General features: G+C 37.1%; 6 protein-coding genes across 10 annotated transcripts in view; 1 reads left to right on the forward strand and 5 right to left on the reverse strand.

The window, feature by feature from the left end:
- LOC147759171 (short transient receptor potential channel 7-like) overlaps positions 1 to 1,572 on the reverse strand; it is a 15,336-nt gene extending 13,764 nt beyond the window's left edge. The window contains exon 1 of the mRNA XM_086998451.1: positions 1,452 to 1,572. The gene's annotated coding sequence lies outside the window, so the exon portion shown is untranslated. The remainder of the gene's footprint in view (positions 1 to 1,451) is intronic.
- Positions 1,573 to 7,969: 6,397 nt separating this feature from the next.
- Positions 7,970 to 29,433, reverse strand: LOC147759172 (short transient receptor potential channel 6-like). 5 transcript variants are annotated; one of them, XM_086998446.1, is made up of 13 exons: positions 28,973 to 29,428; positions 23,827 to 24,938; positions 22,932 to 23,413; positions 22,076 to 22,237; positions 21,630 to 21,821; positions 20,929 to 21,115; positions 12,164 to 12,367; positions 11,826 to 11,963; positions 11,419 to 11,563; positions 10,961 to 11,156; positions 10,638 to 10,796; positions 9,877 to 10,024; positions 7,970 to 9,479 (listed from the first exon to the last, which is right to left on the reverse strand). In XM_086998446.1, exons 2-13 carry the CDS (start codon positions 24,926 to 24,928, stop codon positions 9,460 to 9,462), a joined length of 3,135 nt encoding a protein of 1,044 aa, XP_086854572.1. In that variant the 5' UTR covers positions 24,929 to 24,938; positions 28,973 to 29,428; the 3' UTR covers positions 7,970 to 9,459. The 5 variants fall into 5 exon arrangements, with proteins under 5 accessions (XP_086854572.1, XP_086854573.1, XP_086854574.1 ...); XM_086998447.1 differs by lacking the exon at positions 28,973 to 29,428 and adding an exon at positions 28,433 to 28,619; XM_086998448.1 differs by lacking the exon at positions 28,973 to 29,428 and adding an exon at positions 26,991 to 27,012.
- A 3,134-nt stretch (positions 29,434 to 32,567) lies between these two features.
- Positions 32,568 to 41,641, forward strand: LOC147759173 (uncharacterized). The gene is made up of 3 exons (XM_086998327.1): positions 32,568 to 32,889; positions 38,024 to 38,198; positions 39,144 to 41,641. The coding sequence occupies exons 1-3, from the start codon at positions 32,710 to 32,712 to the stop codon at positions 39,986 to 39,988; spliced, it is 1,200 nt and encodes a 399-aa protein (XP_086854453.1). The 5' UTR covers positions 32,568 to 32,709; the 3' UTR covers positions 39,989 to 41,641.
- Positions 41,642 to 57,869: 16,228 nt separating this feature from the next.
- On the reverse strand, positions 57,870 to 61,822 carry LOC106166358 (uncharacterized). The gene is made up of 5 exons (XM_086998711.1): positions 61,639 to 61,822; positions 60,620 to 60,753; positions 59,867 to 59,958; positions 58,938 to 59,159; positions 57,870 to 58,437 (listed from the first exon to the last, which is right to left on the reverse strand). The coding sequence occupies exons 1-5, from the start codon at positions 61,816 to 61,818 to the stop codon at positions 58,403 to 58,405; spliced, it is 663 nt and encodes a 220-aa protein (XP_086854837.1). The 5' UTR covers positions 61,819 to 61,822; the 3' UTR covers positions 57,870 to 58,402.
- Positions 61,823 to 62,757: 935 nt separating this feature from the next.
- LOC106154896 (uncharacterized) lies at positions 62,758 to 68,227 on the reverse strand. The gene is made up of 5 exons (XM_013529436.2): positions 68,083 to 68,227; positions 66,294 to 66,427; positions 65,307 to 65,398; positions 63,440 to 63,661; positions 62,758 to 63,178 (listed from the first exon to the last, which is right to left on the reverse strand). The coding sequence occupies exons 1-5, from the start codon at positions 68,212 to 68,214 to the stop codon at positions 63,144 to 63,146; spliced, it is 615 nt and encodes a 204-aa protein (XP_013384890.2). The 5' UTR covers positions 68,215 to 68,227; the 3' UTR covers positions 62,758 to 63,143.
- Positions 68,228 to 69,376: 1,149 nt separating this feature from the next.
- The window catches only part of LOC147759174 (uncharacterized), a 4,396-nt gene continuing 1,683 nt past the window's right edge, over positions 69,377 to 72,089 (reverse strand). The window contains exons 3-5 of the mRNA XM_086998671.1: positions 70,946 to 71,037; positions 70,464 to 70,685; positions 69,377 to 69,664 (exon numbers count right to left, since the gene is read on the reverse strand). Of these exons, the coding sequence (XP_086854797.1) occupies positions 69,621 to 69,664; positions 70,464 to 70,685; positions 70,946 to 71,037 (358 nt within the window). The 3' untranslated portion in view covers positions 69,377 to 69,620. The remainder of the gene's footprint in view (positions 69,665 to 70,463; positions 70,686 to 70,945; positions 71,038 to 72,089) is intronic.

Consider the following 72,089-nt stretch of genomic DNA (forward strand, 5'->3'; position numbering starts at 1 on the left):
CTGTCGCCCTAATTTTGTTATAAAAATGCAGCATTTTGCCGCATTCGGCAAGTGTTCGGCAAGTGTTCGGTAAATGTTCTGCGAGTCGGGAAAGTAGTAGCATAGGAAGGAGTAACTGAGGGAGAGACGTTGTGGTCACATCTTCAACTTGATGTAGTCCTTGTGCGCAGAATAAAATTCCTTTTAGAGGAAAAAGAGAGTTGTTCATAACTTTACAGTGACGCGCTTTTATCACACGTAAAAGCCCCCGTCACACCTCACAGGGATATAAGACTTCCCAAGAGATGTGTTGATTGACCGTAATAGACTATGCTCTGAACTTTAAAGTGGCCATTATTATTAATCATGCAGGCTATGAACTTTAAAGTGAACAGTATTGTTAATCAGGTCAAATAAGTTTAGAGTGATTATCATGATTAATTCAGTTTTGAACTTCAGTGTAATATTACTATTTATCAAAGTGACAATGAACTATTGAATGAACCTTATGAATGAACTTAACAGTGACCATGAATTGACTGAATTTCAACTGCTGATTACTTTAAGAATATTTTGAGTGTTAAATGGTTTTACGTGTAAATGTCTAATGAGCCAGATTCCAGGAGGAATCAGTAAACTTAGAGGCGTGGTGTGTAACGATTATGCATAGTCTTATTTCAGGGTCAAATAACTGTAGTAAGTTATAGCCTTATGTTTACTCAGCAAGTCTGGTGTTGAACTTTGAACATTAAATTCGAATGGCTTGTGTCAGTTTACTAAACAGGGGCTTGTTGTGTCTAGAGGAGGGATTGGCGGTCAACCGTTCACTTTTCCCTGCTTGCCAGTCAAGTTTGCAGTGTAGACAGTTAAAACTCCAGGCAGTAGACAGCGAAATAGCTGGTGCCAGATACATGTACATGTCACTTGTCAAGTGTTCGTAGACAATAAAAGAAGAAAACCACCTGAAGTGTTGTGCGGTTTTCACAGATCAGAGTAAGCCGCACAGGTGGCAGGAATTTAATCTACTTAAAGAAAATCTCGATAAGGTTTTTAAAAAAGAAAAAAAAATAACATAAAATAATAATAATAATAATAATAATAATAATAATAATAATAATAACTTTGATTAGGGTAAAGACAGAATCTTACAATTTATTTTATGTAAAGTCAACCACATCGAGCATCTAAGTCTATCTGATTGGCCTTAACATGTAATTACGCCAGGGGTTTTATTGTTCCAGGTCATTAATCCTCATTTAGTGCAGTCAAATGGTCGTGGGGGAAGGGGAAGGAGGGGCTTCTATCATTATACTGTCTTCATACACAGCACTAAACATGTACCACGTAGGCGGATATCTTGCGTGAGCAAGTGGGGAAAAAAGCCCCTTCATTAAGCAAGGCCTCGCTGTGTTTGAAACTTGTCAGAGACTTAAACAATGTAATCTGAAGATAATGCGGTTACAATGACTTACCCTTGTGAACCTTGTCGTGTTTTAAGCGTGCACAAATCCCATGTCCCTTCGCAGCGCGTACGTTAAGACGTGTATTCCTGAAGCTGATGCCTGCATTCTCTGTGCGTCTTGTACCAACACGACACAATGTACGTGACCTATTTCGACATCAATAAGCGGTTAGCAAGTCCCTGTAACTGTGATACCTACTGGTGTTTCTCTCTCCCGTTCTCTCTCTCTCTCTCTCTTTATTTTTTTGTGAGTGTGTGTGTGCGTGTGCCTGTCTCTCGCCGTCTGCAGACTTAGTTAAGAGACTCGAGTACACTGAATATAGAACCAATTTGTATTTCAGTCTCACCAGTTTAAACAATCATATAGGCTGGTCCTGAAAAAGGCTTATAAAGTTACTTTCATTTCCTCGGCCAGCTATACTCGGTTTGACACTGGGTTATGATATAAAATACTAGTATATATGACGGTTCATTTCAGGGTGCGGTCGTCCTTCAAAACCAATGGGTCGTGAAATATAAAAGATAGAGCTACACACACTGGACAAAAGAAGTGTCACCCCCTACCACAGAGTAATAAAAGTAGGCAGATCTTGGGTACTTATAATGCCTGGTTTACTTATAATGTGACTAATGAGTATAAAATCGCTATACCATGGAATTGTATTGTTGGTCTTGTACATGTACAGCAAATGTTATTCCTGTCTTCCTCCAATATGGCAAGATACAGGCAATTATCTAACGGTTATAGGTGCAAGTTATTAACCTGAAGAGGCGGAATATAAGCAATGTCAGAATATCGATACAATTGAATTGTTCAGTCAGAACCGTGCAGAGGGTCTGCTCTCGGTATAGAAACACTGGATCAAGAGACAAATTGCCTCTGATGGGTCGTCCAAGAAAAAAATACTGGCCGTGAAGACCGACGACTGATTTTGATGCCCAGGGGCCGGTTTCACAAAGCAGTAGTTAGTTAGCGATCGGTAGTTAGCCTCTCGCTAGTTATAGTGCCGTTTCACGAAGCAGTCGCTAGTTCTCTCGCTCTTTATTGTGTCGTTGTTACCTTGGATATTTAGCGACTGGTTAGACCAGTCGCTAACTCTAGAGTTTCATCGTACGCATGCGTAATGAGTGAAATAAAAAGGTTGCTTAGTTACCGTTGTCTGTCGTCTGTCTTTGTATGCAATATGGCGGCTACCTTTCTTGCTAACCGTACCGCCAGACGGCAACGTAGACTACGACGTTTTCATGAAAGGCAGAATCTATTAGAATATACGCGCGATGATGCAATTTACGAGAGGTTGTGCCTAGCTGTGACAAAAAGAGCGGCAAAAAGGTGGTGGAGATCCTTTACGACGACCTCAAAGCAGACGTTCTTATGCATTTCCAGCCGCCGGAAATTGGAGAGTTAGTGCTTTCGCGACACTTTTACGCAAGAGTTCCACTTCCGGTAGACTGTTTCGAGACTACGGTGAGTAACGAGAGAACTAACGACCGAACTTTACGACTGAACTTAGCGATGAGTTAACTACTGCTTCGTGAAACACCCCTCGAAAATCGCTAAGTTTGCTCGTTAGCGAGGTAGTTCAGTAGTTAGTTGTTCTAACCAACTACTGCTTTGTGAAACCGGCCCCAGGTTGTCAAAGTTCGACACTGCTTGTCAGTTGACAACACAGTGGAACAATTTCACACATAAGTATGTGTCTGTGAAAATTGCTAGGCCTCGGTTACATGCTCTGAGAGTGTACAGCAGGGTAGCAAGACTGAAACCTCTTATATCGTTACAAAACAGGCAACGTAGAGTAAACTAGGGTCAACAGGATCTGGAACTGGACAGTTCATGATAATTGGTCCTATATATTTTTTTCTGATGAGTGTCGCTTTGGTCTGACCTCTGATGACAGACGGGTACAATGCTGAAAAACTGCTGGTAAAGCATTTGAACCACATGCACCGAATTTTCGAACCCGGAGCAGCATATTCATCATGGTGTGGGACTGCATCAGCATCCATGGCTTGGGCGAATTGATAGTGGTTAATGGAAACATGAATCACTAGAAATATATCGATGTTTTGGAGTCAGGCTTGCTACCATCTATTACTAACATGTTTAGTGCCAGAAATTATCCATTTGTTCACCAGGATGACAATGCTCCCTGTCACAGGCCCAGAGCAGTTGCTGATTGGTTTGACCAACAGGACATTCGCAGGGTGATGTGGCCTGCCCAGAGTCCGGATGCAAACATAACAGAAAATGTGTGGAATGATATGTCAAAACTTTTCTCAAATGCCCGTCTAACCAGCAGAGAAACTCTGTTATATTCAGTGTTTCATGCTTGGGCCAGCATAAGCCCTGAACGCATCAGACAATTATATGAAACCTTGCTTCGTAGACTGGCACCTATTATTAGGTCACGTGGCTATGCCACTAAGTACTAATTTTGGACTTGAAACTGCATATTTTGGTAGAATGTATATTTTGTTCTCATTTTGTGATTTTTTGTGAAATTTGATGTTAATAAAATGATACCAGGAGCATATCATTCCACAGTCATTTATCTCCTTCATAGTTTTGGCTCAGTAGGGGTGACACTTCTTTTGTCCAGTGTGTGTAGGCGCGTAAGTCGGCGAAATGTGCAGAAAATGGGCATTTTAGACTTGATGTCAACATTTAATTGGTTTAATGTAATTTTATAAGTGACTTGAATCCCAAAAATCCCCAAATCAACTAACAATATTACTTTTAATAAAATAAATTATTTTGAAGGTTAAGTAACAATATTTTCATATCATAATTGAAACATAATCTACTTTTCTATACTATTGCGGTAAATTTACTATATTGGTGGTCTTTGGGCGATCAATACTTTTTTCTGTTTATTAAAAGGATTTTTCTTATTGCCATATGAAGTTACACTTATATTAGCCCAATAAATATCCTCGAGCTGCCCTTCAATAATCGCAAATAACAATTCTGGACCATCAAGCCACACTTTGCTGCCAAATCGTTTTTTTTTTTTTTTGCCTTTGGCTCATAGACTTTAAGCGAACAATTCATTTTATACAACCCCGTACATAAAGGTTCAGTTATACATACGTGCGCCAATCAAAGTGAGTTATAGTAACTTATACAGTGAACTGTTTTACCTGCGTGACAGGAAGAGGATCAAATATGTACACCGGACTGTACTTAAAACCGATAGAGACATCTACTGGTAGCAATATAAAGCAGTCTCAACTAACACAATACTCACAGATGTTCAAAAAACAAAATTACTCACATTATGTTAATTAACTTCAATTTTATGCGGTCGTGACGAGTGCGGCGGCGGGGGATGGGGTTTCAGTTACGTGACTCTCATACTTAACAACCAGACCATTCAGTTGCCAATCTTTCGATAATCCGGGGATCTGTCGCTTGATGGCCTGGAGACCCTTTCAGTCCTTCTAAAATCTCGCGTAATCTTGCTCGCAGTTTCACATCATAGTGCAACATAGGTGTAGCTGAATATAAGCTAACTAACAAAATATTCGAATGAAGTTGGGCAACGAGAAGGCATTTTATGGAGTAAAGCCTCCCCAACGCGAACCGGTAAGTCTGACTTTGGGCCATTTTCATAAATCTATAGTGATATACTAACCTTGCTCAGTGTCTTTTCTTTTCACATATTGTAATTCGACAATTTACTCACTGGATGTAAATTTGCATTTTTAAATTTAAAAACCGCACTAGTGGGAAGTATCCCCCAAGCCCTTAGTTTCGTTACAACTATGGCAAAACAGAGAGTCCGAATGAGGAGATAAATTTCCCCTATTATTTCAGCTAGAAGAATGGTCAGAGAAAGTCAGGAAATATGACATAAAAAATAAAGCGGTTAATCCAGGCACTAAAAAAGGAAGTTGTGTGAGGAGGATAGGGTTGACTAACTACCAAAAGAAGTATATAGTTTTCATATTCATCTACTTGAAAAAGTATGTCTACCTACGGCTGGAGGACACTAATAATATGACAGATAAAGGGTTTTGTCAGTCATGTAGTAACAAGAAGATCCCTCCTAGAAAGTGCAGCAATTCATTGGACCTTCATCACATAAAATATATATATATTTTTTTTTATTTCGAATGCTAGTATACCTACAGTTTAGTAGACCTATCACCATCTTGTATGATCACCATAATTTAAAATTTTCTAAGAAATATTGGGGTGAAATTAAAAATGCATTACTTTACATGGCGAGATGCAAAAAGTTTAATCTATCCACCCACGCGCATAAAATTCAATGCGGATATTTTATTATCGCAACCAGTCCAATGGCGCACGTTTTACTGGGAGTAATGTGACGTAGAATTAATAGGGGATGTCCGGGATAGCCTATTTTGAACATCTGCGCAGCAGATGACGTCAAACGAGACCTGGATTGGAGCGAGATTTCACGAGAGGTGGGGTTAAAATCTGCCATTGAAACTTCTCTCGCGGTCAGGCACAAGTCTATGTTTTAGGATTGCATTGAGTAAAATTTGGCGTTGTCATGTAATTTGAGATAGAGCAACGCAATGGCGAATTGCTAATGTTGTGTCGTAGGGTGCATTGCAGATAAAGGTAAGCGAGAAAACCAGGAAAATGACTATGGATGATGGACACGACTGGCGAGAGAAGTGAAGTGAAGAAAGAGAAGCTGGGCTTGATTAGATTAAAAGGACTAAATACCGAAATATTTAAAGTACAGATCAGGTCGCAGTATTTTGTAGAAAGAAAGGGACCAACTGCAGACAACTCGCACCCTGCACGTCACTGGCTCCATGGCATCACCGTACAGACCGTATCATCAACGGTCGAGGGGCATTTTAATAAGTAAGTTTTGTGTGTAGTTTACAGGACACCATGGTTTATTAATGTAATACAGCCCTAGTACTTGTGATTAATAGTCTTTTACGGTAACTATATCAGACAAATTTGCTTGTACCATTCCTATCTCCATATAACGTGTACCTGATTATGAAATACTGGTGAACCTTCCACACCTATTAAGTATACACAATGTTCAGTTGTAATATTCCATGCCGGGTGGTCAGTTATGATAATTGCAATTTGCAAGTAAGGTGGAAATTAGAGTTGATATTTTACAACAACGTTTATCACATAATGATATATATTTCAGAAAACTAAGTGAGTTATTTTTTATTTATTTTAGAGAATGACAGACACAGCACATGTTATTGAACCAGGCAAGAACTGCGAGAGTTGTGTGGTCAGAATAATCAGATGTTGAAGATTGCTCAGTGTATATTAATCTCTTATGTCCTTAGTTATTATGTTGTTTACTTAATTATATCAGGAGTCAACAGATGGCATTTTTTTCTGGGTGTCACTTACAGTATCAGGCATTTTCTTTATTACTTTAAAGTGAAATATTTGGTTTTATGAATATATATATATATGTATATAGGCCTATGTATTGTACTGCACTAGTGATTTAATGAAGAAAATTATTTTACTTGCTAGTATCATTCTTATGTTACTGTAGTGACTTTTTTAATAACTATATGACACCTGTTTTTCATATCATTTACTCAGATCACAAATACAAGTTCGCCTGTGATGTGTTTATTTGTTGCATTTGTGTATAACTGTCAATAAAATGCAATGATTTTGTGAAAATTTCAACTTATATGTTGTCCATTTTAATACTTTCTTTTGTCATCTTTCCTGTCACTTAAAGATGCATACAAAGTCAATTTTTTGTCACAAAAACCAACCAAAAGCCAGCATATAGTTTCAAGTAGTATAACTAAGAGAATTACCAAAAGGCATTATTTACTTTTACCCGAAAATGATGTTTGAACGGATTTTTCTGCTGGCATTCTAAGCTGTATGTCAATGGGGCAGGAAAGTAGGTCACAAAAGTAGGTTAAATTTACAACCAAAAATTTAAAGAAAGGAGCAGTCTAAAGGTCTTTTATGGCTGATCGAGTGATCTATTCAGTTTATCCCTTGGCATGTCAAATTTATTTGAGTCATATAAGAATCTAGTAGAAGTGGTTTACATGTGTTACTGGGAATCCACACTCCACCGATGCTCGGTTCGTATGTACCTTTAAGTCGGATCTGATCACAATGAAACTTACATTTTGTGAATGCTATCCATTAGTTTCTATAGCATCATTTTCATAAGTAAATAAATGAAGAAAATTAACTTTATGATCAAACACGAGCCTTTTAAATTAGTTACTATAAATTTAGTGAAATTAAATCAAAGATGCAGGCAAGTCTAATGTTCTGATATGGCATCCATCCAATGTGTAAGTTCAGCTATTTTTCAAGTAAAGAAATCGCTGCTCTACTTCCTTGTGGACTCCATATTCTAACCCCACCTCAAGGCAGATCTCGTAAAATCACGGGGAAACTTGGTCTTCTCGTTGAGAACCCGGACAGCCTCTATTAGGGGACGACACCAAGTGAAGGCCTACTAGGAAGTGTAATTGGTGCATGGACGCAGTAGCTGACCCAGTATTATTCCCAAAATATTACACTTTTTTTTTTACTTGATGCCTTTATTGTCTTTCAATTTTATTCGGAATATTTACAAATACTTCATACTTAGGAATTATATTTTGCATAGTTTTCAAATGCATAATGATTTAAGATCAATGATAAACAACTTGCCCTTTAAAAATAAAACCCATGCCGGTAGAATAGTTACGAACCATTTTACATCAAAGCATAAATCACGTATATGTCATGTACAAAGTCAATACCCAGCGGTACAACAGGCAGAATTCATTCAGTTCAAGCTCCTGTGACAAGGAATTGTGGTCACTTGCAGATCAAACTGTAGTCCATTCACATAGTGAAGTATGACTGCGTTGGAGAGCTAATGAAAAGTTGCATGTCGCGTATCTAAGAACTAAACAGTGTAGGCATACAGGTTCAAAATATTATGTTCATTATGTAAAGTTTTCTTTGAAAACTCATAAAAAATAGCTGAGCTATCAGTACAACTGCACTAAGACGTACTGGACATTTCGACACAGAAAAAAAAAAACATTTATCATTAAAATGGCGTTATATATATGATGTGAACAATCAAAACGGGGACATCTCTATATAAGTATTATTTCCAAGGTAAACATACCTATATTCACTTCATATACATAACGCCATTATAATGATTAATGTTTTCCAGTGTTTGACTTTCCGTCGAGATGTCTTTATGCGAAAACCATACATTTTCTAATGTTTTTACCTTGATTACGTTTGAACACTGAAAGTATTCAGGATACTGTTACCATTTGCCAAAAAGCTATTTACTACCCTACATTCTTCTGTATTAGCAAAAAATATTCAGTTATCAGTTACTGTATCATCTATATTATCTTATGGTGACGTCACAAGTGCAAATTCGGGGTAAATTGAAAGGAATCGGTTTCTCAAATATCCTCTTTACCTGCATGTGCACCCACAAACACCGTTTCAACGCCCTTTTTTTCTTGAAAGCCTTAGTTCAGATTTTATTGTTGACAAAGCAAAAACAGTAATAGTGCCTTTGTTTAATGAAAATATGTAATTATGAACTCATAACTTCATAACAAAAACATTAAAACAAAATGAAGCCTATTCTCTTGTGGACAACTTTGCCAATTCCCTTGATAAAGTCTCGTTCAGGGATGAAGTTTTACGCACCATACCGATTGCTATCTCACCTCAAATTAGAAAGGTACGTGTTATATTGACGATAATATAAAGAGCAATTAAAATAAAGAATGCAGTGTCTTGTACGTAAACCAATCTGTATCATAATGTCCAAATAATATAAACGCACTTCTTAAAACCAATTATCTAAATGTAAGTACAATTTGCTAATTATCAAGACTGCAAAACCTAATGGCAGGTCTTCATCATCCCGCCGTTCCATTAGCTAATGTCTTCATCATCCCGCCGTTCCATTAGCTAATGTCTTCATCATCCCGCTGTTCCATTAGCTAATGTCTTCATCATCCCGTCGTTCCGATAGCTGTTTTCATCATCCTGCTGTTCCATTGACTGAAAGAAAGATGGGTTGAAAAGATAGTGGTTTGTTAATGGTCGTCCGTCTGTAACATTGCCCGGTTGACAGTGATGACAGTCAACGGATCAAAAACACAACACCCTTGGTTTACAGTAAAAAAATTGAACTATGAAGGGTCCTACATTGATTGCAGATGAAGACAAAAAGGTAGAGTCAGCTTTTAGACCTGAATTTTAGCAAATTTTTGATCCAAAATGATTCAATCGTGGTTCTTTTTTAAATTAAATTTGCAACATTGCGTACTGTGTATATCATGAAAAATGTTACAACATGCCCGACAGATGTTAACTATATTGTAGTCACACGCACGTCCCAATTGCCAATGTCATGCAGATAAAGACCTTTTTCATATTCAATTTTTTTTACAAGTACCTGTAGGCTTCGCCGTCTGGGTGGATATCACGACATCTTTTTTCTGTTCCTCTTCAGCTTTCTTTCTATACCTTCCTTTCAGGTTTTTCATGATGTCTCGATATTTCTTGTCAAATGTGCGCTGTTTTCTGTCCTTCTCTTCAATTTTCTGAAGCACGAAAAAAGGCAGGAGTGTTAAATCTCAAAAATAGGCTCGTCTATCAAATTCACCATCAAGTTAATGTCCCATGTTATTTGAAGTAAGTTATATTATTATCATTTAGAAGTTTTTTTTTTTTTTGGTTTATAATAATGTTGGGAATAAAACATAACATATAAAAAATAATATAATAATTGCTGCACTTCTAAAGAAACGATATAAAGAAAATATGTTCTAGATATCGAAAATGTTGGAGGTAAACAGCGTTTTCAACAGTAACAGTTGTTTGATTATGATTTCAGTTCATCTTTCCAACATCCCCTATAGTTTGCTATAGTGACTCAATCAAGATATCTAGGATTTATGCTATACTATTGAAGCTAAATTATTATTTTTCAAGCTTACGACATTACAAGCTTACGAAAAATTCTACCAGAGTGCTCTGGGATTTAATGTTAAAGGCATACTTCAATATCGCCTTGATACAACAGTACAATCCAGTTCAAAAATGAATTTGAAGGAAAAAAAAAACAAACCTTTCCCATTTCTTACTATTTCATTTTATATTATTAATCGATTTATTTATTTTTCGTCATTTAAATCCATTTGAGCCATGACGCACCTTTCTACTGGGTCCCTTGCATTTCTTGCAGGTGAGAAGATAAAACAACCATTTGGGGCTGGGGATTAAGTTAAAGGGGATGGGGAGAGTAGATCCTTCCCCTATATACTCTAACCATAGCCTTGTCCTAGCAGCCTTCCATTCGATGTCTGCATCGTTCTGTAAATAGTTTGAATTGTGCATGTAGAGATAACATACCGTATAATACTGCTCATTTTGCTTTACTATTCTTCTTCTTCTTCTTCTTCTTCTTCTTCTTAGGTTTATTGTAATGAATCTATAAGACAAAATATGAACGATTCTACTCAATATCCCATACTTACATTTATTACTTCAAAAGAGATTGTCATCATAGCAATGAGCATATTGATCAACATAATAACGATGACAATATGGAATATAGCCACCATGATGAACCCAACAATCTCCACAAATTCGTGCTTCATGTGGATTTCTACGGAACTCGAGTCTCCCAGGCCAAAGATGGACCACATTAGAGTGCGAAATGTGTTGAAGAATCTGAAAAAACGTGAATGTACGGGGCTTTATGCTAAAACAGATATGCAAATACAAATAGACCTATGGCAAACTTTTTTCTGTATACAAAATGCAAAAAAAATGAACATAGAAGTGCTCGACTTAAATGGTCCATTTAGTGACCTTGAAAAATATTATTCATATTCCATGTTAAAATAAGATAATACAAGTAAAATAAAAAAGTCCACTATTTATGATAAATATACTAGAACCTGTTTTCATCGCGGCGGCTACAAATAGTTACCCGTGGAATGCAGAATTAGTCTTAGACCCATCTGGGAGTGTTTGGCCCGCATAGAAGTGGTAATGGTTGTGCAGTCCAACCGTGAAGGCTATGAACACAATTAGCAGCAATGCAGCAAAGCGAAAGACATCTGTGATCATCTTGCCTAAAAGTTAACAAGTCACGTGTTGTTCAAAAAGCGTGAGTCCATACGTCATAATGAGAAAAAATACGACAAACAAGAGACAAATCTGACTTGAAGATTTTGACACATCATAAATACTGCCGCTATGACGAAGGAAAGAGAGGCATTCTCTTTTGTCAAAACCATGACAAAAAATAACCTTACTGTAATGTATCCATGTTTATGCATGTAGGTATATTCATAACAAAAGCATAATGACTTTAATCATGATATGGGCACTTACCCAAAACAACTAGAAGTGGGCCGACAGACTCAAAAGTAGGTAAAATGTACACCAGTCTAGAGAAACTAATGATGTTCGCCAACGCAAACAGGGCATCTGAAATTATTTCTGGATCATCTGGCTCCCATTCGAACCGACCTGAAATACAAAAAAGTAAGTGTTAAAATGGTACGCCTGGAGAATATCTTTACCGTTTAAAAATGTATAATAAACGATCAACTAAGACTGGGTTTCCATAAACCTTTTGCACTAGCAGGATGGATGAACGTAACTAAAATATAAGGCATGAATAACACAACCTGAATCATGCGTAGTGCAGAAAACTATGCTCAACCAACCTTTCTTGTAATAATATGCGTACGCTTCTGTTGTATTTTGGTTAACTCCCAATGCGGCTTGTCTTGTCTTGACAATCGAAACTATACGACTGACAAACGAGGCAAAATAAAATATAATCAAGAGCATATCCAGAATGTTGAAGGCGCTGTGGAAGTAACGCGTCCCTTGTTGACGCAACTGCTTCATCTCAGCCCAAAAATAACCTATGAAGTAAAATGAAATGTTTTTTTTTAATTTATTTTTCTATGATATTAGCATTAAAACACCCCAATCGGTCACTAGTAAGTTAAAGGGTTTGCTTCATGCCGTCAGAATGGCCTGAACGGAACATATTCTTCAGAAAACATGCCCAACTAACGATATCTTTATCCAAATACACAAATTAAAAGCTCATTTTGTAAATTTTTGGCTTTAAAAAACGTCCCATTTGCTCGGCCTGGGAGTTAATGAGCTACGTGGTCACGTGGTCCAATGACGACAATCGAGCCACTGGAGAACAGAGCGTGCTTAGCTGTCAAACTGAGCTGCATTGTCTACCTGTAAGATGACTTCTCTGGCTTCTGATAAAAGTTTATACTCATTCAAATCTCTTACCCGAGGGGTCTAAATCCTCGTGAAGCTGTGTAAAACCATTTCCCGTCTAGTCATTTCTTTAACAAGCATTTCATTATGGTTATCCCAATGTTATGTACCTTTACATATACATATGAGATGAATGTCCTAAACTTATATAATTTAGAACGCTTAATTCAAGCGTGGGCTCGAAATAGGACATTACGTTTTAAACTTACTCAGTGGATAACGCGATTCAAAATTCCACGGTTCGTGTCAGCTTTCCGTATGGTCGCGCAAAGAAAACCCAAGTCCACATAATGACCAGTTTAATGGTTTATTGGTTGACGATCTCTAACTACATGTTCTATACGTGAAGCCTCCAAGCTCTTGGCCGTCTCCCATAGCTCCGTCGAGCGGTCACCTTCGAGTCTTCTTCAGTCTACCCCCCGATATTAATTCTATACGTCTTTTATACCTATTTCTTATCTTTAGGTGGATTCTGTGCTGCAGTATTTGGCGGTACATACTAATTTTAATTATTCAAATTGCACACGTCCACTTAAGTTACATGACTTCAGGTAAGGCCATAAAACGAGTCGAGTGCACAAGCAATCGACTCTAATCAAATTAATTTACATGTCCGGGAATTATATTTGTGAACACTACACCAAGTTGTATAAAACACTGCATTTGAATGAGTTAAGGGAAATGTTGATTATTGCATATGAGGTCCATGTTATTTGTGAAATTCAATTTATTTTATTAAACCGCTGACACTCCGTCTTGCATACTTTTATTAAACTGAGGTAAACAATGCCCGTTACCTTTACAAGTCCTATCTTAATCATCCATCTAACTGGAACTTCCTTTACCTCTTAATTAGAGGGTTAAATGGCATTCAATTTGTCTTGCTTGTATCGAACGCACTCTCTATCTAAGCTTTACTCCAGTTATCTCAGGTAAAAATCTACCTGTGCATTAGTTACAAAGCGCAGCTCCCGTAGACCTGGGGGTACTAGATAAAATCTGAACACCATGTTTATCGAGGAGCTAGAGAAAGAAAGGAAGAATTTTTCCTGCACAACTTCATAGGAATTTTAACACGGATTTGACCCAGCTTAGACCTCCAAACTAACAGGGTGACATGGGCAATTTTCACAAACAAATCATAAAACTATATTTCAGTTAACCGCCTTTAAAATAAATATACCGTTCTGGGTAAATTAAAATAGTTATTAAATCGCAAGAATATTTTTGACTTAAATGATGATTTTATTATTAATGGAAATTAAGCTACTATATGAGGTACATTTGCTGTGATTACGCTGTCCTTCATGTTTTGCGTATGTCTACATTTTGCTGTATGTGCTTGTAATCTTTTTAAATATGTGCGTACAATTTTTGCAGGTCTGGTTACCCCCCTGTTATGTGATGAGAGTATTAATTTTGCAATTAATTCCTTAGCTTATTTGAATAGAATTGCAGTGTAAAATTTTCAACAAGATGTTGGCGAAATAGCCCATTACTCTTTGTAGGTATTTCCCCCGTCAAAGTTTGTCTAAAATTATCTTTCAATCTTTACTCTTTCAAAGACAGTATAAAGTTACCTGACATATTTTCGTGTAAACTTAATGACAAGCCAAGTGTCTCCAGTTCATTCCGTACTCAATTTTACCCAAGCAAATTTTTTTCTTGAGTAGATCTTTATAGCACGGTGTTATAAGCCTACAAATTTGCAAAAAAAAAAAAAAAATTGCGTACTGACGCAGAATTTGCATTTCAAGTTATAAAATAATCAATCTTTTAAATTATTTAATATTTCAGATGAAATAATCTTCAGAAACAAATCCTCAAAGCGTAAACGAATTAGGATAATGAACCATTTTATTATAGCAGTTCCCATTTTTTCTTTAATATAACGCTCTTTTTCCTGTTTTTCCTCAACACGTTTTCTTCCACGGAAGCTTCAAGATACCCTGAGAGCAATTTCTTTTATTAATGTTCGCGACCGTGTTTGAACTTAATTGTTTAAGTATTGATATTTAACGTCATTTACAAATACCAAAAAAATAACCCCATGAAATAAATGAGATATATTGAAAAATATGAAAGCCCACCAAGACGAGTTTCATACCTGTTATTACCTGGCTTGGGAATTGCAGCGGTGCATAATTAACAGGTTTGTTGTAAACGAGCTTTTGGTCAACTACAATGCATTTAAAATGCATCAGCAATCAGTACGGTAAAGTCTTGAAAATTTCGTCGCTTAAAAATTAATTAATATTTTTAATTGTGTAAATCCGACTAATTTTTCAAAATTACCTCTCCCCGACTCCTGGGTATGACGAAATTTTCAAAAATCCGGCCTTTGGGCTTTTATCCTTAGCGGCTGTTATCTTTGATCCTCATATATTGCGGGATATTTATTACTACTTCCTAAGTCGTTTTCTGGTGGTAAATAATAATCTATTTATTACTGCATCTCGATTAAGTTATATTTGACTTACTGTACCCGGTAAGAAACATACCTCCTGATAGAGGAAAAGGATCAAGATAAGCCTAATTGCCTCCTTGCACATAACCTGGATTTTAAAAAAATACGCAGTTGGCAACGTTTGTTGCAGGTAGGACTTTTCCCAGGATTGAGTGTTAGGCCTTCTAAAATTATCATCTGTAACTTCCTAAAAAATTACAGGGAGTTAAAATAATTGATCCCGCTGACGATCTTCCGCAATTTAAGTTCCTTGAACTAATATGAAAACTGCATTTTATTATTGCTTACATCGCGAACGATCTCCCGATGATGATATGAAAATTGGCTTTTCGTCCCGCTCGGATCGCGAACGATCTCCCTCTGATATGATCTTACGCGAACAAAGTCCTGCCGATATTACGCAAACGATTCTTCGCCGAAGATATATCGTGAGCGGGTGAGGGGCTGATTAAAGATAAAATGAAAATGTTTTTAAATCAAAGTGTGTGTGTGTGTGTGTTTGGGGGGGGGGGGGGGGGGGGGGTAAATAATGATCTCCCGCTGACGATCTTCCGCGAACGAAGTTCCCTAAATCCCTTGAAAAAACATAAAAATTGCATTTCATTCTTGCTTACATCGCAAACGATCTGGCGATGATCATCTTACACGAACGATTCTCCGCCGAAGATATGCCGTGAGCGGGGAAGGGGGGGTTAAAGATAAAATGAAAAATTTATATTATTTATAAAATTCAAAGGGAGGGGTTAGAATAATGATCTCCCGCTGACGATCTTTTGCAAACTATGTTCCTTGAGCTAATTTGAAAATTGCATTTCATTCTTGCTAACATCGCGAACGATCTCCCGATGATGAAATGAAAATTGCCTTTTCGTCGAGCTCGGATCCCGAACGATCTCCCTCTGACGATCTAACGCGAACTATTTTCCGCTGAATATATGCCGTGAGCGGGAGAAGGGGGGGGGGGGTTTAAAGATAAAATGAAAAATATATGCTATTTATAAAATTTAAAGGGGGAGGGGGGTTAAAATAATGATCTCCTGCTGACGATCTTTCACGAACGAAGTTCCCTTGAACTAATATGAAAAGTGCATTTTATTCTCGCTTACATCGCGAACGATCTCCCGGTGAAGATATGAAGATTGCCTTTTCGTCTCTCTCGAATCGCAAACGATCTTCCGCTGATGATCTTACGCGAACGGAGTCCGCTACAAATATGAAAATTATCTTCTCATCTCGTTTGGATCACGAACGATCTGTTGACGATATTACGCACAAGATTCTCCGCTGAAGATATGAAAATTGCCATCTTGTCCCATTCGCATTGCGAACGATCTCCATGTACGAGCCAGGTAATCGTAAAATGGTCCTAAATTGAACATGGACATGAATAGAAGTGACGGGTACATTTCCCTTCGAGATAATATCTTGATTTTTTCATAGTGTCTTCCTTATTTAGGACAGCCGCCGATAACAATAACGGCGTTACGAATGACAAAGCCGCGGCCTGTGACTTCTATTTGCCGGCTTGATAACGCACCTTGAGCCAGGTAATAGAAATGAGACAAAAGGCCGACGTTCCCGCAATTAAGAACGGGAATTCACATCTTAACCACCTATATTGTGAGTAACCGCTCGCAGGGGCGCACTATTGTTCCTATCTCCCATTGAGAGTGTTATCGGCAATGATATCCTGATCGTATCATTGTCTTGAATCAACTGACGCATTACCTTCATGTTTGAGCTGGACAACGCGGCCATATTTGGCGACGAACTTTTCAAAAATTATAGAGTACCTCATTTTCAAGGTCGACGAAGTTTTCAAAGGGAAAAAAATTACCTCGGCGGAAAATCGTCTGCCGACGAAATTTTCAAGACTTTACCGTAAGTTTGCCAACTGATGACAGTTAATCTGAAAGACTACCAGCTCTTGATATGATCTAAACCACCTGAGGTGACCATGATCTAGAGCATCGCAACTTTTGTCACCGAAGTTAGTAAGTAAGTCACGGAAGACCGTCACAGACAAAGAAAGATTGTCAACGAGAGCTGCAATTTTGGTGAATCCCACGGCAACACACCGAGGCATAACGAAAATTCCTCAACTCCGTTCAACACAACTTTCCTTAACTTCTCCGTCTGTATGCACAATGCAGCTCAGTTGAGTCTCATAGACCTTTATCGTGATTGTCGTCACAGTACCACGTGACCCAGATCTGTTGCTTCATTTTTGCATATTGAGGTGAGGTTTACTAAAACGCTTTTTTTCTACTAATAGATTGTTTTTATAATTTTTAAATGGCGGGGATCGATTAAAACATATCTCTAGTGTATAGATTGAGTGCTGTATCTTCAAAATTCGAGAAATGGATTTTTACATGAACATTGTCCTTTAAGATCGTTAAAGATAAAATATAAATTTCTTATTCAATGGTTACTCATGACAAAACACGTGTAGTTGAAAAGTATTGGTAATTTAGTTAACACTGTGGTTATCGGAATTTGTTCATTAGGAATTTGATAAGCTGATATTGTGACAATCATGTATCCAAGAAATTGTAATTGTTTAACTTTTTTTCGTGAAAATATCTGGTTAGTACTGGTATATTGTATAGGTATATTGTCAGTACTGTGTTGATGGCCGACAGCACACAAGATTTACAACAACTTCTAAGTTCACTACAAACCGAAAGCCACAAAAGAGGTTTGACTATCAATATAAAGAAAACAAAGATCATGGTACTAAGCAAAAAGACCGAAACACCTCGTTGCAACATCTTTCTCGATGGAGAGAAGTTGGAACAAACGAATCAAGTTGTCAATTCAGGTAGTCTGTTGACGTCAGACTGCAGATGTGACAAAGAAATTAGAAGAAGAATAGTTCTTGCTAAAAAGGCCTTCACAAAGAAGAAGTCGATCCTGACAGGCATGAAGCTCGGAATTACTCTACAACTATGATTATTGAAGTGCTATGTATGGTCAACACTGCTTTACGGCTGCAAAAGTTGGACCATGAATTCAAGCTGTAGATGGAAACTAGAAGCAGCAGAGATGTGGTGCTATAGAAGAATGACGAGGATATCATGGGTGAAGATAATTTCTAACGAACGTGTGCTGGAGATGGTAGGAATGAGAAACAAGGCAGCAAAGCTGTCAAATGTACAGACAAAAAGCAGACAATAACAATGCACAAAATAGGCTACTGTCAATTCTGATGCAAAAGTACATTATGCTTAACTGCAAATTCAACATCAAATTTTAATTATGCTCAACAGGTAATACCAATGTAAGTGAAATGTGTAACAAGCGTAAGGCTTCAGGCCCATGGAAGTTTAAGTTCACACTTTGAAAATGCCAGAATGAGAAAAATGAAAATTTCACATAAAACTGCTTAAATTCAATAATAAATGATAACCCATTTGAGCTGGCTTTCTTATTTGAACTGCATGCCAATCCTACAAATCATACTTGTAAGTTGAAAATAATAATAAGTAATACAGTCTCTTTTCATAATGTTTGTAGTAGCAGTGCAAAAAGATTTTTGTCAATTTTGATGTAACATTACATAATAAATTACAGAATAATTATCACCAATTTTTGATTATTGACTATAAATAGCATGGGCATGTAGAAAATTTGATTACCATTTGGCTTTATGGCCATGGGAGCTTCGAGTCCCACAATAAATATGCCAACATGATAAAAGTGAATATTTTACTAAAATGTATAACTTCCAGAAAAAGAAGCCAATTAGACTGCTTTTCCAACTCAGGCTGCATTTTAGTCTTTAGTTTCTTTTTTGAAAGTTTGACAATCATAAGTAACATGGTTTTCCCATAATGGTCATCATGGCAGCAGCACCCAAAATTGTGTTTTCTTCTATTTTAATGCAATATTACATAATGCTTAACAGCAGAATGACCCTCAGTTTTTAATATTAAAGATCTGTATCATGGATTTTCAGAAAATGTGATTAGCATGGGTCTTCAAGCTCGTGGAGGTTCTTAAGTCACACCTTGAAAATGCCAATAGATAAAAATTAAATTTTCACAAAAAAAAAAAAAAAAAAAAAAAAAAAAAAAAAAAAAAAAAAAAAAAAAAAAACCAGTTTAACTGCCAGAAAAATTTACCAAACAGACTGCATTGGCCACTGAAGCTTTATTCATGTCCCATGTTTCTATCCTGTAAGTTTGAGAACAGTAATGACAGGTTTTCCTTAAATGGTCATCATGGGAGCAGTGCCAAAAATAGGGGTTTCTTCAAATTTTGATGCAATATTACATAATGTTTAACAGGATAATAACCATCAATTTTTAATAATAAAATATTAGTATCATGGATATTCAGAAAATGTGCCTAGCAAAGGTCTTCAGACCCAAGGAACTTCAAAGTCATACCTTCAAAATGCCAAAATGTAGACAAGACAGCACTGTCCTGAAATGTTTTTTTTTTTTTCATTTTTAACAATTTTTTAACATATAACAAAATTAACAATTTACTGCCATTTTTATATGATCAACTTAGAAAATTGATGAGATGGGAAAAATATCAATAGAACAGTGTTTAATGTCCAATTTCCTCCATTCTGAGTTTCTGAACATAGTGAATGAATGAATCTGACAAACTGCAATGATATGAGTTTTTTTTTCCATTTTTGAAACTCTATTTTACAATACATGATGACAAGTTTACCATCATTTTTACATAATCAACTAACAATGTTGTAAAGATGCAGGAAATGTCAAACAAACACTTTTACGAATCTTATTAGTTAAATAATGAGACAGTTAACATGCCTAAGAATTGAATCTGAGGAAATGTGAAAAAACAGCATAACTTATAAAATAATGGCCCGATTATGCTGATTTTCGAACTTGACCTGCATTTTAGTAAGACTGATTACTCCTGTGAGTTTCATGACAACAGGTCTATCGGTTTTCCTTGAAATGTGTTAACAGTGTTGCATATATGCTGAAAAGTGAAAAAACAGCATAACTACTAAAATAGTGGCCCGATCATGCCGATTTTCGAACTTGATCTGTGTTTTAGTAAGATTGATTATTCCTGTGAGTTTCATGACAACAGGCCTATCGGTTTTCCTTGAAATGTGTTAACAGTGTTGCATATATGCTAAAAAGTGAAAAAACAGCATAAATTCTTCAATAATGGCCCGATCATGCTGATTTTCGAACTTGACCTGCGTTTTATGAATATTAGTCAGCTCTGTTAATATAAAACCAAAAAGTAAAACTGTCTTCCACTTATGGTGTTAACGCTGAAAGTGCACGGCGACGGCGACATGATCGGCGACGGCGACGGCGACGGCGACGACAGACGCAGGTGATGGCAATATGTACAGACACATCTGTGTCTGTACATAAAAATCTGTTGGTCACCATCAGAAAGCGGCAGCTGAAATTTGTAGTACATGTGGTGAGGAAAGGAGGACTGGAGAAACAAATACTGGAAGGGAAGACATCGGGCAAGAGGCAGCTACAAGGGAGAAAAAGACTCAATTTTATGGGGGGTGGAGTCGAATGTTGGGTGTAGTGCCGTGGAAATGTTGCGCCAGGCGAGTGACCGGAAAGGTTTCAGAGAGATGGTAGCCGACGTCAGTCCCTGAGATGGTACCCAAAGAAGAAAACTGATATATTAACTGGTATATTAACACCATAACTTTATGATGTTAGCATTGCTTACATTGTAATTGTGTCTTACCTATCACGTAGACAAATATTGCATACTCGGACCATCGGAAATCTGTGGCATGAGCAACGTTTGCTTTATCATCAGGTAAAAAGTACATCGTCAGGATCAGAAGAAACGTGAAATAGGACAAGCTGTGAGTGTAAAATTTGATACAAGGAGTCCTCAAGAACGTGTTGTTCCACTTGATGAATTTACTCTACAAAAAGAAAGAAACGATACACTACATTATTGTACCAGTGCTAACAATGAAGTCAGCGATTGAGACATTTCCAAATTTTCATTCACGAAGAAATTACATTCATCTAATAGCTTTCATCAATCAATATTCAACAATTACCGTAATAAAAGTCTTTCTGCAGACCAATTAAACATGAGTGTTGTGATGATGATATAACATGTTTGACTGCTACAATAATAATTAGATTCGCTTAATCAAATTATTGTATATAAGCAAAGTTACTTTAATGTTCTTTGGACCTCGAGTTGAATACGTTAGTGCCTGCGTCTGTCCAGTGCACTTTAAGAGAATGACAACTGATTTTTACATAAGAGAATTACCCTAACGAAGCCTACGGGTTCAACAGGCAGAATTTAAAAATATCCTGCCTGTCTCTCAAATTTTACCGGTACAGACTGTGAAAAAAGGGCTTTAGGAAATGTTTTAACGTGTGATAATAAATCAAACGGACGTTTACACCTGTTCACCATACCTTCTTTTCCAATGTTTCAAAGGCTCCGAACAAAATATACGTCAAGAACAACAAAATCCAAACTGGCAACGCCAGCACGATGAAGATCGTCTTCAGAAATTTGCTTGTGGTCAGCAATCGACGCCTGACATTCGGGTTGGCGCCATAAAACACCATGTTTAAGTGCCTCTGGACGTATGGGTGTGCTACAAACTGAAATAAAATTTTTAAGACGTTACTCTGTGACGATCTCAATCGACACTTTGAGCCTATTCATCTCGCTCTCTCTGTGTGACTCAATGCTACAGCCTACAGGAAATACTTCTCAAACAGCCTAAATAATAGTTAATTGAATCCTGTCCGATTAATCAATGTCCACAAGACACCGACATTAGGAAATGACGTCACAGACGAAAAAGAAAAATATCTGGTACCACAGCGGCCGTCCTATATTCAGTACGTCCTACCTTCTTAACTCCTTCATCCATAACTCTCCGCACTCGCCCTAATTCTGAGCACCCACCAGCTGATTTATCCAGGAGCAAGGACAGCTCATCTCGCCCTCGGACCAGGTCTAGCATCTCCCAGGTAAACGTTTCGCATTTCTGGGTCAGTTCAAGATATTCTGACTGTGTGAAAGGGAAAAGTTGCATATACAATGTATGTAATGGATGACCAGCATACCCAGAACATTCATAACGTCACCATTAAGCCTAGGTCCCAACAGAACGCACGGACTGCTACGTGTGGTCTACTGCCAAAAAATGGGGAAAACCTGGGAGTTCTTGCGTGAGGAACACGTCCATCGTGCGACTTTTGGTGGACGCAAACAGCACGTAGAAACTTTTTGGCATGATCAACAGCCGCTACGTGCGATCTAGCTACGTCCTAGCCGGACGCAAGAAACCTAAAAACCGTGCGTCCAAACGTAGTTGGGACCTAGACTTAACGATTTTCTTTCTATTTTTGGTGGGGTTATCATAATGTTCTGTGCTTGCTTGATAGTGTGTGTGTGTGTGTGTGTGTGTGTTAGTGTGCGCGTGTGTGAGTGCGTGTGTGCATGCTGGCGCCTAATTTCACTTTTTTTTACCAATCGGAAGTCCACCTACTTATCTAAATGAATTTTATGCCTTTGGCAATGTCACAACTACCCCCTCCAAAAATAAAATACAAATATAAAATACTTTAAACAAACAAACAAACAGACAGGTATAAATTTACTGTCAAAACCTATTAGATAAACTCAAACATTCTATCTGATTGTATCTTAACATTTACTTGTTGTAAACATATAAAGGTTTAAACCATTTTTTCACAAAATACCTTGAACTCTTTATCCTGTTTCGCCATTGTGAATAGTTTTTGTCTCAGCTGCAGGGCGCTCTTTACAGGATCTTTTCTCGTGAGAAGATAGGCTGATGACGTCATAGCTCTATACGCGTTCACACGATAAAGCGCGTGATTCAGCGTGTCGCTTCGGTCGAGAAAACAGTCGCAGAAATAATCGTGAGGGACGGCGATTTTCAACTGCGCCTCGTCTTTCAGTAGTTTGCAGACCTTGATGTCGTTCTTCATCGCCGCCTGTAGCATTGGATTATAGTTATCACCCTCGGATAACGGCAACCATTGCTTTAGTGCTCGCTTGATCTCTTCTAGGTTCGTCCCGTCATCTATCGCCCTCCGAAGGGTTTCTCCACTAATTATTTCCGCCACTTGCTTAGCCTCTACAGGGTGGTGGGAAGGTTGCTGTGGTCCTTCATCTTCAGAACTTGAGGACGAACCACAGTCACAGCAAAGGGCAAATTCTGAAATATGGGTTATGTTTTGCAGCTTGTAAGAGCTGTTCGTGCAGCAGAAAAGGACCAATATCAATCCCCGAAAAGATAGGATTGCATTGATATCAATTGATACATTCAACCTGAGAAACCTAACAAGGAGGTTTAAAGGAAACACAAAGAGAGAAAATACCTTCTAACGCCTCTTTTGGATTTACACCAACGAATGGACAATGCTGTGGGATTCACAAGTTTAGTTTTTAGTTTTTGGGAAAGAGAGAGAAAGAGATGGAGAGAGTTTGAGTGGAGTGTGGGGGGGTCGCTTGTGTGTGTGCATGTGCGTGCGCGCGCGCGTGTGTGTGTGTGTGAGAGAGAGAGAGAGAGAGAGACAGACAGACAGAGAATAAGACATGTAGAATACCTAAAACAATAACTGCACTTACTCTTTTTCTTAAGCTTTCTCGTCACTCTGGAGTAGTGATAATATACGGGCTCTATATTGCCGTACGTCGCTCCATCACTTAGAGTGTCGGCAATATGCGTGGGTAACCTACTGCGAGGGACAGCACCAATGGGGGAAACATAGTCCCCCTCGTCCACGTTCGCAACAGGCGAACCGGTCTCTTCCGGCGAGGGCTGGTCTGAGGGTTTCGACGTGGCAGTCTGGTTGTTTGAAGTCTGTGACCGGTCTTTGTTAGGTAGTGGCGGTGGTTGCGGCAGTGGCGGTGGTGGTGGTGGTGGTAGAGGAGTGACATGGGAAGGAGCAGGAGGAGGAGGAGGATGTTTTGAAATCGAGGTCGGTGGGGTTCCGTTGGCAACTTCAGCTGTGACATTTTGAGGGGAGGAAGGATGCGGCGCACCATCTGAGTCTTCCCGTCCGTGGTCTTTACTTCTGCTGGGACTCTCTCTGGTAGATAGTGACAGAAGAGGGGCACTGGAGTCGTCATGACCCGGGGACTGCATAGAGAAATTTGAGGGGTTAGTGTTTTTGGGATAAGAATCCCCCATGTCAAAACTGGGGAAATATGGCAATTTTGCTGGCGAAATTTGTCCTCTGGCCCTTGGCTCTGGAGAGTCAGTGTCTATAAAATCAATATTATCAAAATCGTTTGAAGCAGTGTCTTCGTTTAATAACTGGTTAGTCCCCTGCCCCTCAGCAACGCCCGAAAAGCTGACAGTATCAGCGTCATTGCTCTTACTGTCCTTTTGACCTCGTAATGAACCAAGGGTCGCATTCATTGTGGATTGCACTTCTGCCAGACCAATTTCTCCCAATTCCACCGCCTCGACATCCTTCTGTGCTTTTCTTTTCTTGGGATTTCTTTTTAACCATTTTTTCCACCGACTGGCTCCCTCTCCGTCTGATTCGTCGTTGCTGGATGAAGTCGATGTTTTCTCGCTATGAGTGAAACAGTCGCTGTCTTCCTCTGGCTCTGAGATGTATTGCGAAGTGTCCGCGTCGTCAAGCGAACAAAAATCGTTTCCCAAAAGAACCACGTCTAAATTTCGTGCAAAGCCACTGCCAAGACGCCTTCTATTCGCCATCTGCAATTACCTGAAAGAAGTTTTCTTTCTGAAGTTATATGCCTCTCAGAATTAAACAGTGAAATATGATACTAAGATAGACATAGTTTAGAGACCTTGAGACTGTGAAGGAAATTAAAAACAAATTGTACACATATCTGGTTTCGAAAATTATGTAACGAAACCCTGTATTTTGGTTATCTATAATTCAGGCATTCGCTCAACATGCATTCTTAACAACCCGGTGTCACCTGTTTTACTCTGAGACTGATCAGACCATTTTTCCAAAAAATTGTACATTTTTATTTATTTATTTATTTTGCTTTTTTCAGCATGTTTTATCCACCCTTAAACAAATAAAATTAAAAAAGAAAGATGTTATATATTGTTTTGAAACATGCAGGATTCAAAACTCTGGTACATAGATCAAGTTCAATAACTGGCTTAATTTGTTTATTTTTGTTAAACTAATTATATTTATAAAAGTGTTCTTTGGCACTTGCTGCACCTAAACAATTTTTGTAAATTGACTTTATAAAAATGATGGTAAACCTGCTATCCTGTATAGTGTTATTAAGGCCGGGTCAAAGATGGAAATAAACTCAAGTCAGTGCCTTTTGTCAGATTCAGTTCCTCACTTTGTTCAGAATATCAGAATGGAGCAAATTGGACATTAAAGAATTGTTTAATTTAAATTTTCCATCTTAACAATATTTTACTTGATTATTGAAGATGGAAATAAATTGGTTGTTTCATATTATATAATGAGTGTTGAAAATGAAAATAACACATTTCAGTACTTTTTTTAATACTGGCATTTTTAATGTCTGAATTTGAATTTCCATGGGCCCGAAGGCCTTTGCTAGTCACATTTTCTGTGTACCTGCAGTGCATAATTTAAAAGTGATGGTGATTATACGCTGTTAAGCATTATATCACAATGCATCAAAATTGATTAGAAATATTTTGTTTACTGTCACTACCATTGTTCTAACAGGAAAACTGTTACTTATTATTTTGTAACTTGTAAGAATGACTGAAATAGATCTCAAAATGGGAAACCAGCTTCATTAGATTATTTTCTTTCTTGTTGACCGTGCATTTGACAGCTTTCCTGCCTTTTTATGTTATTTTCTCTGGAATCTCCCTGCCTTAAAGCGTGTTTATCTATAGTCTGCTTATACATAAACCAGTTTCTGAGGCAACTCCTAAAAGCGAATACCCCCCCCCCCCCACCCAATTACACGATATAGCCTATAAAAGCATTAAGCTTAAGTTGACATACAGGTTTATAAGACAAAACTGACATTAATATTTGTGATCCAACTATTCTCCAAACCCCGCAAAAAAATGGCTTCATTTTGGGCTATCGAGGCTTCCTTGAATGATTTCAAAGCAGATTAAGCCTTCCGTTCCCTATTTAGAGTCGAACTTGAACATCGGTGTAAGAGTAATCCAAGTCCAACAGAACTGCGGGCCTCCATTACTTAATTAGCAGTCCTAACATAGTTCGCATGTAATTATGAGTAGCGTTAAACATTTATACTTGCTGCACCGACCGTTCGTACTGTATATATAGTTTTACCTCGCCGGGAAATCGCGGCTTAGTGGCTATATTATACAGTGACCTACTCGGACAGGTGCCCCGGGATGTTTAACGTGCATATTTCATTGCTGACCACATAAATTACTCGCCACATAAATTACACGTATGAAAAGCCATCCTGTTTATAAACAGATTAATAACGTCTCACAGCTTCACGTCTATGGGGTACGTTTATAGACCTTTATAGAGACTAGGGAGGTAAAACACAAGATAAACTGCAGAGCTGCCATTGGTATTTCTAACATGTTTGATCAAAAATTACCCCTGTATCAAATATGCCCTAATGTTCTCAATTATGATATAAAGTCTTAACTGTATTAATGGAGCATGCATATAGTAAATAATATTAAGGGTAGATATGCTACATTATATTTACTATCTACATAGCCATCCTAAATATACTAAAAAAGCACAGCTCCATTCGTCTTAGAATAAACTATAGCAGTACCATACGCATACGTATATTAATCCTCTCACATTCTGTCCAGTCCTGTCCGATCCCAACTTGACCGTTGGTATATTCAGGCCAAATACTGCCAATGCTTTATTATCATGGGCTACTCTCCAGCAGAGTCCAGCTGGGTGATGAAGTCAATTCTGTGCATATTCTCGCTGTACTGTACAGAAAAGAACATGCGCAGAACTGACCAGAGACATATATGTGAATGCTTAATAAAAAAAAAACAGTCAGGGGTACTGATGGAGAACAATGCTGCATTTATCTGGGTCGGTCTAACTCTGTGGCTGATTCTCTCTTAATGCTATCAGTGGAATTTACTTATGTCTGACGCGCCTCTTCGAGCAGCTTGGGGTATAGTTAACACGGAAGTTAATATCGCTTGTGTTACAGACGGACAGGCAGACATAATCAGTAATGAATTTATAAAAAATAAGGCTGCTTTCAGAATAGAAGTTAACGTGCTAGCAGGATCGGCCTACCTCAGAGGGGATTTCCTGTAAGGCGCAATCAACTTAATAATGCAGCTTAATTAAGTGTCTGGCACGCCCCCTCCTCGTCCCCCGTAACTTAGGCCGCATTCAGAACAGTGGAATAACTATTCCGAGGGTAAATATGGCCGACCTACTCGAATACTTCCCCACGGGATATCTATTCAGTGTCTATATTAGAGAATAAGACGGCAAGCTTTTTAGTGGGTCGCCATATTTGACCCGCGGACTAGTTAGTCCACTGTTCTGAATGCAACCTAATTATACTTGGGTAAAGTCGGGAAAACTCCCAAACTTTGTGGTCCGTGCTATTGTTTATGCTGCCTTGCGAGGGGGAGACTAGATAGTCCGTGGATCAACGGGTTGTGAACGCAGCCTAAGACCCTCTTTTAGCAACATGTTCTTTTGTGGTCATGACCCCAAGTTTATGGGTGAATGGCAGAGGAATCTGCGTGTTGATATGTATTACGGTCACAAATACCTTCCATCCAGTAGTGTTGTTACCGCTGACTGGTCATATACTGTATAAAATATGCACCTTAATTAAACGGTGCATGTAGTTGGTCACACTGTGCGCTATATATGTTATAAGTGAGCCGGGCAGCTTAACTCCGGGCAAATGCACTAATACGTACACCGTTAAGGGGAATGCACAGAAGGCCAGCCCTAGCTTCCCTTACAGTAGTTTTGCTCTATCTTAACCCCCCCCCCCCCCCCCCCCCACACACACACACACACACACATCTAGGCAGCCTATTGCAAACTTACGAATGTGAAATAACACAGCAGTCGTCTAGGCTCTACTGGTCCCCATTACGTATGTACATGGAGTAAATCTAGAGGATATATCTATTATATAAACATTTCACTGTCATAACGTTACCTCCCAGCCACCTCTACCCGCCCGAGGAAATTGGTCTGCGGTGAACTGAACTGAAATAAAGGGCATGCATACATCTAACGTACGTTACCTGAGGATGGCTGAAGGCCTACACGGACAGTCGGTCTACTAGATCCTGTATGAACTTTTCGTTAATGCTATGAGCTTAACCGACGAAAACAATGTACATGTATGTCTGTCCGAATTCTACGATATTAGCGCAGAGTATAAGACGAGGCAGATGTAGTATTATTGGTGAACGAGTCCATCTGGTTGATTTTACAGACTTATTATACTCTAACTTTTAAGTCCTTTCACGCCCAGCAGCTAAGTTTATCTAGACTGGCGCCATTTGATTGGCCCTAACATGTAATCACGCTACGGGTTCCTTTACTCAAGTTCATTAGCCTTAATTTAATGCTGTCAACTGGCCGTGGGGGATGGCGGGAGCGGCTTTCATCCTCATACTACCCTCATACTAAACTGTACCATGTACATGTAGGTGGATATCTTGCGTGAGGAAGTGTGGAAAATGCTCCCTAACTCAAGCCGGACCTCGCTGTGGTTGAAAAAAAAAAACTTGTCAGGCATGTGAGTAACGTACTCTGATAATGCGGAGAAAATCACTTACCCTTGTTCGTGTCGTATTACATACAGTATGAGTGAGGCGAGTCAAGTGAATATTGGCGTGCAGTCAGTGTGCAGAGATATCTAGTCCCTTCGCAGAGTGTACGGAAAGACATGTATTATCCCTGAAGCTGATGTCTGCTAGATTTTCTCTCTATTTTGTCTTGCACCAACAGGATATAATCTACGTGACCTAGTTCGGTATCAGCAAGCAGTTAACAAGTCCCTGTAACCGGTGTCTACTGATGTTTTTTTCTCTCTTTTTATGTACCTCTCGCCTCCCACAAATAATCAGCGTGGCCTAGATCAGAGCCTGTAGTGCGACAAGTACACTGAATACAGAGCCAATTTATATTTCGGTCGAAATAGTGTCAGTAAGCACACGGCACTTTACAATGGCGTTATTCGTGTACGCTAAATCTGTCGCTGTCACATCCATGCTAGGTTTGTGATTACTTATAATAATAGTTACAGTTTTATAAACGGGGTAGGGTGTCAATGGCGGCGTAACCGGATTTACAAGTTCCGGGTATTTGCTCAACAAACAAAGACAACGTGTGGAAAATTTAGTCTCCAATTATCTTACATCCTCCTCAGCATCAGTTCCGGCTGAAACTTTTCCCCAATATACAGAGGGTCCCAAGAAACATAGATTATTCCTTGACTTCTACTACTACACTGAGTACTTTATATTTTATAAATTATTCTCTGGTTAAAGAACACTCAGTTTTTTTTTTTTTTTTTTTTGTCATGCTATATTGATATTTTTCCTCAATGGTATTAATTAGATTTGCATCTACCAAGTAGATCAACAAATGTCTAAGTTAGCGAATGATAAACTCATCGTACAAAAGGGATCGATCCAACTTTGCTGGTATTAATTAGATTTGCATCTACCAAGTAGATCAACAAATGTCTAAGTTAGCGAATGATAAACTCATCGTACAAAAGGGATCGATCCAACTTTGCTGCAGCTCCTCTGTAGAGCCGCATTTTGCAACTGACCGCATTTTGCAACCGGTTGCAAAATGCGTTCGGTTGCAAAATGCGGCTCTACACCTCCCCAAGTAATAGGCTTAAATATCTGATGACTCTCCTCGAGTAGTTGAGAGGAAACTAACCGACTAACTAGCTACTCAAGGATGTGCTTCAGACAATTGAACTGATTACACTGAATTAACTTTAGGGACAAACCCCTGCAGATTTGGATCGATCCGGATGGTAAGATGTTTTAATCTGAACGCTGGATATATCAAAACTTAATTCACGAATAACGGTCGACTAGTGAGGACATTTCGGGATACCCTGTATATAATGACATGTTCCCACACACGTACACCGGTATTTTATCATACTCCAAGGTAAGTAACAGTTTTCGACGAATTGATTAAGCCTTCATGGAAAAAAACATATCGAAAGTAGGCAATGGTGTGTCGTTTATATGCAATCCATAGAGGAGTGGCTTGCTTTGTAAACCAGTAATATATTCCCAATGACTCAAAGTCAATTCTAGCCATTAAGACCAAAATCCATCTAACAGAGCAATTGTATTCAAAAATGCTTTTTTTTATAATAGTATGTCTAATATTCATAACTATATTCTTATCTAGTTTATGCTAATTATTGAAAATATGCAGTACGAAATCGATTTAACAAAGAATGTGTATGGAAAGATTTTTTGGTGTCATTAAATATTTCATTTAAAAATTGTTTTTCTTTATGGCAACTCGCTGTCGGCTTTTGCTTCATACAGCGATAAGTGTAATATAGGAATGAAAAAGCTGTGTTGAATATTAGACCCCATTTCCAGAGATTAGATCGATCTACTTTAGATCGACCTAACTCCCTGGGGGTTCACGCTAAATAGATGTCAGCCGGGCGGACACGAAAGTTAATTACAGCTTGTAGTAGGCGGGACGGACATTTAAACCGGATTATCTGACAGTAATCTAGTGAGACTCCCCGCGGGGATAGATCGATCTAAAGCTCTGGGAATACAGCCTTAGATACATGGTATGTGTGCGTGTGTGTGTGTGTGTCAAAGTAATACACGGCTTCCGGTATCAAGAATAAGATTATACTAACAGATTCATTGGACAGAGAAGTAGGAATTTAAATACACAATGTAAATATACACGTATACACTATATATACATCTCATATTCAGGTGTTCTGTTTAAAAATCAAACGTTATATCAGATGTCTTTATAGTATCATGAGTAACTGAGAAATGTATTCTGCTTGAAGATTTTTATAACGTTAATTGACGCTAGTCAGTCACTCCCTAGTTACTCAAGAAGGCGTGCCAGACAATCACACATATTACATTAACAGCAAAGTGAGAATCCCTACATATTTAGATCGATCTAGCTAGTATGAGGGGTTTATGGGAATGCAGTCTAAGGGACCATTCCCACAGATATTTGGATCGTTCTATCTCCCTAGGGAGCTTCACTTAATTGCTAACTAAACCGGCCTAAATGTCTGTCACGCTTAGTAAAGCAGTAATAGGGTACTTATCTTTATCCCCTAGCTGATTCTGTAGGCGTAAGAGACATTTGAGCCGGTTAGTTGATAGCAATTTAGTGAGACTCCCCAGTGAATTAGACCGATCCAGATATATCGATCTAGGCATGGGAACCCAGTCTAAGTGCAAAGACAACGATTGCTGCATTCCGTCTGATGCACACCTAACGCATTGCACTAAAAAAGTGATCACAAAGCTGACTCATTCCGGGTCAGGTGATATTGTCATTTAAAGGCAATTTGTGCAGTATAGATAGATAGACATAATGCCACATGGATATTATCGCTTGGATTATAAACATTAATCAGAAACAGAGTACGAAAAGAGAGTTCAATCTTACTCCAAAGAGGAGAGCTTGACAGTGACTTGACCCAGACTGAAAGGTAAGTACACGTGGACTGGGTATCTGTGCCCCAGATACAGTACTGTGCAAATGTGTATATCTATCCACACAGACTCCTTACCTATACTGAATTATATAAGCCCCTCATTTCAAGTTCAAATGTGTTCTGCGACATATTTGGTGACGAAAATAATCGAAGGATCGTACCTAACACAAATGAAAGTATCAGTGTTTTCTCTTCGAAGTCAGTTATCAGCAATGATGTTGTAATTTTGTTTGTGGGTGTCCTGTTATGAGAACGGCACGGATGTATTCATATGTAGTTAAAAATCAAGTTTAAGGTATCACACTGTTATTTCTAAAATAGTGATAATTGCATAATTTTAAAATGATATTTAAAAAGTTTTTCTTATTTTACTTGTAATCGCGTTTTAATCAACAGGTCTAATGAGTTAAATTAGATAAAAAAAAAACATTTATATGTGTGTTTTTTTTAATGTCAGTAACTTTGGAACACCTAGCTATCACAATCTTGTAAATTGCTCTGTCATTTAAACTATATTTCTGAAATGTTGGGGCAAACATACGGGAAGCAAAAATGACTAATCCATCCATGCGCGCGCACGTAGCACAAACAGCAACTTTATTATCGCAACCGGTACGTATAATGAAGCAAGGGTTAAATGGAATAAAGGGGAATCCCCTTTCCTTCGTTATACATACTGAACATACTGTACATGTACGCCATTTTGGAACACGAAAGCTCGGAACGCGTCCTTCGTTAGTACAACAACTTTGGTTTTACTTCTGCATTTTGCGCACGACGGTCATCCTCTAGTAGCAGGACAGTAGAAGGACAATAATTTCTGTGATGTCCACCCATGAACCAGGGATAGATATGGATTACGTCAACCCAGGAGCTGACAAATTAAAGGAAGTGTTGTCTGGGCACTACCATAACATTGTGGACAATGTTAGGATATTACCTGTCGTGGAAGCAAAACTTGTCCAAGATGGGCTTTTCTCTGATGACAGTCTTGAGGCAATAATAGTAAGTATCGTGACAAGTGTCGTAAATAATCTATTGTAGAAATGACGTTTTGGAACCTCATTCTTTCGACGCTCATACACTAAACTTTGAAAAAGGACCCACGTTGGGCACCCTCACAAATATACACTGTTCTTTTCCCAACGCCGATTTTAATAGGATCACGCATACTGAGGTATGTTGTATGTATATTTTTCTGCCACGTTAGCTGTATTAAACCTCAAACACGGATGAGAGAACGAGGTTTGATTGGAATGCAAATTGCACGATTGCTGGACAGGGGCAGCTAGGGTAAAAACCCATTTTGTGGCTTAATGTCAATTTTCCGATAACAAAAGTACTACGATTCACGATACCCTGACAATAAACGATTCAATAAAAACGCTTTGTGCAAACCAGTAGCGATTCACAACAGCCTTCATATGCGCATAACAAATGCCTCACATAAATACACTCCATAAATAGAAATGTCACATGATCATCAATATGGCAGTATGGAAGGTGACCGGGTGTTCCTTCTAAAAATAAAACATCCCAATAGGTGACGCACTTGAGTTTTCTTTTTCAAATTTGGGTCACTTTATAAGTTGTTTTTATTTCATTTTGTGGCTTATTGTAATTATTCTTTGTTAAGATTGGATTTGTTCCTAATTATCATGCATTATTGGGATGTTTTATTTTTAGAACGAGCACCCGGTCACCTTCCATATTGCCATATTGATGATCATGTGACAGATCTATTCATGGAATGCTTTTATGTAAGACATTTGTTATGCGCACATAAAGGCTGTTGCGAATCGCTATTGGTGCGCACAAAGCATTTTTATTGAATCGTTTATTGCCAGGGTCTTGTAAATAATAACTTTTTTGGAACATTATAGAGGAACAGATTTTCTTGACAGTAACAAAGGTCCAAAATTGTATTTCTGATGAGAAATTTGAGCTTTAGGTATTAAGTATAAAGATTTGACCCGAGGTTAAATTAAAGGTGTTTTTCGGTAAATGCACTAAAAAGTTATTTTATGAAGACAATGGAAATAAAACAAAACATTTAGGGTAATTTCTAATAACTTGGTCTATATTTAAGGGATATTATGATATTTTGACAGTTTTTACGTATTACATCGTGTGATTAAAATGCACTGCCAAGCTTTACGGAAGAGTCAAAATCTCAGTGATTCAGAGTGATTAAAAATAAAGTAATAATATCTCTCTATTCTGCTGGGTGTGAAATATAAAGAAGAATCATTGTGCCTTCAAAATACCAAAATATGAATATATTACGATATTTAAAACGGTAATTGAAGTACATGAATAATGAAGGATGGATGGTACACGTATATAACCTTGAAGGAGTTCAGTTTAAAGATCACAAATAATGTTTATAATATAGGCCTAGGTGACACGCTTACGTTTTCTTTTTCATATTTGGCTCACTTTTTTATTTAATTTTGTGACTTATGTTGTAATTATTCTTTGTCAAGATTAGATTAAACTCCTTCACTTTCATGTACTGTATCACCCGGCACTTTTCAATTTTATACTTAACCGACAGGCATTGTTTCCTTAGTTCCCTGGATGTATTACGTGTATAATCCAACAATATTCTGTTGAAAATATCCTTGTCTGTGAAAAGAAAATATTCTTGGAGTTCCTACGACTGAAGGTACCCTTGGCAACTTCTTTACTGGCTTTAGTTTATGATAATGGTTTATTCTCCAGCGCCAAACATATATAACAAAGGAAAATCATCCATTTTATCTTTTAAGGTGATTATACAATATTCATCTTTTGATTGTTTGAGATTAGCATTGATTCTTTCTTATAAATACCATCCAGCAGATGGTGAGAGATTTCCGCTGACCACGATGACTGAGGTACTTGGTTCATTAACGAGGATTCTGGCTATTCAGTCTAGCCTGTCAGTAACCTGCCAGCTCACATGAAAACTGAATTCACCGTTAAATGTGCCAATCGCAGTTGTAACATGATAAATGGAATCTACAACCCCTAAAACATTAGAAACGATATATGGTGCACTTAAGTACTTTTTTTGTCGTGAACGGTAGGCTGTGTTTTGAAAATTGTCAATTTTCCGACTTAAATATTTGTTTTAATATTTAAAATAAATGATCGTCAGATTTGTGTTCACCGCCAAATATTGGCCTCAGAAAACACCTGTTATACACAATCTTTTAAATTTACTCCCCCCCCCCCCAATCATTGCAAGTAGTCAACCAAACAGATTTCATATTTCTTTCACACAAAATGAGTTCACATTGTTTTAGCTAGAATTTTTATGTGATGGTTGGTCACTCAGTGAGCATTAAATTGTGACGTGAATATACTTGTTATGTAGACGTCACATACAATTGTAATGTTACTATAATTATTATACTGAGGGTTGTGTAAGTTTTATGGCTTATACTGTAAATGTACGTATCCGCCTGTATTTACTAGCATTTACAAAATCAACTACTGATAATTCTTCCTTACTTCACAGGACGGATCCTAATGTATTCCAGTAATTAACTGGTCTAGACGACATCCAAATTGGGTTTTGCCTTGTTAAAACCATTATGAACATGTCTATTGGCATGTCTATGTGTAATTAAATTGTGGGCGTTATAGATCAAAGTACACACACTGCACAATAGAAGTGTCACCCCTACTGAACCAATACTATGGGGGAGATAAATGATTGTGGAATGATATGCTCCTGGTATCATTTTATTAACATCAAATTTCACAAAAAATCATAAAACGAGAACAAAATATACATTCTACCAAAATATCGGTTCAAGTCCAAAATTAGTATTTAGTGGCATAGCCACGTGACCTAATAATAGGTGCCAGTCTACGAGGCAAGGATTCATATAATTGGCTGATGCGTTCAGGGCTTATGCTGGCCCAAGCATGAAACACTGAAAATAACAGGGTTTCTCTGCTGGTTAGACGGGCATTTGTAAAAAGTTTTGACATATCGTTCCACACATTTTCTATTATGTTTGCATCTGGACTCTGGGCAGGCCACATCACCCTGCGAATGTCCTGTTGGTCAAACCAATCATCAACTGCTCTGGGCCTGTGACAAGGGGCATTGTCATCCTGGTGAACAAATGGATAATTCCTGTCACCAAACATGTTAGTAATAGATGGTAGCAAGCCTGACTCCAAAACATCGATATATTTCTAGTGATTCATGTTTGCATCAAACGCTATCAATTCGCCCACGCCATGGATGCTGATGCAACCCCACACCATGATGAATATGCTGCTCCGGGTTCGACAATTCAGTGCATGTGGTTCAAATGCTTTACCAGCAGTTCGCCAGCATCGTACCCGCCTGTCATCAGAGGTCAGACCAAAGCGACACTAATCAGAAAAAATATATATAGGACCAATTGTCATGGACTGTCCAGTTCCAGATCCTGTTGACCCTAGTTCACTCTACGTTGCCTGTTTTGTAACGATATAAGAGGTTTCAGTCTTGCTACCCTGCTGTACACTCTATGAGCATGTAACCGACGCCTAGCAATTTTCACAGACACATTCTTATGTGTGAAATTGTTCCACTATGTTGTCAACTGACAAGCAGTGTCGAACTTTTACAGCCTGGACATCAAAATCAGTCGTCGCTCTTCACGGCCATTAGTTTTTCTTGGACGACCCATCAGAGGCAATTTGTCTCTTGATCCAGTGTTTCTATACCGAGACCAGACCCTCTGCACGGTTCTGACTGAACAATTCAATTGTATCGATATTCTGAAATTGCTTATATTCCGCCTCTTCAGGTTAATAACTTGCACCTATAACCGTTAGATAATTGCCTGTATCTTGCCATATTGGAGGAAGACAAGAATAACATTTACTGTACATGTACAAGACCAACAATACAATTCCATGGTATAGCGGTTTTATACTCATTAGTCACATTATTAGTAGACCAGGCATTATAAGTACCCAAGATCTGCCTACTTTTATTACTCTGAGTTAGGGGGTGACACTTCTATTGTCCAGTGTGTGTACATTATATTGAATTTACAGGTCTGGCAAATGAAATTTAGTTCAAAAACATCTGATGATTAAGCTTTTAAATACAGTTGTATAAATATTTAAAGAAAAAGCATTTCTTTTGATTAAATCATATAGTAAAGGAATGTTTTATTAAAGCTACAGATTTTCGGAAAAAGCCTGCCCATTAATATTTTGTACAGCTTTTTGGAAAATCTCTGCATTTTCTAAGTAATATATGAAATGTACAAAGTAGAGTTTGAATTGTCTGCCACCCAGTAGCTAAACTTTGCAATATTTGAGAGTACATCGATTTTGTAATCCGGCACCTTGAAGGAAAAATTCTGCTGATAAGCTGAAAAACTAAAAATCAGTATTACATACTGCGAATTGACCAACATATATTTTATAGATTTGAACTACTTTTTTTTTGTATTTTATGAAACAAACAATATAATTCCAGAATAATATTAAATAAGCATGAAACTAATCAAACACAGATCCTAAAGAGTGTATAACGTCCCAACTAAAGCCATTTTATCAATGGTCCACACTGCCGTAGGTTAAGATGAACACTAAGTGAGAAAGAAAATTACTGAGTTCAATATTTTTTCACTCGAATAAAATCCACTTTTCTGTTATTAAATGACCAGTGTACTATTGAAAAAATGACGTTTTCCTAAAATTTATATGAATAAAAAGTTGATAACTTTCCTTGCCACACCTTTATTGAAATAAAACATTCCTTTACTAAAAGCTGTAATCAATCAATTTTTTTTCTTTAAATTTTTATGTAATTATGTAAAAAGTATCGTCATCAGATGTTGTTTTTTTTTTTACAATTCACATAAAACTAACAAGGCTGAATTTCATTTGCCAGACCTGAAGCTTAATATTATTTAATGTTACATCCCTTTATCTTTTACACATGGTATACAGACAAACTGGTAGCTCACCTGCAAATTACTTGGCAAATGATCTTATTGGTTCTTTAGGCTTATGGGATTATGCGAATATTCAATTGGTATCTGACCTAGACCAATTAGTGACTGGACTGCGACACACACACATATTGTAGCTGTATTGTATGTATCTTGAAATTAATTCACCTTTTTGTTTGCAGGGACCATGCATTACTGAGGCAGGTAAGACCTTAGCAGTGCTAAAAAACCTTCCCAGAACCACCCAGGACCTGTACACTTTTGTGAATATTATAATGCCGCACTACCCACATGTTGCTGGACCTTTGAAAAAAGGCCTTGATGCTGTGTGTTTAAGATCACATTTGCCAACACCAGGTAATTACACAATATTGTATAAATAATAAACTTTGGGAGTTACATACTTTACTTTTGAGTGTTTTTCCTCTTACATGTACGAGGTAGCTTAATAATGATAAAAGGCAACTCAGAAAAATAGCCATCTCCCTGTAGAACCCTATCTATAATAATGAACTTCAAGAGTGTTTAGTAATCTGTCTGATCGTTTGGAGCTGCTTTCAATGTTAGGCAATTAAAATTACTTCGAAAGACAAAAAACAACCAGTTATTTAAACGATTTTCGAGACATACTTCATCAAAATTGTGACTGTCATAGTTTTCACTAGACGGCTTAAACTCAATTCGGGATTAATATACACTGTACGTGTATTATATTCTAATTCGCTGAAGCTTAAACGTATATTAAGTATTGATGGTCTAATAACTCTCAACGACTAAAACCACTTCATCTTGAAATATCAAAATCATTTATTTATAATTTGCAAGGAAAAATTGCTCCATTAGAGTAAGATCTCTTCATAGCCCAATTCCAATTCCAGTTATGGTGCAGTTCTTATATAAATCTGATAATTTTAACCAATATCTTCATACACTTGTCTTTATACAAAACATATTTATAAGGAATTAGGTGGAGAACCAGTGTCTGTACAGCAGGGCTGAACGACCTCGAATGATCGTTTCCCTTTCTCACGTGATCTGGTAACCGTTTGAATACAGGGCCCCCTGCATAACTCCCAAATGACCTTCCTCCTAAGGCACGCCATCGTTGACCCGTTATAAGACAATAAATACATTTATAACCTATCTATCATGGAATACCCATTCCCTTCGACAGATAGAATCCATATCATAGTATACATGTATGCACTCTGTTTTACGTTAATCTTATTAGACTTGTAGGGCCTATAAATAATCCTCTGTGTGTCATTTTAACTAAAATGTATTATTTTTTTCATTTAACAGTATCTGAAGGCGCAAACAACACTGACGTCAAAACTATGCATGGTTCTGAAGTGAGTGATGACACAGCTGTGAAAGTACCTTGCCCCCAAGAACCTGAGCGCAACAACACTGATCTGAAAACGTCAAATGTTCCAACAACACCAGCTATGCCTATCGAATTGGGCTCTCTCTGGAAGGTAATTGCTGGCCACATCAAGTTACAGTCAGCAGAATTAGAGCAAAAGGTGGAGGAAAGGTTAGCACAATTGGACCTTGAAAAGGCGAGAGAAGAAGAAAAACGTGTCGCTGAGCAGAAAAAAATGGTAGAAGACATGCAGGCATTGAAAAAGGATTACGAAACTGCCAATTTTCGATTAGACAGCAAAGGTAAGCAGCTAGAATATGCTACAAAGCAGCTGGAACACAGCAGGGGCGATCTACAAAATGCTCAAAACCGGCTAGATGAGTCTGAGAAAAAAAATACCTACTTAACCGAGCAGCTAGAAGATGCTACAAAGCAGGTGGAACACAGCAGGGGCGATCTCCAAAATGCTCAAAACCGGCTAGATGAGGCAGAGAAAAAAAATACCTACTTAACCAAGCAGCTAGAAGATGCTACAAAGCAGCTGGAACACAGCAGGGGCGATCTCCAAAATGCTCAAAACCGGCTAGATGAGGCAGAGAAAAAAATTATCTACTTAAAGGAGCAGCTAAAACAAAAGGACCACACCATCCAAGAGCAAGCAGACCTCATAAACGAACTGGAGGCTAAGGAAACACAACAAACGAAAACCGAGAGACGTGAACAGCAGTCCCAGGGTAATATTTGTGTGAAGATATGCTGTTGCTATATTGCATGTGAATAATGATTCATTCAGTTGTGATGCTTAAGAGGCAAAAAATACTGACTCTTATTCTGGACACTCACGCAGATCTGCCGATGTTGTGTAGAGATTCCGACTTTTTGCCCTTTCTCATCAGGGAACTGTCACTACAGGTGACACTGCTGGTGGTATTGCAGTCGTCAAGTGATTTGCAATTTTTCCAAGTGCTAATGACTCTTGTGAGTCGTTAGCTTGTATGGTGGAGGACAGGGTTTTTGACATTCATCATTCATCATCCTGATGAATGATGGATATAAAAAAAAAATGTATGGAACGTATAACTTGTTCACTGGTCTTGTCGTGTTCTTTGAGAACTGATAACTAGCGAAAGTTTGTTTTTGTATAGAACCATAAAACACTTTTGCATTGCTGTCTGTTCCATGCAGCTTCTCAGCTGGCTTGATCACAGTGGGGTGACAATGTGAGAAGTATTATCTGGGGCTATACATAATGAAACCGTTTCGGTATTACTGCGTGAAATTTAAGCTTTAAAAATTGTTTGGACTGGCGCCAGATGACTTGCTTACCCTTAATTTTACTCTTATACGGTACACATTATGTTATCATTTTGCATTCCATTTTACAAAGATTATCACAGATTCAAACACAGATTTATTTTATTATATTTATGTATGATCAACCTGTAACTTTGTTTTTAGCTGTTAACGTAACAATCATTTAACAATGCATGTACTGAAGCTTTTAAGGATAATCATACGCAAAATTTTGATACCGACGTCAATTGAATCATAATGGCAAAAAACGTCGACAGCTTTTGGGTAATGAAGCCATGAGGACACCTCTGTAAGTGGTTGATAAATTAAGAGTTATCCTTTTCTGTAGGTATTAAAATTAGTTTATTTGTAACAAACGGTATTCATGTAGATGATCCTAGTGTATTTGAACTACCGGTGCATCAATTGTATACATTTATATTATATAGTGATATTTTATATTGATCTTTTAAGATTAAAATGGTACACTAACACATCGTTGATTATATTCACCATCCTGTCCCGGTTTTAATATCCGAATTTTACAAAGATTTTCAACCTTTTGATAAGTTGTTTTGTCCATGGCCAGAAATGTGCAGCATTTACGCGATACGCGAGGGCGCAACAGTAAGGCTTCACGTGACTCAACTAACCAATCACAGCACAAGAATGGCATCGCACACAGACTCTGTGATAAGTGCTCAGCCCATTGTCAAGTAGTGTTAGTTCATGGTAACAAGCGTCTGATATGTGCAGAGAAGTTTATTATTATAATATATATTGTTCTTATTGTTACATTATTAAATCTAACTCTGTATCCAAGTAGTAACTATACTGTACCAAGTCAGGTACTGATGATGTACAGAGGTCATATATTCCAGAATAAGCCAATACCACTGATTTATAACTTTCATTTTTGTTTAATATGTTATTCATGAAAGAGTTCATGAAAGATTATTTTAATTTGTTAAATCGTGATCTTATTATTTTTATATTCAAATAATTGAATCTTGTGGGTAAAATTGGTCTTCCACTTCTTATTTGCATTTTTCCTTTACTACAAGATTATTTTGGAACAGTTGCAGCATTAAAAATTTAAATAAATAGCAATCTGAAAGAAAAATTTTGCATAATTATTAAATGATGATAGGAATTTTGGATTAAGAGATTAGTTAAATACTGAGTAGTGATATGCTCAGTCAATTTATGTAGAATCTGATAATATGATTGAAAATACTGATTGAATTCTTGGCCTTGCACTGGACAGTTTTACATTTGTGCCAAGTGCTCTTTTTGGACTCCATTGTACAGTGGTAAAAAATCTTCAATTGCCATGAAATTTTTTTATCAGACTCTGTATGTTACTGCTATCGGCTGGTGCTATCGGCAACGAATCAATTTCCCATTGTTTCTGAGTGAATCTACCGTCTAAAATCACTATAACTGAAAATATTTGCGTTTTGCTGAGGGTAGTCTAGGCAATATACGGCAAACTTCTTAGTACGTGTGTACAACAAAATTTTTTTAAAAACCCTAGCGATATTTGGTCAGGAGTTGCTTGAAGCATAGCACAGCGTTGCTGTCTATCGGCATCAGGCCGTTAGTTTGTCAATTCTCACGAATTACCCACGAATCGCGAACCCATGCATTTCCCTATGGCAGTGGGCTAGGCGTGACGTCATGCAGTGCATTTCTGGGGATGCAATAAAAATCCACATTCCATCGATATTCAGGTAAAGTCTTGCACACAACTTACAATCTAATACTGACTTTACTGTGTTCCATGCATGAGAAATGCCAGAATTTTATTAAGATCAATATACATGTGGTACATTTATGAAATTAATTTAAAGCATTTTAACAAGTGAAGGTCATGTGTTTTCCATAATGTTGAATGTTCCAGTGAAATACTTGCATTTTGGATATTTCTGCAAGGAAATATTCATAAATGCATGTATGTATTATTTCATACTATTTACTGTACGCGAAAAGACAAAAACTGTCCTTGCCTCTATTAACCGAGAAAAGAAAACTTATTTAACACAAGATTAGATTGTATAAATGATTTACTAATTGTAGCGTATACATGTACATCTACATGGGTAGATGAAAATATACAATAGAAGTATGATTACATGTATAAATATGTACTGGTATACCATATGCAATGATATGATATGACTTTTCATATAAAATGAGACTGAGCTCTAGAGACTACAACCGGTAGATGCAGCACTGTCTTCTAGATCTCTCTTACCAAGGGCATTAGTGAGGTACTCAGTTCATGCAACCAGGCTTTCATTCTCTAGGGATTCCATGATGCATCGAGAAATTATTCATCGATTGTTCTTTGACAAAAATTTGTAAAGTGTTTTGTAAATACCTTGTACAGTGAGATTTGAAGGTCGTTGTACAGGAACACTTTGTGCATTTAATCTTCAATTTTATCTTGAAAGCAGTGGTAGCATGTTCTGTCAGACCAAAGTTGTTGTTTCAATGTAGAGTTTATTAGCACTATAGCTAATGCGAAAACGACTGAGAGTTTTTGTATTATTTTTTTTCAAAATCAAATCAAAATCGTATGATATAAAAGAAGATGGTGCACTGTGATGATATACTTTCTGTAAATTAGAAATCCGTGTATTGTTTAAATTGTTTTTGTTAATATTTAAGTTAAAAGTTTGTTGATACCAGCTTGATATGATATGAAACTAGCAATTGCTTTCATTGTTCATGTCGGTTTTAATTCTTTTATTATTATTATTATTATTATTATTATTATTATTATTATTATTATTATTGTAATTGCTAATATTGTCTCACAGTTTGTGCTGGTCGTTATACTGCAATCCTCCCAGTCCGTCATGAACTTAGACGAACGGCACCTTTCTGTTATTATTATTTGTAAGTTTTATTATCTTGGTTTTGATTTAAATGTATGATTTTTTTATCATTTAATGGGAGTTTACAAATGATTTTAGAAAAAAAAAACGCGGAAGCCCTTACACTTTATTATTTCAAAGTGCCACGCTTGGTAATAAATGCAATGTGTAAACATACCTGGTGAACTTTCTTTTATCGCATTCCAGTTCACGTCGTGACAAAGAGGCGGTAAACTGAGGTCTTGTGTAGTACGTCAAAATACAGTATACAGTAGTTTCGTTTATTCACTGTGATATAATACTGTAGAGGCTTTCAAACGGTTATATTTTTATATGAGACTAAATTACGTGAATCTTCGAAAAAACAAATACATTCAATGAATTCTGTAATATTTTACCAGTACATGTTGTAACAGAGTGATTTTATCGCATGACATCTTTGCGTCATTTTTGTTACGTTAAAGGGATAATAACTCTTCGTTTCGGCCAAAAAATGAATTTTCCTGGAGTAAACAACAATTTTCCCATACTTACCAATGGTTAATGAATCCATTTTTACATTCAAAGTTAGTCCTTGGTTTTTTTCTAAAAAGTTTGGTTTTTTGTTAAAATCTCTTAAGAGATTTTAACAGGGTATAGCCATCAATGGAGGTCACGTGGTCTAAAGACAAGCTCAGATATCAGAATAATAGCTATCACTGCCGTTTTTGTGGTAAAACAGAATATATTATATTTCTATGAGTTATTCACATTGTTTTTATTGTGAAATATAGATCTCATACGAAGAGTTATTATCCCTTTAAGGTTTGTATTTGTGACCCGTGGATGACAACTGTAGCTATAAATACAGCGTATTTATTTTTAGACCTGGGAAGTTCCCCATTTTTAGAACTCTCACCTGTACATATAAAAATGTACCTCGGTCACTAGAAATTAACACACTTAAACATAAGATAACAAATGGTGATAACACTCTGTGAATTGTAGACCCATATTATAAAAATGCATGTAACAAAATCGTAGTTTGATTGTGCAACAATGAACCGCTTCCACTTCTATTATTCTCGGCTGTTTGGTTTATTCTACTTACCCCCCGTGCGTGAAATAAAAAGTCATTTACCGTATGGAAATTACACAAATAATTAGAGTTTCTCTTGTCGAATGAACATTACAAAGCGTTTTTGTTGACGTTCATGCTATATTTGATTAAGATAGTTTTGAATTTGTAGCGGCCTAGAGATACTGTAGGTATTGTTTGCGGGGGGGGGGGGGGGGAAGGGAGGGCAATCAGCTAACAAAGGAAGTATCAAGATGGCATCTTCGAATCATAAGACAAAAACCTGGGAGCAAATTGAGTCTGTGATTAACAAGCATACAGAGCAAATAGTCCAAGACTTGTCTTTGAATACCACCATTGCAGCGGCCTTCATATCTGCAGGTGTTTTCGAAGCTGCTGACTTGGAGAAAGTTCTGGTTTGTATCACCAGCTGATGACGACATATAAATAATGAACGGTTTATATACAGTACAGTCTCGTCTGTGTAAAGCACAGTGGCAGTTTTTGATTCAAAATTAATCGGGAATGTATAATTTCATATAGTAGCATTATACGCACAGCATTATTACATGTATGTCAATGTAAAAAGAGTATTGCCATGCCTATTTAATAAGTATTATATATTGTGATTATAGGAGACCAAGGTAGGGCGAGACGGGGCCTTCTGGCTGTGCAGAAACATTCCTAGAGACTTGGACAAGGTGACAAAATTTGCAAATATTCTTGGAAACCATGGACTAGGCCATCTAGAGAAGGCACTGTTAAAAGGGTTGGAAGACATAGCAGTTCCTGTCACAGAAACAACTCCCATGCCAGGCAAGTTGATATGTTAAAAGGCAAACAATGCGTGTGCTAAATCCTACTGTATAGACTGAAAATCTGCTTTCATGCTAATTGTTATGTACAGACACAGATGTGTCTGTACATATTGCCATCACCTTCGTCTGTCGTCGCCGTCGTCGCTGTCGTCGCTGTCGCCGTCGCCGTGCACTTTCAGCGTTAACACGATAAGTGGAAGACAGTTTTATTTTTTGGCTTTATATTTAAAGAGCTGATGAATATTCATAAAATGGAGGTCAAGTTCGAAAACCAGCATGATCGGGCCATTATTGTAGAAGTTATGCTGTTTTTTCACTTTTCAGCATATATGCAACACTGTTAACACATTTCAAGGAAAACTGATAGGCCTGTTGTCATGAAACTCACTGAAGTAATCAGTCTTACTGAAACCCAGGTCAAGTTTGAAAATCGGCATGATCGGGCCACTATTTTAGTAGTTATACTGTTTTTTTTTCACTTTTTAGCATATATGCAACACTGTAAACACAATATAAGAAAAACAGATAAGCCAATTGTCATGAAACTCACAGGAGGGGTAAATCTTCCTAAAACCCAGGTTGAGTTCGAAAATCAGCATAATCGGGCCATTGTTTAAGAAATTATGCTGTTTTTTCACATTTCCTCAGATTCAATTCTTAGGCATGTTAACAGTCTCATTATTTAACTAATAAGCTACGTAAAAGTATTTGTTTGACATTTCCTGCATCTTTACAACATTGTTAGTTGATTATATAAAAATTATGGTAAACTTGTTATCGTGTATGTGTTATAGAGTTTCAAAAATGGAAATACACTCATATCATTGCAGATTGTCAGGTTCAATCATTCACTATGTTCAGAATCTCAGAATGGAGGAAATTGGATATTTAACAATGTTCTATTGATATTTTTCCCATCTCATCAATTTTCTTAGTTGATCATATAAAAATGGCACTAAACTGTTCATGTTGTTTTATGTTAAAAATTGTTAAAAATGGAAAAAAACCCATTTCAGAACAGTGCTGTCTTGTTTACATATTGGCATTTTCAAGGTGTGACTTTGAAGTTTCATGGGCCTGAAGACCTTTGGTAGTCACATTTTCTGAATATCCATGATACTAATATTTTGTTAATAAAATTGATGGTCATTATGCTCTTAAACATATGTAATATTGCATCAAATTTGAAGAAACCCCTATTTTGGGCACTGCTCCCATGATGACCATGCGCATTTAAGGAAAACCATTTAAAGAAAATACAGGTTCTAAACTAGTAGCACTCAACCGACGGGCTCAAACTAAAAGTTGCACTCTGTCGGTATATAAGGAGACATCCTGATTGTAATAACCTGACAAATGATGGCCCAGAAACTTCGTGGACCTCATGAACACGAAATGTAGATCGTTTGTACTTTAATATATACTATGTGCATCGATCAAGGTACATGTTGTATCATTATTCATATAGTTTGATTCACTGTACTATATTACTGTAGAAGTTTTTAGATCGTTATAATTACATTTCCTACCAGAGCAAAATCATGAAAATGAACGTGAATTTTTTAAATAAGTAGATTTTTGAAATAAGTTACAAGTAATAAGTTTTGTAATATCATTATATATGAATTCTATAATGTAGACAATGACACCAAGATTTACCTTTTCCCTTTCCATCCACTCAGGTTTATTAACTACATTCTGTGACAGATCATTCAATATGTTCAATGTTTAATGTTCAGTGTTCAGCTAGTCAAAATTCCACTATCAAGGGGGGGGGATCATTGGTATAATTAATTTCAGAAATCGAAGGGGGGGGGGTGAGGACCCCCCTGACACCCCCCTAATTCCAAAAAATGCGTTCGGTTGTAAAATACGGCTCTACACCCTCAATCGCTTTTCGGGGTTTCTATGATTATGGTATAGACAATGTTTTTTTCTAATTAAGAAGATTATATTTTTAAGTGAATCATTTTAGTTGCTTTGTATACATCTGGTTAATATTAATCAGCCAAGTGTTTGCCTTACAGAGTCACAAAGGCCACAACTTGATGAGAAGAGAGTTGAGAGCATGATTACTCTTGCTTTGGAAAAACAGAATGAAAAATTCAACTCCCAAATTAGCCAAGTGATGACTGAATTTAATAGTTTAAAAGAAGACAAAATGCACCTCCAGAACACCCTCACCCAGGTGACAGCTGACTTGGTACACTTGAAGCAGGAAAATGACATACTGAAGAAGGAGATGGAAGCCGGGACCAGAGTAATCAAGGAACTTAAAGAAGAAAACAGTCAATTAATGAATAATCTTCAAGAAGAAACAGAGAAGAGAAAACAAGTAGAAGAAGACCTGAACAAAGCGAATATGAAGACCAAAGATAAAAATCCCCAGTGTTCTTGCTCAAAGAAAAACACGCTGCAAGGCAAGTTGCCAGCGGGGAATGAGTTACAGTCGGTGACCAGCCTGGCCTCGAATCAAGACATTCTGAAAGCACAGGTCAGAAGTCTGGAAAGGGAAGCAATGAAATGGAAAAATAGATATGAGCAGCAACGTAAGAAAAATAGTTGTTGTTGTTGTTTTTTAAAGAAGACATACGACGAAGACAAAAAGAAACATTAACTCTCTGTATCGACCCAACCAACAACCTGGACATATTTGTTTAGAATACATAACAACGTGCAGTGTCACTTGAATTGATCACTGATTGTTATATGAAATTTAAAATACATATTTGTTTAATTATGATGCAATCTCCATATTTACCGGAGATGTGTTTTGGAGGTTTGGGGCATGAGCTATAAGAGAAATGTAACTTTTTTTAATTATCCACACTCTATGATCTGTGAAGCTTTTGTATCTACTTAGCTGATATATATATATATATATATATATATATATATATATATATATATATATATATATATATATATATATATATATATATATTTTTTTTTTTTTTTTTTTTCATTTTTTAAAACCAACCTTTAGTTATATTCATCACAAAAGAATTCTAGATCTCAGCCGCTCTCGAGTCTAACTATAGTACCTGTGCTGACCATCCCCACAGAGACTAGTAATTTTTAAACACGATTAATTAATAAGATGCAATTATTAAATAAGTGAAATATCTATACAACTTAAGCTGATGTCAATCCCAGATCTACTTAGTTTTCTCGTTTATTCGTCGCATATTATCACGCGTGCACCTAACATGTTTTTTTAAATATAGCTGGACATATCTGTTTAAAGTACATAACAACGTGCAGTGGCACTTTAATTGTCCTCTGATGGTGTTAAGAAATTTATACAAGTATTCTTTAATGCTGATTCAAGCTCCCTATTTACCATATATGTGTTATGTCATATTTTTGTGAAATATATTTTATTTTGTAGTAAATTTGTTGTAAAAATAATGGGTTATTATTTAATCAATCTTAAACAGATCAAAACAGTTTTTGATGATTTAGACATTTTTAAATGTTTTAAATATATTTTTGAATTATTTTTAAAGCATTTTTTCAACTTCATGAAGGCAAAAAATGCAGGGAAATTACACAAATTCATTTTGGAGAAAAACTTTGGAGAAAAACTTATTACTCACACTATGCTACGTTAATCCAATGAAATCTGATGATATACGGTATCTAAACAAAAACTCATACTGGGCATCCTGTCAGACACTTAATTTATAAAACAGGAACGATGCTGATTTTTTTTTAAATAAAACAAACAAACAAATAAATAAATAAATAAATAAATAAATAAATAATCATGAAGCAGAAAAAGGATAGCATAAAAAACTGGTCACTGAGAACATACCCTCCAAAAGGGCCACAGATTTTTTTTATTTATGCACCTTTCTCCTGTCACCAGCTGTCTCCAATAAGAATTATTGTTTTGAATTAATGTAATCACACTGATCTTTGGTAGAGAATAGCCACTTTAAGGGACAGTAGTACGAAGTGACTAGCTGATTTGCCTGATAAACATTCGGCCCCATCCACAATGCATATAGGTTTAGTCTATGACAGGTTTGGACCTGGGTTACTCGCAACAATCCCTCTTGATTCGTAGTGCGTTGCGTTAGATGTGCCTTGGTTGGACCGTCATTGCGTTCATTTGCCAGAATAGGGGCCCTTTTGTCTAGAACAGAATGGCTTTTTTTCTCACTTGCACTTTTCAGCAAGCGATTTCAAATATGGCATAAGGGAAAGAAAGAGATTGGTGAGAAAGATTATGAATCGAAAACAACATGAAATCGTTGTGCTTGTTTCAGTGAATGAAGTTGCAAAAATCTCCACACTTGCTGCAACATAAGTAAGATATTACGCTCTATCCTTGATAAATGTAAAACAAATATAGCGTATATTTTATATGTACGCAAAATAACGTATTTTCAAATACCTTAAAAAAGACCAAATTTACCTCAATATTTGTCCATTAGAAAAAAAAATCATATCAATATCTTCGTTATCACTCACGTATATCATTGTGAGTCAAAATTAGTGTCCAGAGATTTGGCATCTTACATGGAATGAACGTGACTTTCAGCAAGTAATTTTTCTAGGAACGCCCGTTTTCCAGTATGTGTATCAACCATAACCTTGTGTATGCTTTGGGTAAGTTGTCACGTTTAAGAACTGTCTTTGGAATAAAATATGACACTCAGACTATGCTTTCGGTGTGGTTTTATAATAGGGGATTGATAGCCAAGATGGCATCCACTGGTGGGTGAAAAGAGTATATACACTATTAGAATAGAAGGGCAAAGAAAAATGAAACAATTCGCATTTTCAGACCTTGGTGCGAAATCAGAGCTTGACTACGACGGAAAGCGAAGCTAGTATGGGCGGCGGTTTATACAAAAATGCAAAACACGATTAGTCGTCATCGTTATCAGATCAGTCGAAATGAAAACACGATTAGTCGTCGTCGTTATCAGATCAGAAGGCAAAATACGACTAGTAGTCGTCAAAACGCAACTAGTCATCAAAACGCAACTAGTCATCATCACAACGCAACTAGTCATCATCAAAACGCAACTAGTCATCAAAACGCAACTTGTCATCAAAACGCGATTTGACGCCAGATGGCGCCCATTGTACGAAAATCTAGGCCAAGTCACATGATCCACAGTGATCAAAATGGCGGACGTTATTGAAGCAGCATTATCATATTCTTCGCTCGAACTCGAGAATTATCTCGAGTTCGAGATATTATTATATATATAATATCATTATTAGATTGTACGCGTAGAGATAATTCTCGAGTTCGAGCGAGGAATATGATAATGCTGCTTCAATAACGTCCGCCATTTTGATCACTGTGGATCATGTGACTTGGCCTAGATTTTCGTACAATGGGCGCCATCTGGCGTCAAATTGCGTTTTGATGACAAGTTGCGTTTTGATGACAAGTTGCGTTTTGATGATGACTAGTTGCCTTTTGATGATGACAAGTTGCGTTTTGATGATGACTAGTTGCGTTTTGATGACTAGTTGCGTTTTGATGATGACTAGTTGCGTTTTGATGACTAGTTGCGTTTTGACGACTACTAGTCGTATTTTGCCTTCTGATCTGATAACGACGACGACTAATCGTGTTTTCATTTCGACTGATCTGATAACGATGACGACTAATCGTGTTTTGCATTTTTGTATAAACCGCCGCCCATAAGTTAGTCTGATGATCGAGGCAGAGATACCTGCCAACGTCCTGGTTACCGACATCATGCGGGATAAGATAACTACAGCATTGGTCAAAAAGGTTGTCCCACCCCCATTTCCATGTACTTTTATTTACAAATGATCACCTCAGAGCTGTAAATTGTTAGAAATAGTGCTTTTTTATTACAGATACCGTGTCTAACATGATTAATGGTTTAAAAAATACAAAATAGAGGTAAAAATATACATATTTTATACCATTTAGTCAAATTTATAAGAGGTACCCCCTCAAATCCACTGTTTCACTGTGACTTCTACAGATGTAAAGAAATGTCTATAAAATTGAAAAGACGCCATCAAATGTCCCCAAATTCACAGACAATTGGCATTAGGGTGTGCTCGTTAAAGGTCACGTGCCTAACAGCGTGTGCGTCTACCGCGTACTGCAATTATCCCCTGTAGACGGCGCGACAAGCCTTCAACACGGGTAACAATTCTGTTTTGTGGAATATTGTCCCATTCTTTTTAAACAAGTTGGGGGAGTTGGTCCACGTTTTTATGGGGTTGGTTCTCCTTTGCATTGCACACTCCAATTCATGTCACAGTTGATTAGTAAGTTTAATATCAGGGCTCAAAGATGGTGGTTCCATCCTTAGAGCATTGTGTTTCTTCAACAAACACTTGCCAGGCGAGAGGTGTGAGCAAGTGTGCAGTCATGATAAGTCATGGAATTAACCCCAAAGTCAGTTCTTGAAGATGGAATGAGATATCAGCTGAGAATGCTACGTACAGTGATCCCACAGGCACCTGAACCTGGCCATCCATCACTGGAAGGAAGTCTATTTTGATGCAGAATCAAATTGTTTCTTGTATCCCATCGATGGTCAAAGAGGGTCCATAGACATGTTAAAAAATGCCTCTTGGAAAGGTGTGTGTAGGATAATATCGCCTGAGGTGTTAGATCAGTCCGCATTTGGAGAACATTCCAAGCCCATGGTATTAGTACAGTGTTCCTTTTGGAACAAAACGTAACAGGGGCACTTTAATGTAACATTCTCAACAGAAATCTCACTCCATTTGCAAGAGGTGACCTCAGGGATGCTACTGGCTTCATTGTGACAACGCACTTGCTCACAGCTCTCGTCTGGCAAACGATTTGTTGCAGAAACACAGGGGTCTGAGGATGGGCCAACAGTCTTTGGGTCCTGATATTAATCCTACTGAACACCTGTGGCATGAATTGGAATGTGCACTGCAGAGGAGAACCAATTCCCAAATAATCTTGACCAATTCCGCCACGCTCTTTAGGATGAATGGGACAATATCCCACAAAACAGAATTGTTACCCGTGTTGAAGGCTTGTCGTGCCGTCTACAGGAGATAATTGCAGTACGCGGTAGACGCACACGCTGTTAGGCACGTGATCTTTAACGAGCACACCCTAATGCTAATTGTCTGTGAATTTGGGGACATTTGATGGCGTCTTTTCAATTTTATAGACATTTCTTTACATCTGCAGAAGTCACAGTGAAACAGTGGATTTGAGGGGGTACCTCTTATAAATTTGACTAAATGGTATAAAATATGTATATTTTCACGACTATTTTGTATTTTTTAAACCATTAATCATGTTAGACACGGTATCTGTAATAAAAAGCACTATTTCTAACAATTTACAGCTGTGAGGTGATCATTTGTAAATAAAAGTACATGGAAATGGGGGTGGGATAACCTTTTTGACCAATGCTGTATGTCATTATGATAGTGTCTTTTGTCTTCGTAAGCCTCCTGGTCGGTGCGTACCCAGTTTCAAGCCCTCTCGCTCCACTAGTAATTTTACGCACAATCAAACGTGTAATTGGGTCTTCTTCCCCTTCAGAATATGAGAAACAAAAATCCCTTACTTGCAATAAGTCGTATTTATTTCAAAGTTGAAAGAGATTCCTGAATACATAATAAATATTAGCACTGGCCACTTGGTTTATGAAAGAAGTTAAATTGCAGAATGGGCAAGGTATTGAAACAAAAATATAAAAATATACCTTCTTGGTACAGAATAAAATACATTACGAGTGAAATTGCTTACTGTAGCATACTTTGTGTTTTGATCATGTCGATATTTTATTAATCGTTTATATTATTAGTTTACAACAAAAGTGTCCACTCGTGTATCACTCATATTTCCATGCTATATAATGGCATTCATATCTAATGAAGAAAACACTACCATAAAAACCGACTTTGCAAAATCTTTGTGTTATGATCTCATTGTGGCGTAGGAGGATATAAAACAATGCAACTGACTTCGAGGCTCACTGCCGATTATTTCCTGGTTACCTGCTCTCGAAGGTGACAGGCTGAAACGGAATTCGAACTGTCATTTTAAGATGAACGCATGTTTGATTGCTGTATAAACGAAATGCGCATAGGTTTAACATCATGTAACGCACAAAACCTATTGTAATGTCGGAGAGGCAATGGGCCCTCAGTTAAATATTTGTAAACAATATATGTGTCACATGTAATTACTTCCTACCAAAAGACTTATATAACTTTCAGTTCAAATACAATCTTATAGACTTGAGTCCGTAACATTTCAAGAAAAACATCGCACGTCATAACAATAGAAAAAGAAAGAAAGAAAGAAAAAAGTAAGAAAGTAAGTAAATAGCAAAGAACGACAACCGCAAGGTCTGGGTTTAATGCTACTGGTAGCTGTTGCAGCAACGCAAGTCAAGTGGAAATAGTAAAAGATAATGAAAAATTAAAAAAAAAAACAATGAATAGATTGCTTAATGTATTTTAAAGCATTTCATATTCAAAGGACTAAAACCGATGCCCAAGACTCAAATTAGTTGAAGCAATTTTTGAGAGCTTTTGAATATTACCCATGGTCATGGTCACTCCTAGTGGGCTCCACTGCTCATAACGTAACACTACGGCGGGAAAATTAATATGTATGTCTAAAGTCAAAGTCAAAAAATAGTCAAAAATATTTACCTAACTCGTGTGCAGTGAAACGGAACCCTTCAAACGTTTTACACAGTCGCTGGGCAATGGTCTTCATTCCGGAGTATACGTACATCGGATCCAGTCCAACACGGCGGCTCCAAAGCTGAACTAAGTCTCTCTGACATCGCCCTTGCCTGTCCTCACCATAGCAAATGAGTACAAGCAAATAGTTTGTGTAGTCCGTGTCGATGATCTTGAAATGGTTGTTGCCTGCGGGGGAACGAGAAACAGCTAGGTATGAAGTCCCAAATACGGCTTAGAGAAATCTCGAAAATATATCGATCCACTAAAAAGAGTTTCACCATTTTAGAGGTTATTTAGTGTAGTCTTCCTTTTTACTTGTCATTTCAAATTTATGTAAAGCCTTAAGAAAATGGTATTCTAATCTGTTGGTTCTGACAAGCTTTTCCTATGTTGTGATCGTAGGCAACCTCGGAATGCTTATTGCATTTATTTTGGGATGGCTTGCTTGCGGATGGCCCCAATACACTGTACTAATATCGCAAAGTTACCTGTCACAGTTAAGTAGTCTTAGGACTCATTCCTAATTAAACTCATTCTACGTTAGTCATCTAGATACAAAGGCAGATCAATAAGTAGATACAACTCCGATGGAACTCTCGGTAATACAATCCGATTATCAGATAAAGCCGTCTGCCCCTGACGTTAAGTAGAATACAACAAAAGCTGGTGTTTATACGAGTACGTTGGAAATAACAGAAGGTGTGTAAATCTGTTTATCTGATTGCATTCAGCTTGAGTCCATTCTGAGTTCGATCTACATAGAATAATAATTTTATTGAAATTTGCCCTTAGTCAATCACGCTAACTACGTGTAATTAACTCATCTTAAAACACGGCTTTTGTAGAGATGTTTGAAGATGTTTTTTTATGAATAAAAAATAACTCACTCTCTGATGGCCCAATGGAGAATTCCCCTGGATTCCCTGTAGGAACTAGGCTTGAAAACTCACTGATGGCTTTGCACTCTTGTCCGTCTTTCCTATGATAAATGTAAGACGTACATGTATTACAGCAGGGAGATTCTATGCCTTACATTCAATACGATGCTTTTCTTTTTTAATTGCTCCGACCATCACCATTCTTCATCTCACGACAGTGACAGAAAACAAGACAAGCTGTTGTCCTTATTACTGTATACTAACAGTGGAGACACCTCACCCCGCTATGCAAAAAATATGCTGTAAAACAGTATATAGTACATTTGTTTTGCCTAAATGATAAGGCTGTATTAAGTGTTGTCTTGTGATATTTTACTGAATTACTGTACGTACGGCAATGCTTTGACAGGAAAGGACAACGTCCCATTTTTGCCGGCGGTAACGTAGGCGGTGTATTCCGATAAAACACGGGAATCCGGCAACATCGGATTCCGTCGCCACAGGAATTCATACCAGATACCTGTAAGCTAGAAATAAAATACAAACGCTGAAAGGCCCGTCCCTTCGCCTACTCCTATTATTTGTAAACAAATGAAAAAAAATAGAAAAAATGACAATAGCTCTCTTGTCACAAACTTGAAAGAAAATATCTTACTCACGAGAGGAAAAGATACATGATCGATGGCACATGGCAACATCTCACGTGAGTAAATATAGTTTGAGATTTTTATCTAACCTCAAAAATAAATGAATAAATAAATATAATTAAAAAGTGGAGCACAATATACCAGACATATGTTTGACAAATATCAACGGGTGATTTACGGTCATTACTCAATCTTTTCATTGGGCAAAATTGTGAAGGTACTGTATTTTTTTTAATTGAAACATTGTTTTGGAGTGGTAGCAACAAAATAAGAAAAACAGGCTACTCCATAGTTTTACTTTATACGGTAAAAGCAGCACAAATGCTAAATAGCAATTTTATTTTTGTAATTATAAAAATTGAATCATTTTTGCCCATTGAAAAGGTCAAGTAATTACCGTATGGCTGCATATTTGAAATCCATTGGTGCATGTGTAAGATATTAATAGCATGTGTACACTTTTGACCTTTGTACATACAATGAATGCCTTATAAACATTATAGATGATGCTTATCTTAGATTTAGATCTTGAAACTGATGGCGGGATAAACACTAAAAAAATCTTACTCCTTTTCGGTTAAAGTCTCTTGTGCTGGCCGGGTAACGATTTAACAATTTAAGCCGCTACAAAGTGGACGTATGCACCGACAGCTTGTATCTACTTAAACATAAAACAATAACTGGCAAATGATACAGACTTAAAAATTATTCCTTGTAGTTGCGACACAAAGAAATTTCAGCTATAAAGCTGACCCATGAACAGACGCACACTGTGCAGTTTCACCCTAAACAGTCACAGATGATGCCGTTGTATAACTATATACGCCCCTGAATATAAACAGAGAGGCACTTACCCTAGTTACATCCAACTTCTGGAATAAGGGCGTTCTAGGTCTCAAATACCACCGTCCTGTGGGCCTATAATGTTCATTAATCAAGGGAGTTGTATCTGGAATACATATTCTAGGATATCCCAATCCCCCTACGACAGCAACTCTCAGCGCAAAGAAAATGGCGCGTACCATGACAGCCATTTTAGGACCTGTGACACTGCCCAAATAAAGCGGACTTCAAAATACAGTATTAAGTTAATATGCAAGGGTCAGGTGGCATTAGGCCAGCTGATAAAATTTATTTTTCTCTTAACCTCGCAAAAGAACCCCTTTTTTTTCATTTCATCTTTTGGAATATTATTTGAAAAAAAAAGTGGACTCTTGTGTTTAATGAGTACGGATTTTATATCTGATAATGAAGAAAAATATCTAGAGTACAAGTACACCAACCATTTTATGACATATGGCCTGCACATCATATTGATAACGTTTGGCACGTACACCGAGTATGCTTACTGCTAGATCTATACACATGCGACCTCTGTATGCAGTTATAAACGTACCTTCAGTCCAAGGAATTTCAGTTTCATTCGTGTGTACCCGCGGACTTAGAGAGTAAAACGTGGTTATCAATTCATACAAGAGTGGAGGGTAATTTTACGAAAAAAATCTTAAAATAAAAGTTTCCAAAACCTTTCTAGCCAAATATGAATATGCTAATATCCGGACAGTATCTGACGAGGCTGTTGCTCTATGATGCCGAGTGGGTGTTGAGATCGGTAGCCAGCTGCGGAAAAATTGTGTTGGTTTTGTTCCTTTTCTAGGTGGACCTTACTCCAAACTTTGCAATTTTACCATTGAGTTGCTTTTGGTCATAACAGGACCACTGGCATATTTGTAGGGACTGACTTGGTTGGTTTGCAGTCCTCACTTGGGCTCACCTTCCTTTCCTATGATAGTAATTGCCAAGGACACAAGACAGTGATCGTCTCTTTAACTCCTATTAGTGGGGGGGACCAGGATAGATTACTTAAGAATATATTTTGCTGTTTATAGGAATGTTTACGCCGGTTGGAGGAGGGAGATACGACCGGTTTTATCCTGCCTATGACATTTCAAACAGTTTCATTTTTATGTTTGTTAAAGATAAAAATCATAAAAGCAGTTACACAAAAGAAATTAATTATTTTATTTTAAATTAAAATTAATGAAAATAACAGTCAAAAAGAAATTATATACATTTAAAAGCCTGTTTCGTTCTGAAACAGAACCTTCGTATATTGTTGAACCTGCATAAAATTAAGAGTGCTGAAGATATTTTATTATCTATCTATCCATCTATTTATGAGCTCTAGTAGAAAACAGTAATAAATGAGATTACGTTAATCAATTGAGAAGTTAAAAAAAGCATAAATTTGGATTTGGATTTTTTTTTTCTTTTCAGAATAATCAACAAATTTTTATTTTCAATAAGATGTGTTTATTTCAAAGTAAAGTTGAAAAGGACTTCCAAATACATTGTACTAGTCGCTCAGTGGTTTTAGTACACCGAGGTTCATGAAACAGTTGTGTAGCAGATGGGACAAAGTATTAAATCAAAGCGTGCGTAATCCAGGGTGCAACTGAAAATAACTTGGTCGCGCGAATGGAATTGGGTCTTTTTTCTCTTTGGAATGATAACCAAAATAACTTATAATTTAAAAAAGCTGCTTTTATATCAATGTAAAGCTGAAAAGGACTACCGAATATATAGCACTAGTCTCTCGGGTGGTTTTAGTACACTTAGGTTTATGAAACAGCTGTGTAGCAGATAGGACAAATTATTAAATCAAAGAAATAGTGAAGAAAACGAGGAAACTTTGTCGATTTACTGAATACAGATTGATCGTTTCAGTAGCATAAGCTGTACATTTATTTTTCTCTGATGCTTTCTTGGTACACCATTTTATTTTACATGGCATTCATAGTCTAATAAGAAATGACGGTAGTATTTCAACTGACTAGTCAGAAGCTTTGTGTTATACTCGTAGCTGCCTCGCTATGGCGTACAGTAAGGGTGGCTAATAGCTGGCGATGCTCACTGCTGATTATTTCTTGGTGACCTGCTCTCGGAGTTGACAAGCTGAAACAGAATTCGAATTGATATTTCAAAATAAGCACGTGTATGGCTATCTATATAAATGAAAAGTGCATAGACCGAATATCGTGTAACGCACAAAACCTATCGGAGAAGCGACGTGCCATGGCTGAAATGTTGGTAAATATTATATATATTATCATGTAATTACTTCCTAGAAAAAGGCCTATATAACTTTCAGTTAAACAATTGATTACGTAACATTTCAAGAAAAAAAACCGCACGGTCATGATAATAATAATAATAATAATAAGATTTAGAAGGTATGAAAGAAAGAAAGAAAATATAAAAAAGTAAGTAAATAGCAAAGAACGTCTGGGCTTAATGCTGCTGGTAGCTGCAGCTGCAACGCAAGTCAGGTCGTGGTCACTCCTCCTGAGCGCTACTGCTAATAACGTTATGCTACAAGGGGGGAATTAATATATATATATATATATATATATATATATATATATATATATATGCCTGGAACCAAAACTATTTACCTAACTCGTGTACACTGAAACGGAACCCTTCAAACGTTTTACACAGTCGTTGGGCAATGGTCTTCATTCCGGAGTAAACGTAAATCGGATCCAGTCCAACACGGCGACTCCAAAGCTGAATGCCGTCTCTCTGACACCTTCCTTGCTTATCCTCGCCATAACACATGAGTACCAGCAAATAGTTGGTGTAGTCCGTGTCGATGATTTTGAAATGGTTGTTGCCTGCAAAGGAAAGAGAAACTGGTATGAAGTTTGAAATACGGCTTAGAGAAATCTCCAAAATATATCAAACTACCAAAAACGTTCTCATCATTTTTAAAGACAGATTATCTCGTGTTTTTTTTTTTTCTTTTAACTTGTCATTTAGAATTTAACTTTGGCCTTTAGACGGTATTCTAATCCATTGCTTCTGATATGCTTTTCTAATATTGTGATCGTAGGCAACCTCGGATTTTTTTATTGCATCTGTTTGGGATGGATTGCTAGTGGAGCGCTCCAATGTCAAAATGTCAGAGTCACCTTTCATAGATAAGTAGTCTTAGGTCTCATTTTCAATGAAACTGCCGTTTATACGTAGATTGATCCAACTTCCTGGCGACTTTCGAAGAATGCAAACAGATTGACAGATTAACACCTGCTCCTAGCGTTGAGTAGAATACACAAATAGTTGGTTGTTACATGATTACTTTGGATCAGTGAGAGTCCACCCCTAGTTTGATCCACGTATTACGATAATTTTATAGGAAATAAGTCCTTTGTAATTCCTGATAACTACGTAAAATAAAATTATTAAAAAAAAAATATATATATATATATATATATATATTCGTAGAAACAAATGACACATAGTAGGGAATAAAATAAAGAAAAAAGAGGGGAAAAAGAAAAAAAAATATAGTTATTTTGTCAATGAATGAAGAATAGCTCACTCTCTGATGGACCAAAGGAGAAGTCCCCTGGATTCCCTGTAGGAACTAGGCTTGAAACCTCGCTGATGTCTATGCATTCTTGTCCGTCTTTCCTATGATAAAAGTAAAGACGTACATGTATTATAACAGGGATATTCTATGCTACATGTTCAAAACGGCTTTATTTCTAAACTGTTCTCATTATTATTTTTATCATTATTATGTTTGTTTGTTGTTGTTGTTGCTGTTGTTATATTGATGCTTTCTCTTAGAATGTAAACGATGTGTTTCACCTGTACACGTGCCTGTTCTTTAATGCTGTATAATATAATATAATATAATATAATATAATATAATATAATATAATATAATATATATTATTGTTAGGAAAATACACGAGAGCTTTAATAGAATGAAATAGGGAGGATGGGAACATTTCATTTGATGGCAGTAAATGACCCAGAGGTAATTTATTCATTGTAGAGTAACTTCAACACAGGTGTTGCAATGAAATTTTATGTCTTTGCATTAATTATTGACTGGTGTTCCCCATAGTTATTCGTTAAACACACATAAACACACGTATAAAATACCAGTAACTCTATTTCAACGTGGGGAAATATATTGGAGAAGACGCGGCATATCGTTGCCCTTATTATTGTATACTAACAGTGGGGACACATCACTCCGCTATGCCAAATATGCTGTTTCGCTTAAATGATAAGGCTGTAGTGTGTGTTTTCTTTATAAATTTTACTGATTTACTGTACGTACGGCAACCCTTTGATAGGAAAGGAAAATGCCCCATTTTTGCCGGCGGTAACGTTGGCAGTGTATTCTGTTAAAACACGGTCATCCGGTACCATGGGGTTCCGTCGCCATAGGAAACTATACCAAATGCCTCTAAGCTAGAAATGAAATACAAACAATGAGAGATCCATCCCTTCGTCTACTCCTATCATTTGCAAACACGTGAAATATGTAGAAAATAAAATGGCAATAGCTGTTTTGTAGCAAACTTGTCACAGAATATTCATGAGGGAAAAAGCTACATACACTGGACATTAGAAGTATCACCCCCTGAATCAGAATAATCAGGTTATAATGACTGGTCTACTTATAATGCAACTAATGAGTATAAAACCGCTGTACCATGGAATTATATTGTTGGTGTTTTTGTGAAATTTGATGTAAGTAAATGATACCAAGAGCATATCATTTCACAGTCATTTAATTCCCCCAAAGTATTGGTTCAGTAGGGGTTACACTTCTATTGTCCAGTGTGTGTAGATGGCCGATAGTACATGGCAATATCCCTCGTGAGTAAATATATTTTTTTATGTTTGTGACAAAAGAGATTTTGATCTCTAACTTAAAAATAGGTTTCGCATTCCACGCAAATGTACCGGCAGCCTCTATCAGCTTCAATATAAATGTTGGCAAATGACACAACGATACTCAAACTTCAAACCTAGGGCAGCAACCCCTGACTACCGCTGTTAACAAAAGGTGGCGATTATTAAAACATATATTTTGATCAAAATGAATATTTGGACCATGCCAATTTACAAATTATGTCAGCTACATTGTACACATATGGTTCTAGGACGATTGGTAAACATTGTGAGTTTATAAACCGATAACATTTATTCCTTCCTCCAGCGTTAAAAAAAAAATTCAGCTATAAAGCTGACATATTAACAGACGCGCACTGTGCACTTCCCCTTAAACAGTCACAGATGCCGACGAGCAAATTATTATATGTCCCTCTATATAAAGAGGTTTGCACTTACCTTCGTTACATCCAATTTTCGGAATACGGATGTTCTCGGTCTCAAATACCATCGTCCTGTGGGCCTATTTCGTCCCATGATCAAGGGAGTTGTATCTGGGATACATATTCTATAATATCCTAATCCCCCTACTAGAGCAAATATCAGCGCAAAGATAATTGCACGTAGCAAGACAGCCATGGTAGGACCCGTGACACTGCCCAAATAGAGCGAGGTTAAAAAATGTTAATGTGCAACGGTCAGGTGGCATTAGGCCAACCGATAAATGCTAGGTGTGTGTTCGACTTCTTTCTCTCTTAGCCTTGCAGAAAGAATGACATTTTGCATTTCATCTTTTGGAATATATATTGAGAAAATCAATTGTGCTTTTGTGTTTAATGGAAACGGAAACGGATTTGTATCTCGTGGTTATGAAGAAAACTATCTATGTGACCTCCAAGTAAACCAACATTTAATGGCACATGGCCCGCACATCAAAATAGTAACGTTTGGCACGTACACCGAGTATAAATACTGCTACTGCTAGATCTACTCACATGCGACCTCTGTATGCAGTTATTAACGTGCCTTCAGTCCAACGATTTTTCAGTTTCGTACGTGTGTACTTAGAGTAAAAAGTGGGTATTAATTTATGCAAGAGTAGAGAGTGATTTTACGAAAAAAATCTAAAAAAAAAATAGTTTCCAAAACCTAGCCAAATCTCGATATGCTTATATCCGGGCAGTATCAGACAAAGTTGTTGCTCTTTGACGCCTAGTGGGTGCTGAGATAGGTAGCCAGCTGCGGAAAAAAATTGTGTTGGTTTCGTCCCAATTTTAGGTGAACATAACCCCAACGTGTTCAATTTTACCATTTAGTTGCTTTTGGGTGCTGCTGGACACAACAGGTCCACTATTCCTTATACAGGTATATTGTTGAACCTGCATAAAATTAAGATTAAATTGCTTGGTATATTTTCTATCTATCTATCTATCTATCTATCTATCTACGAGCTCTAGAAAAAAAACAGTTATTATTTCTGAGGTAACGTAAATTAATTGAAAAGTAAAAAGTGCACAAAAAATGGATTTGGGTCTTTTTTTCTCTGTAGAAAGATAACCAAAATAAGTTATAATTTCAATAAGCTGATTTTTATTTCAAAGTAAAGCTGAAAAGGACTTCCGAATATATAGCACTAGTCTCTCGGTAGTTTTAGTACACCTAGGTTTATGAAACAGCTGTGTAGCAGATAGGACAAAGTATTAAATCAAAGAAAGAGTGAAGAAAACGAGGTAACTTTGTCGGTTTACTGAAAAATTGATCGTTTTTGTAGCATAAGGTGTACACTCCTCTTTCTCTGATTTTTTCTTGGTACACCTATTTAATTCATACAATGGCATTTATAGTCTAATAAGAAATAACGCTAGTTTTCCAACTGACTTGGCAGAAGCTTTGTGTTTTCCTCGAAGATGCCTCGCTGTAGCGTACAGAAAGGGTGGATAATAGCCGGTGAAGCTCATTGCAGATCATTTCTTGGTTACCTGCTCTCGGAGGTTACAAGCTGAAACAGAATTCGAATTGATATTTCAAAATGAACGAATGTTTGGCTTTATCTTTATAAATGAAATGCGCATAGGTTAAATATCATGTAACGCACATAACCTTTCGGAGAAGCAACGTACCATGGCTAAAATGTTAGTAAATATTATAATATTATAATATTATAATATTAGCATGTAATTATTAGCGTGGGCCCTACTGCCGATAACGTTAAACTACGGCGGGGAAAATAGTATACATGCCTAAACCCAAAAATATTCACCTAACTTGTGTACACTAAAACGGAACCCTTCAAACGTTTTACACAGTCGTTGGGCAATGGTCTTCATTCCTGAGTATACGTAAATCGGGTCCAGGCCCACGCGGCGGCTCCAAAGCTGAATGGCGTCTCTCTGACACCTTCCTTGCTTATCCTCCCCGTAACACCTGAGTACCAACAAATAGTTGGTGTAGTCCGTGTCGATGATCTTGAAATGGTTGTTGCCTGCAAATGAATGTTACCCAAGTATAGAGTCTGGAATGCGACTTAGCAAAATCTCCAAATTGTATCGACCGATTAAAAAGCTGTTGTACCATTTTAAGAAATATTATTTTGGTTATTTTATTTTAATTTGTTATGTTGAACATAACTTAAGCCTTGAGACAATATTCTTATCCACTGTGTCTCTTATGTTGTGACCAAAAGCAACCTAGGAATGGTTTTTTGCATCTATGTGGGATGGATAGCTAGTGTAATGCTCCAATACCAATATCCCAAATTTATCTGTCATTGTTAAAAAATCTTAAGGCTCATTCCCATTGAAATATTCGTTCTACGTTATACGTAGATTGATTCAACTGCGCGGGAGCTCTCATTGCATGTAAACGGATTGAGGGATTGACACACTTGCTCTGGGCGTTGAGCAGAATACACAGAAAGCTGCTGATTTTATGGGTGTTGGCAGCATCAGGAGGCGTGTTAATCTATCTGATTGCATTCAGCGAGAGTTCAAGCCCAGTTTGATCTACGTAGAAAGGATAGGGGAGAGCGGGGCTAGGTGACCCAATTATACACTTTTGGCCTTCTAGAGCCAACTGGGAATGAATTAGAGCAACAAAACCGGTTTAAACTAAATTACGTATGCAACGTACGTCATTATTTTTAGATATAATGCCAGATGGGTCACAATCTGACAAAAAACGTAATTGACTTCAGTTGGCACCTTATACGAAAATGCAGTGAGTATCCCATGTAAACGACAATGATTTTATTAAGTTGATTTTTGAGTCTTTGATGAATAAGTAGTTCAAATGAGGCAGACATGAGGCAGTGTATATTGAGGTTTCTGTACGTAACGTTGTATGTGTTGGAAGAACCAAAATATTTATTAATTAAACTTGTTTTGTTTTAATTGAAAATAAACTAATAACGCTTTAAAACAGTTTTTAATGAATGAAAAACGAATAATAAATTTTGGTTTTTAAAGAAACTCACAGATTCAGTCTTAAACTGGTAATAACTTAACAAACCATTGAATTTGTTTTAACAATGGTCTGTAGCTGTGTTGCGCGCAAAGGACTGTGGGCTATATGAGGGTCCAAGTTGCCCCGAGTCCAGGGAGCCAACTATAGCCCCGGGTGCACATTTTGGTTTTAAAGGTTTGCAGCAATTGTGGTGCTAGAATGAACATGGATTGAACCTTACTGTGAAATTGAAACGATGAGCTTCAGTTTGATGCCCTATACATATATTATATTCGATCAAAAGCCTATAAAAATAAATTTTAATATTTCTTTAATACGGTTACTTTAAGATGCAGAATTCTTTCATTTGGACTCAGCGCCTTAATGAAACTATTAAACGAAACTTTGATACGGTCACTTTAATTTACAAAATGATGTGATCATTGTTTTTTATCCCATGGTTACTTTTTCAGAAAATGATGCCTGGCCAACTTACCCAGGGGTTCAACTAGCGCCGGTCTCCCCTAACTTTACTGGTAATGACCCTTTAATAAATCCTGTTAACAACGCAAATTTAAATTACCTAAAAACGCGATTTTTTAAACAAATGTCAGAAGCAAATGACCCATAGTATGAAAAAAATAAGGAACAAAGTTATTTTACTTGATGATTAAAGAATAACTCACTCTCTGATGGACCAAAGGAGAAGTCCCCTGGATTCCCTGTAGGAACTAGGCTTGAAGCCTCGTTGATGTCTGTGCACTTTTGTCCGTCTTTCCTAAGATGAAAGTAATATGCAGATATTTTATTTGTAAAAGGGATATTTTATGATACATGTTCAATGCGGCTTTTTTTTCCTAAAACCCCCGCCTACAAAACGACTATAACCATTTCAAATCTAACAACCGTGAAAAGGAAATCATTTGGTGTCATTTTTACTGTTATTATTATTGGTGTTGTTGCTGTGTTGCTTTTGTTGCCTTTTCTTAAAGTATAAGCGGTATGTTTCACCTGTATACCGGTGTACTTGTCTGTTCTTTAATGCTGTAGAAAAGGGCATCTGCAGTGTCATTTAAACATATAATATAATATAATATAATATAATATAATATAATATAATATAATATAATATAATATAATATAATATAATATCAGCTTGGGGTAGTTTTATTATTCATTTATTAACTGGTATGTAGCCGCTCCTTGGTTCATGCATAACATTTGAGCCTAACATGCGTCTTCTTTATAAGGAAAATACTTGGAAGCTTTTTTATTCTGAAATAAAATGGAATCGGGAGGATTGAAACCCTTTTCATTTGATGGCAGTAAATGACCCAGAGATAAATTATTCATTGTAGAGTAACTTCAACACAGGTGTTGCAATAAAATTTTATGTTTTTTGCATTAATTATTGCCTGGTGTTCTCCATAGTTATTCGTTTAACACACATAAAAACGCTCATAAAATACCAGTAACTCTATTTCAACGTGGGGGAATATATATTGGAGAAGACGCGGCATACTGTTGCCCTCATTACTGTATACTAACAGTGGGAACACTCCTTTATACCAAATATGCTGTAAAACCATGTGATATGCTACATTTGTTTCGCTAAATTGATAAGGTTGCAGTATGTATCCCATTTATATAATTAACTGAATTACAGTACGTACGGCAACGCTCTGATAAAAAAGGATAATGCTCCATCTTTGCCGGCGGTGACGTAGGCGGTGTATTCTGATAAAACACGGTCATCCGGCACCTGGGGGTTCCGTCTCCATAAGAAACTATACCAGATGCCCGTAAGCTAGAAATAAATGCAAACGATGTAAGGTCCTTCTCCTTGTCTATTCCTATCATTTGCAAACAGGTGAATAAAAAATGGCAATAGCTCTCTTGTCACACATATGTCTTAGTCACATCGCAATATCTCATGAGTAAATATAGTTCGGAAAAAGAGATTTTGATCTCTAGATCTAACCTAAAAAATTGCATATCACGCGAAAAAAACGGACCATTTCACAACCATCAACGGGCGATTTACAGTATAATTACTCAGTCATTTCATTGGGCAAAATTGTTAATTTTCAAGATACTGTATTTTAAGACAATTTTTTCCAATTAAAACATTCCTTTTGAGTGGAAGCAACAAATGAGAAAAACAGACTACTCTATATTCTACTTTATACAGTAAAAGCAACAAACATGTTAAATACCAATATTATTGTTTGTAATGAAATGATGTATCTTTAAGTTTAATCATTTTTGCAAACTAAAATATCGAGATATTACCGTATGCCTGCACATTTGAAATTAATTGGTGTATGTGGGAGATATTATTAGCCTATGTACACTTTTGAACTTTCTACGTACAATGGATGCCTTATAAACATTATAGATGATGCTAATCTCAGACTTAGATCTTGAAACTGATGGCAGGGTAAACACTAAAAAAAAAAACCTTACTCCTTTTCAGTTTACGTTTGTGCTAGGTAACGATTTAACAATTTAAGCCCACTACAAAGTGGACGTATGTGCCGTTAGCCTTTATCTGCTTAAACATAATACTGTAGCTGGCAAATGATACGGACTCAAACTGTAAACCAAATCCTTTGACTTCCGCCGTAAAATCAAGGTGACAATTATTAAACCATATACCAGTATCATGGTCAAAATGAATATTCGGACTTTCAATATTCAATTTTTTACCTGCTACATTGTACATGTTGGATTTTAAGACGTTGAGAAAACCGTGTGAGTTTGTAACCAGTAACATTTATTCCTTGTAATTGCAGCATCCCCCCCCAAACAGTCTCGGATGATGCCGATGTAAATGGCCCTCTATATATGGCAGACCTATATGGAAGGAAGTCCACGTACTCCTTTAATGGTCTCTCCGCCTCTCACACATCTCCCCACACGTCGTCCCTGCAGGGGCACAGTAATTAAATATCGGCTCAATTCAACCGGTCGATGGACGACGAGTGGGGAGCCGTGTGAGAGACGGAGAGACTACCCGCAAGAAAACGCAGTAGATACTCCAGCGCAGTAGACTACTGCAATCATGCTGCAAACCGCAGTTGACTACTGCAAACATACTGCAAACATGCTTCAAATCTGCTTCGATTTGGGAGCTAATTAGCATATTTGAAACATGCTTCTATCATGCTGCTAATCTACTGCATTAATGCTCCTCTCTGTACAAACCTATGTACTTTTTGGAGCAGAATTGCAGTAGGCTATGCTGCATTTCTACTGCAAATATGCTCCACAGCACTACTGCGTTAATGTTTTTTTTTTTTTTTTTTTTTTTTTTTTTTTTTTACTACTTCTATACTACTGCATTTTCGTGCGGGTATTGCAGGATTAAGTCTTCCTTTCATGTAGGTCCGCCATATTTAGGTCGTGGCCTAGCTAGCACTCGGCTACTCTCATTCTGAATGGCCTCATACATGCACTTACCTTAGTTACATCCAGATTTCGGAATCCCTTAATCAAGGGAGTTGTATCTGGAATACATATTCTAGGATATCCCAATCCCCCTACGACAGCAACTATCAGCGCAAAGAAAATGGCGCGTACCAAGACAGCCATTCTAGGACCTGTGACTCTGTCCAAATAGAGCGAGGTTCAAAATACTTAGTTAATGTGCAAGATTCAACTGGCATTAGGCCAGCCTATACAAATTACGTGTGTGTCTAGCTTATTTCTCTCTTAGCCTCACAAAAGAATACCAATTTTGCATTTATCTTTTGGAATATGATTTGAGGAAAAAACTGGGCTATTGTGTTCAATGAATACATATTTCGTTTTGTGATAATGAAGAAAAATAGCTATGTGACCTCCATGTAAACCAACATATTATGAAATATGGCCTGTACATCATATTAATAATGTTAATCATGTACACCGAGGATTATGTGCTTAGCTGCTACGCAACTTCAGTCCAATGACTTTTATGGTTTATACGTGTGTATCCTCTGGCGTAAAGTACAATCTGAGCATCAATTCATACTACCGGTAGAGTCGAGCGTGAAGTTTACAGAACCTTTACTCTTTTTTAAAAGATATTTTCGTCTGTTAGTTTCAGAAGTACGGGCACGGGTATATTAATATAGTTTTTTTTTTTTTTTTTTTTTTTTTTTTTTTTTTTTTTTTTTTGCTGTTCCTGGGAGTGTTAACGTGGGTTGGAGGAGAAAAATCCGACCGGTTGTCGCCTTCCTGGGATATTTCAGATATTTATTTAGATGTTTATAAGTATCACCATTTATGTTCGTTAAACATAAAAATTATATAGGCATTTAAACAAAAGAAATTAATGAAATATTTAAATGAATAAAAATAACTATAACAATAATATATATATCCTTTATAAAACCTGTATAGTTCTGAAACAGGATCTTTGTATACTGTTGAAACCGTACAAAATTAAGAGTGCTGGGGGTATTCTATTATCTTTCTATCCATCTGTCAACGAATCACACAAGTAAGAAATGGTCATTTCTAAATCAATTAAAGATAAAAAACTTTAACAATGTCAAAACATGAAATTGCGTATTTTTTTTCTTCTTAGAATAAAAAGAAAAATAAAATATATTTGCCATAAGCTGTGTTTATTTTAAAGCTTAAAAGGTTTCTGAATATAATATTATAGAAAACCAGCACTAGTCACCAGGTGATTTTAGTTCACCCAGGTTCATGGGAGAAGTTGACTAGCAGATAGGACATAGTATTTAAAAAGCGAGAAAAAAAAAAAAAAAAAAAAAAAAACGAGTGAACGCGCTTGTCTCACTGCATGTGTTGGTCGCTTTTGCAACACAAAGGGTACATCCATCTTTCTCTGGATTTCCTTGGTGCTTAAAGGCATTCAAAGTCTAATAAGGAGAAAATTGCTAGTAATTAAACTGGATGTGCAGATGCTTTACATTATGTTCGAAGTTGCCTCGCTATGGCATATGATTGGATAATAGCATGCAACTGCCTGCGAGGCTCACTGCGAATTATCCACCTCCCATGCGAGTTTCTTCCTCTCGAAGGTGGCAGGCTGAAACAGAAATATTAATAAACGTTTTAAAAAGAGCGTATACTCAGGACAGCGTGTATCATTGAGCGTCATCGGGACCAGAATTACATTAGCTAACTGTGTCATTACCAACAATACTTCAGGCAATATCGAAGCTACAATGCAAGCACATACTTGGTAAATTCCAATTACAGCCAAGAATACAGATGACTTTCTGTTCAAATATCAAGGCACAGACACGAATACATGCAATTAATGAAAGGAATTCCCGTAATGATAATAATGATAATTAGAAAAGCACTGACTGATAATGGACCATTAGTTGACTAATGTATCATCACCAAAGTCTTAATGCTCATTTCTTATCTGTCCTTAAAATTTCATCAAAATTCATCCACAGCTTTTTGAGTTAGTATGATGAATAATGGACTGACAAAAGGAGTTGAAACCATGAACTCAATAATAATAATAATAATAATAATAATAATAATAATAATAATAAACTAATGATTGAGGAATCAAAGCAACCACAGGGCTACAACGTAAAGCGACAACAGAAGTGAAAGAGCATGAAAAACAGCTATCAAAGAAAAAGAGATAAGTGAATCAAGTAATCTATTTTACAACATTCTTTACATATTTTAAAGTATTTTAACCAATTTTAGGATTTGTGAATTTTTTTCCTAGAGCTTTCGACCATTACCCATATATTCTTGGTCACTATGCCCCTAGTATTGACGACCCAATATTATGGCGGGGCGGGGGGGGGGGGGGGGGTACAGGATTCCTTCTATATTCCTAAAAGGAAATATACATTTACCTTTTTCGTGTTCCGAGAAACGGAACCCTTCAAAAGATTTACACAACCTTGTGTCAATCATCTTCATTCCGCGGTAAGCGTAAACAGGCTCCAGGTCAGGACTTCGACCCCAAATCTGGATCGCTTCTTTCTCACACCACCCCTGCCTATCCTCTCCGTAGCAAATAACAGAGACCAGGGAGTTGTCATAGTCCGTGTATATAATCTTAAAATGGTTTTTGCCTGCAATGGAATGAGAAACTGGATTTAGGTCTGAAAAACGGCTAAGAGTAATATGCAAAATGAGAAACAGGGTCTATGTATAAAAAAGAATGATGGTTTTAATTCTTATACAGTTGTTCGTCTTAGTTAATGCTGCCAGAAATAAAGGCTACTAAAATTTGTTTCGAAATCATTTTATAACCTAATATCATAGATGTCCCTTTTGAGTGGGGGAAATAAATGCATAAATTATCTTTGTTGACGAATAAAGAATAACTCACTCTCTGGTGGACCAAAGGCGTATACCCCAGACTGCCCTGTGGGTTGTAGGCTAGAGAGCTCATTGATAACTATACACGCTTGTCCGTCTTTCCTAAAATGAAAGGAGCATATGCTTTCCTTTTTGGATATTCTTTGTCAAGCATACAATACATTGTAATTCTGCACTGCAACCTTTTTTGTAGAATGAAGATGATCACGACTTTGTTTTATAACCATGAGAAAAGGTATCTGCAATATTATTTAAACATTAAACTATAACGCCATGCAAAAAAATAGAGGAGAGAACTACGCTTGGCGCTGCGCTTATCATTCAAGCGGGGAAAAAGGAAACGCGTTTATGGTATAGATACAGTACGAGGCGCTGAGCTTTACGAGGAATAGTGCAGGTAATTGGCGAGGCGAAGCCGAGACAATTATCTGTTCTATTTCTCGTAAAGCTCAGCGCCGAGTGCTTTATCTGGTTTAAAGCACGAGTAATTAACCCTGTGCATTGGTGCGTGGAACCATTCGTGGATGACGTGACTTTACACGAAATAAAGCACGGCGCGACCTATTGTTTTTTGACAGGAGAGTGCTTTAAGTATTCCTCAACAGCAGACTGGGATAGCTTCTTTGTATGTACCCCTGTATTTATCTGTCTTTATCAAACTGCTCCAAAGTAAAAATTATATGCTCAGAAACTTTTAATCTGACCATGGATAAAATTAGGGAATTTTGTCCGTGATCTGATACAACATTTAACTCACTTGTTTGCAGAGTAAACATTTTAATTTTTTATAACAGAATGAAATGGGGAGGGGATACCTTTAGTTTTGGCGTCAGTAAATGGCCAAGGGCTTATTTATTCATTTTGAGTGGCATAAGTAGGGAAATTTCACCCAACCACGTGTGTTGGCTGTAATGTTAGGAGATATCTGCTAGCGTGTTCTTATCAATACACAAAACTCGTCTAATTTTATGTAGAAATAAATACATTGGAAGCAACACATTATACTGGTGCCTTTTAATTGTATAATAACAGTTGGGACACATCGTTTCATTATGCTTAAGGTGTTGTTATACATTATTGTACAATACAGTACGTATCGTTCGCTGAAATGATCAGGGCTGCAATGCATGTTATCTTTTGAAAACGTTTTGTTT

This window comes from Lingula anatina, unplaced genomic scaffold, assembly GCF_051362555.1.
Source record: "Lingula anatina isolate TDL-2025a unplaced genomic scaffold, LinAna3.0 unanchor82, whole genome shotgun sequence".
Classification (NCBI taxonomy): domain Eukaryota; kingdom Metazoa; phylum Brachiopoda; class Lingulata; order Lingulida; family Lingulidae; genus Lingula; species Lingula anatina.

Bases quoted from the DNA above. Each gene is read 5' to 3' on its own strand.
- LOC147759172 (XM_086998446.1), bottom strand. From the start codon at position 24,928: ATGGCGAATAGAAGGCGTCTTGGCAGTGGCTTTGCACGAAATTTAGAC. The intron at 21,822-22,075 runs GTAGGACGTACT...ATTTTATTTCAG, and splicing joins TGGATGAAGGAGTTAAGAAG to TTTGTAGCACACCCATACGT. The intron at 10,797-10,960 runs GTAAGTATGGGA...AACTATTTACAG, and splicing joins TCTCTTTTGAAGTAATAAAT to AACGATGCAGACATCGAATG.
- LOC147759173 (XM_086998327.1), top strand. From the start codon at position 32,710: ATGTCCACCCATGAACCAGGGATAGATATGGATTACGTCAACCCAGGA. The intron at 32,890-38,023 runs GTAAGTATCGTG...TTTTGTTTGCAG, and splicing joins ACAGTCTTGAGGCAATAATA to GGACCATGCATTACTGAGGC. The intron at 38,199-39,143 runs GTAATTACACAA...TTCATTTAACAG, and splicing joins ATCACATTTGCCAACACCAG to TATCTGAAGGCGCAAACAAC.
- LOC106166358 (XM_086998711.1), bottom strand. From the start codon at position 61,818: ATGGCTGTCTTGCTACGTGCAATTATCTTTGCGCTGATATTTGCTCTA. The intron at 59,959-60,619 runs GTACGTACAGTA...CTTTTATCATAG, and splicing joins TTTCCTATCAAAGGGTTGCC to GAAAGACGGACAAGAATGCA. The intron at 59,160-59,866 runs GTGAGCTATTCT...TTTCCTTTGCAG, and splicing joins CTCCTTTGGTCCATCAGAGA to GCAACAACCATTTCAAAATC.
- LOC106154896 (XM_013529436.2), bottom strand. From the start codon at position 68,214: ATGGCTGTCTTGGTACGCGCCATTTTCTTTGCGCTGATAGTTGCTGTC. The intron at 65,399-66,293 runs GTACGTACTGTA...CTTTCATCTTAG, and splicing joins TTTTTTATCAGAGCGTTGCC to GAAAGACGGACAAAAGTGCA. The intron at 63,662-65,306 runs GTGAGTTATTCT...ATTCATTTGCAG, and splicing joins CTCCTTTGGTCCATCAGAGA to GCAACAACCATTTCAAGATC.